This window comes from Oryza glaberrima, chromosome 2 (assembly GCF_000147395.1).
Source record: "Oryza glaberrima chromosome 2, OglaRS2, whole genome shotgun sequence".
In the NCBI taxonomy this organism is placed as follows: Eukaryota; Viridiplantae; Streptophyta; class Magnoliopsida; order Poales; family Poaceae; genus Oryza; species Oryza glaberrima.
Window position 1 is genome coordinate 21830774 of NC_068327.1, and position 69487 is coordinate 21900260.

Here is a 69487-nt window from a genome sequence, read left to right on the forward strand (position 1 = left end):
TTGTCTCCTACGACGTCTTCACCTAGAAAAACTCTATGGTCGACGACAACGACGACTGTAGGGATGGCGCCAAGGTGGTGTGGTGCCCTGGCATGGAACTCTCAGTACCTCGGCAACCCACTTATTGTGGTTGCCAACAACGTTCACAAAACCGATAGAATTTCGTGAAAACACTAGGTCTTGGTTTGTGAAAACCGGTCAATAGTATTAGCCGGTTTCCATACAATGTTAATTGAAATTCGTCGATTTTTATTGGTTTTTGGTCAACCAGTGAGGAGTGGTTTTTTACTTCGAAATCGAAAAGGTAAACCATGGTTGCGGGCAATGACGTTATACTGGTAGAGAAACCATTTTTGGTCGGTCCGGCAAAATTCACAATAGTCTCGAATCTAAAAAGAACCGGGAGTAAAGATTGTTTTTAGTCCCGGTTATAAAAATTTTGATCTTTAATCCCGGTTGGTAACACCAACCGGGACTAAAGATGATCTTTACTCCCGGTTCATCCCCTGTCAGATGTATGTCAGGGGGCCGAGGATCTTTAGTCCCGGTTGGTGTTACCAACCGGGACTAAAGATCACCACTTTAATCACGGTTGGTACTACCAACCGGGACTAAAATTAAACACGTAGTATATAATCCCTATCACTTATCCTCTCCTCCACAGTTACAACTTAACAGATCAAATCTCACCCTCTCTCCTCAGATCTATCCTCTCTAACTCTCTTCTCCAACTCCCCCCTTCCTCCTCTTCTCCCCCTTCTCTCCCCTTCCTCCTCCCCTTCCCGGCCGGCCTCCCCTTCCCATCCGGCGGACCGGCCGGCGGCGGGGCCGCGCGCTGCGGCGGCGGGCGGCAGGGCGGCGCGCGGCGGCGGGCGTGGCGGGCGGTGGGGCCGCGGCCGCGGCGGGCGGCGGGGCCGCGCGGCGGCGCCGCGCCCGGCGGCCGGCGGCCGGTGGGGCCGCGCCCGTCGTTCATGGCGACCGGCGGCGGCAACGGCATTCTTTTTTTTTTTTAATTTGTGATGATTCACTGAGATGTATTTGACTGAGAAGTTACAAATTTGTGATTCATTGTTTGGATCTGTGATGTATTTGAGTAATTTCTTAGGATATTGTGATGTATTTGATTTGTGATGTATTTATTTGTGTGTATAAGTAACTTTGATTTGTGATGTAGATTTGAGATGTTACTTCGATTTGTGGATTGGGGGTTTGATTTGGGATATGTATCCCACTTGATTTGGGAGAAAATAAAAAAGAAAAAAAAAGAAAAAGGGGATCATCTCACTGCCGCAACCCTCTCTTTAGTCCCGGTTGTATCCCCTCTCTTTAGTCCCGGTTGGTGTTACCAACCGGGACTAAAGATCTATTTTTAGTCCCGGGTATTTGAACCGGGACTAAAGATAACGATCTTTAGTCCCGGATTGGTAATCCCGGTTTAAAAATCAGGACTACAGGGAGTTGCGAACCGTGACTAAAAATTATTTCTCCACCAGTACCATGAGCAGGAGCCGCTTTCGTTGGAGGCGCAGGCCACTGCCGCCCCAACACTAGAGCTTGTTGTCGGGCATGCCAGCGACGATGGCATTGGTGCTAAGATGGACAGTTTTGCATCGACAGTGAGTTTCTACGGTGCCAGCCCGCTTTACTGTTATTCATTTATGATACGATTTTTAGGTACCGTAAATCTATTATTGTAACGGCGCAACCATCCACCACATCGAAACGTTTCTTCATAGGTATTCCATGCCTGGTGATTGGGTATCAGCTTGGTACCGACGGGTATCAGATTTTGTACATAGGTATTAGTCATAGACATATATAATACTACCTCCGTTCTAAAATAAGTGTAGCCATAGATATTCGTGTTTAGCGCTTTGGCCATCCGTCTTATTTGAAAAATTTATAAAAAATATTAAAAAAATTAGTCACACATAAAGTACTATTCATGTTTTATCATCTAATAACAACAAAAATACTAATCATAATCTTTTTTCAAATAAGACGAACGGTCAAACGTTAAACATGAACAGTGCTAAAACTACACTTATTTTGGAACGGAGGGAGTATATTCATAGGTATTAGACCTAGTACTAATAATATATCATCCCTTTCGGTTCTAACAGGATGCTGTCCCCAAGCTAGCAGCCCCCCGTTTGTTCATCTGATTAATTAGATGGATCTACAAATTTTGTTTCATTTGTTTTTGTATGAAGTAGGAATACTAGATAGCCGCCCATGTGAGAAATTAAATTAATCTAGCAAGATAAAAAAAATATGGCCTGCAGCTTGGGATTAATTGAGGAGCTGATGAGCATTACTCGGCAAGCATAAGACGCACATCATAACTTATGTACACACTTAAAGAACTTTAGAAAGAGACGTCGGGAATCTTTTGGCACTTGCAGCTACTCAATAATCTCCAAGTCATCCAAATACAATTTCTTACTTCAGATTTTAAGACCACAAGTAGATATAGAATGTAGAAATGAACCATAGAGTCGGAAGCTAAAGTTTCCCACCTTGTAAAAATTATCACCAGCTAGATGCCTAATTAAGTACCCCCAAGCAATTTCTTAGAATCTTCAGGTTCTCAATCTATACAGAGTACATCAGTACAACTGTCTTAGTCTAACTTGATAAGGAACTTTGTTTAAGATAGGAGGCCACTTTGTTTACAGTAAATGTTTTCACTAAAGATAGGCGGCTTTGAGATGGCCAATAGAGTAGGTGCATTGTGAATAATAAAATGTCATAGTGATGCATGTACATGCGTAATTCGTCGAGATCACATGTAGTCATAGGGCGCAGCTACAGGGGGTGCCGGAGGGGCCCAGCACCCCCTATCCGACCCTTCCCTGCTGTACTAACTAGCGTATTAGCATGTTAATTAGTCTATTATCAATAAACATGATATAGAAAATTAATTAATAAGAAAGAGACGGAGAGACAACACAAATTAAATGCTCGTCTTCATTGCTTCGGCTTCACACGTATCTCCATTCTCCCGTTGCGTCTCGCTGTCGATCATAGTGTCTGAAGTCAAATTGTCAAACATCCAATGATACAACTAAAGAGCTAAATTCAAGTTATTTTATGGCAGAATATATGATGTCTTGTTTTATTATCGGCATTGCTTACTTTGACTTATAACTTATTTGCTCTGCCCACACCCCCTAATCATAAATCCTAGCTTCGCCCCGGAGTCATGGACAGCATCCGTAGAACTAGCAAGGATATAGGGACTTTGTGTTTTTGACTTTTAATTTGTCTTCCTTAATTTGTTCTTTGTCCGTGGAGAAACGATTAGTTAAAGAAATTAACAAATCAAACAAAGAAGAATAATTATATACGACCGAGGAAGAAACACCGAGCTCTATAAATGGCAGCCCATCTCGTTGCTTCGCCTTCCAGAGCAATTCACGTACAGACGTTTGCACGGATCCTGTTCGATCGAGAGCTGACCAGGCGCGTGCATGGGCAGTGCGAGCACTCCGGCCGCCAGCGACGGCGAGATTAAGCTGCCGCCGCCGCACGCCGTGTGCATGCCGTTCCCGGCGCAGGGGCACGTCACGCCGATGATGAAGCTGGCCAAGATCCTCCACGGCAGGGGCTTCCACGTCACCTTCGTCCACACCGAGTACAACCACCGCCGCCTTCGCCGCGTCCACGGCGCCGACGCCCTCGCGGTCGCGGGCCTCCCGGGGTTCCGCTTCGCCACCATCCCGGACGGCCTCCCGCCGTGCGACGCCGACGCCACGCAGGACGCGGCGGCCATCTGCCAGTCCACCATGACCACCTGCCTGCCCCACTTCAAGAGCCTCCTCGCCGGCCTCAACCGCTCGCCCGGCGTCCCGCCGGTCACCTGCGTGGTGACGGACGCCGGCCTCACCTTCGGCGTCGACGCCGCGGAGGATCTCGGCGTGCCGTGCGCGCTGCTGTGGACGGCCAGCGCCTGCGGCTCTCTCGGCTACCGCCATTACCGCCTCTTCATCGACAAGGGCCTTGTCCCGCTCAAAGGTATCGTCTCCTTCCTACGTACACCCGTTCTTCGTTCATGGCGATCCAGTTGCATGACACGCCGGTGATCAGATGCAGAGCAGCTGACGAACGGGTTCCTGGACACGCCGGTGGACTGGGTATTCGGGATGAGCAAGCACGCGCGGATCGGCGACTTCCCGAGCTTCCTCCGCACGACGGACCGCGACGACGCCATGCTCACCTACGTGCTCCACGAGACGGACCACATGGCGGACGCGGACGCCATCATCTACAACACCTTCGACGAGCTGGAGCAGCCGGCGCTCGACGCCCTGCGCGCCGCACTCCAGCCGGCGGCCGTCTACACCGTCGGCCCGCTCAACCTGCTCGCCGAGAGCCTCGCGCCGTCGAGCGGCGGCGGCGACCCGCTCGACGCGCTGGGCTCCAACCTCTGGAGAGAGGACGACGCCTGCCTCGGCTGGCTCGACGGCAGGGCGCCCCGGTCCGTGGTGTACGTGAACTACGGGAGCATCGCCGTGATGAGCAACCAGCAGCTGGTGGAGTTCGCGTGGGGGCTCGCCGGCAGTGGCTACGCCTTCCTGTGGGTGATCAGGCCAGACCTGGTGACCGGAAACGACGCCGCCGCCGCTCTGCCGCCGGAGTTCATGGAGGCGACGAGGGGCAGGGGCCTCCTGGCGAGCTGGTGCCCGCAGGAGGCGGTGCTGCGGCACGAGGCGGTGGCGCTGTTCCTGACGCACAGCGGGTGGAACTCGACGCTGGAGAGCCTGTCCGGCGGGGTGCCGATGCTGTCGTGGCCGTTCTTCGCCGAGCAGCCGACCAACTCCCTGTACAAGCGCGCGGAGTGGGGCGTCGCGATGGACGTCGGCGGCGGCGGCGACGTGCGGCGGGAGGCGGTGGAGGCGAGGATACGGGAGGCGATGGGAGGGGAGAAGGGGAGAGCGATGAGGAAGAGAGCAGCGGAGTGGAGTGAGAGCGCCGCGCGAGCAACGCGGCTCGGTGGGAGCTCGTTTGGCAACCTGGACTCGCTGATCAAAGATGTATTGCTCTCTGGCAGGAGGAGTTAGAAACGAAGGATGGATGCACTGCAAATAAAGTTCAGAAATTGAACACCTTGAAATATAGGGATTATCAACCATAGCATTATTTGGTAAAATTGATAATTATATAGCTATATTTAGTTTGTTACCGAATATTGGCAATATGTATAGAATTTGGCAACATTATTAAACCAATCCTATCAAAATTTTGGCAATTGACAACATTGCTAAAATTTTGGCATTACCAAATTTTGGTAAGGTTCATTTTGGCAGCAATCTGCACAGGCTCATAAATATAACCATAATGTATACTAGCGAGTATTGCTATCAAGACATAATGCTTTTACGAAATCCCGGAATATGCATCGATACAGTATAATACTCTCTTTGTTTTATATTATAAGTCGCTTTGTTTTTTTGTTAAATATTATTTTTTAAGTTTAATTAAATTTATAGAGAAATATAGCAACAATTTCAACACAAAATAAACATATTGTCAAAATAAATTAAATGTTAGTTTTAATGAGATTAATTTGATGTTGTAGATATTATTAATTTTTTATGTAACTTAATCAAATTTTAAAAAAGTTAACTAAGAAAAAAAAATTAAAAACCAGTTTATAATATGAAACGGAAGGCGAAAAAGACAAACATCAAGAATGACTGAATTACATATGGGCCATCTGTTGTTCAAATAAGAGCAAGAATAATAGTGAGCTATAAGTAAAATATATGCTTATGTGGAAGAGAGGGATAAAGAAAAGTAGGGAGTGTGAGCTCTTATACAAGAGTTAGCTTAACATAAGCTCTAATAAATATATATTAAATTTATAGTGAGAGAAAGAGAGGGTGACAAAAATAAAACTACCCTTATAGCTAATCTATTATACATGTTAGGTTTAATATTAACTCATAGTAGTAAATAGTTATAGTAGTAAATAGTGAGCTCTACTAAACTTGCTCTAAACTCTGGGTGATCTTTCAGAGAATAGTTTGGATCGGGCACTCGATCCAACCCGAAAGATCGGACACCCTCCCCGACACTACTGTCAGTTGTGCGTGGCATGACCGTCTCATATGGACTTAGTGCCTGCTTGCTGCAGTAACAACACATGCTGAACAATTTCGGTTTTTTGCCAACTTTCATGTCCGATATTAATTTTACCTTTATTTTTAGGGGTTTTGTTTTTTCCTTCAGTTTTTAATCGAAAGAGGCGTTTACCTCTAGTTTGGACGGAAGTTAGTGGGACTAGGTTTATAGCAGTAAAAAAATAGAAATAAAAGAAACAAAGATTTTTTGAATTTATAAGTTACTCCCTACATTCTAAAATATAAGGCATAACCACCCCTACCTCAAAGACCAAGAAAATAATTATTATCATCTTGTAGTTTGAATCATCCTAATAAATACAATGCATGCATCCAATAGAATTAGAGAACATGAGAGTGATTTAAAAAAAGTAATAGTGGAGGATTCTAATATAGTTAATGGAGTATACGCATGCATGTCTTATATTATGAAACATGTAAAGAAGGGAGTACCTTTATACCCTTTTTACCCCTTGAATTCTTTTCTCGCACACGCGGACACGCCTCACCCGAACCGTGCTGGCGGCGACCAGGCGGCGGCGGCGGGCCGGGGGCGAGCAGGAGGGGGGGGGGGGGGGGGGGGGGGTAGGCGGCGGCAAGCCGGCGGGGAGAGGGGTAGGCGGCGCTGGGCCTCACCGCGACGATGGCCTGCGACGGCGACGACATCTCGGAGGAAGCCATCTCCTTGAGCTGCTTCATGTGCGCCTCCAGCTTGGAGCTCAGGTTGTCCAAATCACCCCTCAACCGAAGCCTCCCACCTTTGTACGTCCCATCGCCGCACTGCGATGCCATGGCTTGGATGCTCCTCAGTCCTCCTCACCGTCGCTGAAGCCGACGCCAGAAGCTGCACCAGCACGCCATGCCTCTCCTCATCGTCGCCGTCGCCGTCGACGCCGAAGCCGACGCTGCCGCACAGGGAATCCATGCCGGAGCAGAGCTGCTGGAGCTTGTCCTTGATAGACTGCCATTTCGCCGGGAACTGTGGGATGGAGCATGTCAGCGAGGAGGACGCCATCGCCATGGACCTGAGCACCTCGAGAGCTTCTGCTGCTTCACCATGGCAGCTTCCATCCACTGCTCCTTCCTCTGCAGCTTCTCCCATCTCTGCTGCACTCTGTCTCACCCACCAAGAACAACAATGCACACACAAACTGCCTACCTATGCAACGCAGTGCAGCAGCAGAAATGCATCTTCTTGGAGTTCAGAGTTGCAACTGGACTTTCGTCAAATTTCCATCAAATTTAAAATTTGTCCAAATTGTAATGTCCAAATTAAAAAATCTGTCATTTAATTTTAAAATATTCACAAAAATAAACTTTCAAAGCCACGCATAAAATGGGGGCAAAAACACAAATAATGAATAAAGATAGGATAGGGTATAAATGTACTTTTGCTAAGTAGTTAACACGGTTAACTTCTTCATCTAAAATAGGGGTAAAAATAGGGGTAAACAGATTGTTCGGTTTAAAAAAAAGTGGGGGCAAAAATAAAAACCTTAAAAAGTAGGGGTAAAATTAATATTGGACATGAAAGTGGGGGCAGAAACGAAATTGTCCCTATTAACTAACATGTCTAGCAAGTTACAAATCTTTTTTTCTCTTAAACCACTTATCTTATTTATGATCCGATTACACCATTATATATCTTATAATTAAATCTTTACAACACGATCACACACTACTATATTTTGATGAAAAAATTGAATGTTGTTTTATCACATATAAAAAATTGTTTTATCACTAGGTCAAATGTTTTTCAGAGAAATGAAATATTACTCAATACTGACTGCAACACTTACAACCGCTCTATGAAACATTAAATACCAACAAATGAAACATTGAAAATAATCATATGAGAGATACATTATATTTACAACAAAAATTGATATTTTTGAAATATTTTATGTCATGTCCAGAACATAAGCAATCTTATAAACCGATTTCAGGGTCCGAACCCAGGCGTCCCATTGGGCCACGTGGCATCGCGTGTTGCGCTCACTCGGGGATTCTCGGCTGGTGAACGCACCACGTGTTCGCACCCCTCTAATAGCCGTTAGATGATATATCAACGGTGAAAAATCATCTGGCGGACCTAAATGTAAATTGCAGGTTTGAGAGGGTTTTTTTACAAAAATGTGTGATCTAATCTGGAAGAATCTGGGTTATTGGAGAAAAAATCAAAAAAAAATCGCAATAAAAATCTCCTACCCACCAATAAAAATCTCCTACCCACCGTGTCGCCGCCCTGCCTCGAACCCTCGATCCACGCCGCCGGCGCCTGCTTCGGGCGATGAGGATGAGGGGTGATGGCGGCTCGATCTATGCGGCCTGCTCCGCCTGGACATGCGCCGCCTAAGGGGGATGCGAGAGGTGGCGCCGATGCCGGCGGAGGGAGATGGAAGCCCCTTGCGCGCGCCTCCTCGATGTGCTCGAGCCGACGCCTCTCCGCTTCAGGGGATGTGGATGGCGAGAGAGAGAGAGAGGGAGGAGGAGAGGAAGCTGAGCTCGGCGATGTGGATGTTGAGGCTGATGGCCAGCCACGGATGGAGCAGTCGAGCGGTAGGTTTGCTCGTCGGTGGGATTTGGGCCTTGCCCTCAATACCGTCGTCGCCGCCATCCTGTGCCACCGGAGGCCGCTCCCGCTGGGCCCTGTGCCCGCCACGCATGCACTCCTGATGGTCCCCGTCTCTGCAGCCATCTTCGCTGGCATACTGCTCTCCGCCCTCGCATGGTTATCGACTTGTGGACGTGGGAAACGAGTGGTCGTGGTCTCGTGGGAAACGCTGCTCTTTCTTCCTACTCCAGTACATGCACTAGTAGTAGTAGTACTCGGCTGGCCTGCGTTACTTTTCCTTTTTTTTTTATTTATAACTGTTCGCTGCAAGGCTACAAACATAGATGAATATCATATGCCCCTATATGACTTAATATGCCAAAGTTAAAGCTAAAGTTAAAATTTTCAAACTTAATTTTATAGTTGATTTTAAGATACTTTTAATATAGTTTCTATTTTATATTAGTTTTCAAGTCACTAACAATAAATATAAATATATATATATATATATATATTAATTATAAATTGATTTTTATTTTTAAATAAGACGTTTTGGTTAATTAGGGGATTATGGACAAGCGATGATGACCTTAATCTGTATTCAACAGTGTGAGAATGTGAAAAAAATTCTTGTTTTTCGCACGCTCTACCGGAACCAATAAATGATGTGTTTTTTTCAAAAGAAAAATTTATAGGAAATTTACTTTAAAAACCATATTAATTCTTTTTAGGTTTAAAAAATAATTAATACTTATTAATCATATGCTAACGACTTAATTTTGTGTATCTTATCATTGTTCTCTTTTCTCAATTACTCAAACACACTCTAAGTGGTAGTTGTTTTGGGATAAATTTTAAACCCAGAAGAGCTTTTTTTTTTTTAAAAAAAGGATGGAGTAAATTAGAATGCAAAGTGGGCTCACAGGGTGTTTGTAATTAATTTTCTCATCTATGCTTTTTACGGTAAAAATGATAAACCCTGTGTTTTTTGTAAATAAAAAAAGTAAATTTCACTTTGGGACACTTTTTATTGCTGATGTTTCACTTTGGCTCACCCCTAACCAATTTTTTCACTTTTGACTGGGTATTTTCACCTTTGTGGCATTTTATAACATCCTCAGTTGTTTTATCCATATACATCTAAATTGTCGTAGGTTAAAGAAATAGTCTACATACAACTAAGGAAGTTTATTAATGAATAAGAGTAGGAGTACTTGAGGTCATTCATATGCATGAGAAGAGAGTAACAAAGGCAAGATTACTCGATCCAAAATAAAAACGTTGGGTAAAAGGTGATCAAAAGAAAAACATCCGCAATAAGGTTGTCCAAAGTAAAATTTACTCTAAAAAATTTCTAGAAAATTTATCAAAAAACATATTAATCCATTTTTCAGGTTTAAAATAATTATTAATCATTAATCTTGTGCTATTGACTTATCTTATTTTGTGCATCTTATCATTCTTCCCTTTTCTCCTTCACTCAAACACACCCTAATAAGTTAGTTATTTTGGGACAAATTTTAAACCCAAATGAGCGATTATTTGGGGATGGAGGGAGTAAATTAGAATGTGAAGTGGCCCATAGGGCGTCTATGTAATTAATTTTCTCATCTATATAATAAAATAAGAGGACTTAACTAGAAGAGGTAGGGACAGGGGCGAAGCCAGGATAAATGATCGCCGGGGTCATTACAAACCAGGGTATATGTTTTCAACCAAAACGGATTGAAAACAACGCAATTTTGATGTTCCGACTCAAGACAAAAGTAAATTCTGAGTGAAATTTTGAATAGTTTTCAAAAATTCAAATTTGGAATGGTAAAATTGAACCAAAATAATAAAAAATATAAATTTTGGTAAAAAAAAGTCATATCGCTATGTTTGGAATCCAATACTAAATCGAAGAGGTGAACCCTCATACAATCTGGTTGTGTTCGGACCTAGCAATTGGTTCTGAACCCTTCTGTCCCAACACGCAAAATGGAGCAAGGATTAACACATAATTAATTAAGTATTAGCTTATAAAAACTTGAAAGACAATAGATTAATTTGGTTTTTAAAGCAATTTTCTATAGAAATTATTTTGCTAGGGAATTTGAGACGAAGTTGTGGGCCATTGGCCTTATGCATGGTCTCAAATCTCAAAAACTCAAATGTATATCCATATTCAGGTGACGTATATATAATCATAAGTGGTAGCTAATTTTCTATTTGCGCTGCTGCAGTATTGTTTATAATTATCAATTGGGATTTAACGTAGCAATCAATAATTAATGTCACCGGGGTCTAATATTTTTTTTCACTGGAGTCATAGCTGGTAAAGTAAAGAGGACACGAGAGGTTAAAAGAAAATCATCGGGGTCAACTGACCCCGGTAAATAACTGTAGCTTCGCCCCTGGGTAGGGAGCTGAAATACATGGTATCTACCATGGGTACAATAAGGTTATCATGCATCTTGAAACACTACCATTGTGAATACCTCAAAGTGCACGATCTACACAAGAATTTAATGAAAAATTGAGCTAATTCCTATGAAGTCTAGCAAAATATTAGCATTAATTACCCTCAACAATTATATAAGCCATATAGAGAGAGCACATCAACCAGCATGTTTATTTTCCCGAAGAGCTGGCTCTTGCCTTTTCCAAGAATTGTTAATTATATCGAGGACTTGCTAAATAGTATTGCACGTGAAGCGTTTACATAATTAGCCAAATAAAGCATTCTGCATGCTAGCACATTAATATTTTGTACTTGTTGGCCCATTATGCGACAAAGTCTTGTCTCTTTTGAGATGTTATTTTGAGCTTAGATTTTTTTTTGCCAGTTTTCCATTTATCTAAGTGTAATATGTTTGTTGAGAAATAAACATTTCCAGATTCTTTTCCCAGAAAGAAATATTCCATATTTTTTCAAAATAGAAATGTATCAAATACCACTGATTATTGTCGCTCGGTTCATTTTTACACCATCTCATATATATGTAAGAAATCAAACTAATTCTAAATAACTCTACTACATTTATATATCCTATATCCTAAACGAAAAGTATAAATATTCACATGGTATTTTTAGGTGGTGTGCCAAAGGCGCACCCATTTTCTAGTATTTACAAATTACCGAGTGAAACATAGTACAAATACTACCTGGAACATTTATAAAAGCACGTGCAACATTTAGAAATCCATTAAAAGCTAAACTTTTTTTTACAGAATATAATCATGTATGGTCTTATTGTAAAGATTTAGTTGTAATAAATTTAATGGTGCAATCAAATCATAGATCAAAGAAGTATTTTAAGAGAAAAAATAGTTTTAAATTTGCTAAAGGACTTTAACCAACCTAACATACATTATTTATCCTTGCAATACAGTATATGCTGCTTTGCTCGGGAAGCTATGTAACTGCAGCCTCTGCATGCATTATACGTTAGGGAGAGCGCTCGATTTCAAACGCGAAAAATCGGGCGCCCGATCCATAGTTGTGTCCTAATCTTTTTGTAACTTTCGCTTAGGACTAATCAAACTTCTTTCACTTTACACCCCTTGTCCCCTAAACCAAATCAAGGAAGAAAGGTAGCCGAAACGGTAAACCACTCATGTAATTCACAATTCCTTGGCCCATCTATATATTTAACATGTCATCTTTTCGTGACAGCCGCGCGCCTCCACAAACGAAGAGGCCCAATACATCTACCGCATGGCCGGCCTGGTCAAACTGGATTTCCTTACGGAATAAGTTCACTTTGACTCCCTTAATTAGTGGTCGAATATGAATCGTACCCCTGAACTACAATACCGGATATCTTGACCCCTTAACTCTTTAAACCGGTGCAATTTGACTCCATCGGTGGTTTTGGAGGGTGGTTTTGCTGACGTGGCGCATACGTGGCGGCATTGACTCGATCTTCGTTCCACGTGAAGCTGACTTGGCGCTTACGTGTACAAAAATAAAAAAAATATGAGCGGGACCTATTTGTCATAAAAAAAGGACCCACTGAGATGTGGGTCCATATGTCATCCTCTTCCCTTCATTCCTCTCCTCTCTCTCCCTTATCTCTCTGGATCGGATCGGCGGGCGAGGCGGCCGCAGGCGGGCGCTGCGACGACGACGTGCGGGCGAGGGCCGAAGCGGCGGCGGCGGCGGCCTCGGCCCGCACGCCCGGGCCTACACCACCTCCAAGCATACCATCGTGATGCCACCTGCAAGCTCGGCGCCCACAGTATCCGCGGCTGTCTCCTCCGCCGGCGAGCCACCGATGGTGAAGGAGTGGCTCCGCTTGCTGGGCCACCTCGTTACCGGATGCCGGAAGCTCCCCGCGCCAGCGCTGCTTGGGCAAACTATGTGGCCGCGCTGTTGATGCAGGTCAAGGACATGTTCTCGTAGACCTCCTGGCCGCCGCCGCCGGTGACGCGTGCGACAGGGGGCGCCGCGTCGATGAGCAGCGAGCGGCACATGACGTCGGAGATCGAGTAGTAGCGCCGCAGCGACGGCAGTGGGGCGGCGCGACCATGCGCTTGCGGTGGCGATCGATCCCCTCGTCGATTAGGATAATGAGAAGCTAATACACAAAGCCATTTTTATTTCTTTCAGCTTGGTTATTGGCAGCAATCGATTTGGTTGGTTGCCTTGTTGATCAATCGGAGAAGGAGGTGAAGGTCGCTGGCGTATCGCTATCTTTCCTAATTTTTCTCATCACGGCCCTACACGGGCTCGACGGCGACGCCATCCGCCGCGGGCGAGCTCACCGACGGTGACCATGAACTGTGTCGCATCGGGGTTGTCCGCCACCGCGTGGCTGAATTGAAACCTAACGACGAAGCCGCCGGACACGAATGCGGTGACCTTGACGAGCAGCACGAGCTCACTCTCCTTCTCCCCCTCCGGCGTCGGCCTCTCCTCCAGTCTCCTCTCCACACGGGCAGTGTTATCATCGTCGTACTGCCACCGCCGCTGCCGATCCGGTCCATGCTCGCTCCGTACCTCTACCCCCCACTGCCGTGAGCTGCCGCCGTCGTTCCCTTAGTCCTCCCATTACCGCGAGCCTCCGCGGCCGAGCCGCCACCCCTGGTTCTGCTGCGCCCCCATGCCGTCGACCGCCGCTGCCAACAAAGGAAGATAGAGTATAGGAGGGGAGTCGTTGACAGGTGGGCCCCACTTTATTTTTTAAATTTTATTTGATGACTGGGATGCCACGTAGACGCCACGTCAGCGAATCCACCCTCCAAAACCGCCGATGGAGTCAAATTGCACCGGTTTTAAGAGTTAGGGGGTCAAGATATCTGGTTTTGTGGTTTAGGGTCACGGTTAGATTTCGATCACTTTTGAGGGTCACAAAGTGAACTTATTCCTTTCCTTATAGATGACCAAATGGGCCACCGACCCAGCTCAGCTCGGGCACGACCGAGTTCGGGCAAGAGATTGGTCAGGCCACCAGCACGGCTTGACCTACACACTGGGCAGGGCCGTAATGTGCCCGTCCACGAGCTGCACCAATGGCCTAGGCACGACCCAATAAAACTCAGGCCGTGTCTAGCCGGCCAGAAGGCACAAAAGTCCATTGTGCTCCTCCTTAAAATAAGTCTATTTTACCCCCTCATTTCGTTGGGCCATGTCTTAAATGATTGGAATAAGTCTATTTTGCATCCCCTACACTTTGGGCCATACATTTGTAGCTGAAATAAGTCTATCTTGCCTCTCTAAATTTCATTTATTATTGGATTGTGCTATGCCGGGCCGGCCCATCGTACCGAGGCAGAGGCCCAGACATAGCCCAATGGTCAGGCCAGGCCGGCATTGGCCCGACACCAATCGTGTTGTGCTGTGATTGGACCAGACCAAAACCTCGTGCCATGGGCCGGGTCGTGGGTCTTTTGGCCATCGATCTATTCCCACCGGCCAGTCGGCCACCACTGATCGAAAACACGAGAAAACTTAGCTTGGCCCCGCGCTTGGCTGGTCCTCGACCACGAGCTGTCACCTTCTCTCCTGACATAACAAGACCACGTTGATGGCGCTGCCAATCCGCGCGCCATGGCATGCATTTGTCACTTGCTCCTGCGTGCCAAGCGTGGGACAATTTTTTTATTCGGTGATAACGCCATCTCACGATGATCCACATTGAGCGGCAGCTTGAAATTAAATGGTCGATCGATCGCGGAGTATCAACGGGAAAATGATGGCTTGTTGGTCGATCGCGGAGTAGTACGTCACTCCGCCAGGAAAATAGTGTATCCTACTAGTCATCATGTGACGGGCTCAGTCAGGTTGAACTGATCCAATGACCAATAATGGGCAAACTTGTAGAGACAGGGTCACAGGGATACCTACGTGTTTAGGCATGGGGCTGAGAGGCTTACGTTCTTACCTGAAAACGAACAGCTAAGATGGGAAGAACAACCACCCCCCCCCCCTCCCCCCGCGCCGCGGCGGCCCGGCGCGCTTTCTTTACCCTTTTCGTTCGGTATTTTTAGTCTTCGCATTCCAAGTATCTAGAAAAAAGGCACAACTTTACGAGGGAAGCACACCAACAAAGCAACACTAACACTAAGGTTCGTTCTTTTCTGATAAATAAGATGCATATTCTACCCTTGATTTTCGTTAGCATGCTTTTTTAATACTATTAAACGATATATTTCGTGTGAACTTTCTATATATAAATTGCTCTAAAATATTAGATAAATTCACATTTTAAGTTTATAATAATTAAAACTCAATTAATTATACGTTAATATTTTTTTATTATGCCATAACTTCGCCTTCATTCAATTAGGTTGTGCTTTGAGATGCACTTGATAGTGTGGTGGCAAGGGGTGCGTGGTTTCAACTCTGATTTCCCGTGTTCAATTTCCAACGCACTCACAATTTCTTCTTATAAAAATGTTTGAAGGGACGTTTCTCCCTTCAAATCTCCTTTTTTTTAATTAGGTTGTGCTTTTTTATGGGTTATTAGCACATAATTAATTAATTATTGGTTCAATTCTTTTTAGATTAATATGTTTTAAAGCAACCTTTTCTATATAAAACTTTTTTTAAAAAATGCATTGTTTAGCAGTTTAGGAAAACGTGTGCACGAAAAACAAGAAAGTGAAGGTTAGAAACCTCAACATAAGAACTCGGCCTTAGATACGAACACCGCCTAACATAGAACAACTCATGGAATAGATATGAACGAAGCATTTAGAACGGATCTAGCTCTTTTTTTTTTTTGCATTGGGATCTCTAGGTTGAAGAATAAGGTGGTTTTTGGATTCAGAGACTAAATTTGTGTTCCTATCACATTGGATGTTTGGACACTAATTAGAAGTTTTAAACGTAGATTAATAATAAAACTAACTGCATAAATAAGAGCTAATTCGCGAGGCAAATTTTTTAAGCCTAATTAATCCATAATTAGCACATGTTTACTGTAGCATCATATAGGCTAATCATAGATTAATTAGGCTCAATAGATTCGTCTCGCGAATTAGTCCAGGATTATGGAATGGGTTTTGTCATTAGTCTACGTTTAATATTTCTAATTAGTGTCTAAACATCGGATGTGATAGGGACTAAATTTTAGTCTCTGGATCCAAACAGTCATTAAGGCCTGTTGCCTGCTCTAGTCTGATTCAACTTTCAACCCAAAAAGAATAGAACAGTAAAATAAAATTTAAGTACCCAAGCCAAATCCCAGAAGACCGGGACAATCAGGGATTGTATGGTTTGAAGCTGATTTTGGCCCTGCCAATATTTTGCTAGTGCCAAAATCTTGGCACTACTAAATTTAGTAGTATAGAATTTATGCTAATGTGCGTAAAAATTGATTTTAAACCAAATATTAAGACAGTACTTTTGAAGTTATCAAATTTTCAGTAGGACTAAAATCAGCTTCAATTCAAACATGGCCTCAATCCATCCCCGAAAAGATGGGAGATGCATGTAACTTAGACTGTAAATTCACATTTTTCGTATATGAAGCATTATTAAATATAAGATGCGTAACTTGGAGTACTATACATTCCATTATCTTAAAAAAAAAAAACACACAACATTGTGTGTTTCCATAGGCAAAATAATAATTTTCTTCTCTACCTGCATTAATTTGGTTTTGTTTTAAGTGAGACGAGATGTCACAAGTATACTTCTTGCCGTTCAAACTTTTGAGACTATTGTGAACAATGACAATGTCCTTGTGCAATCTATATCGGTCATGACGTCGTGTGTGTCGCATTGTACATGATTATTTATGTTTCAAGAAAATTTTAGACGTTAGTCATTATTCAAGTCAGAGTTCTCTAGGCCAATGATGTGAGAGAACGACAAGCTGGGAATCAAATAATTACGTTTGCTGAAGTATTGCATTAACCAGGCTAAAATTTGTCTTAGTCGTTAACGATGAGACCCCGGCCAAGCTGGAGTATACCAACCAACACTAGAATAACAGTACACGCTAGTAGTATATATGTGCAGTGCCTGCAATCGGAGAGGCTGCATCTCGTACACCGCTGCATCTCGTTTCCACCAGCCGATCGATCGACGAACGACGACGTACGACGACATGGTCGCCGCCGACGAGATCAAGCCGCACGCGGTGTGCCTGCCGTTCCCGGCGCAGGGGCACGTCACGCCGATGATGAAGCTGGCCAAGGTGCTCCACTGCAGGGGCTTCCACGTCACGTTCGTCAACACCGAGTACAACCACCGCCGCCTCATCCGCTCCCGCGGCGCCGCCGCCGTGGCCGGGGTCCCGGGGTTCCGCTTCGCCACCATCCCCGACGGCCTCCCGCCGTCCGACGCCGACGCCACGCAGGACCCGGCGTCGATCTGCTACTCCACCATGACCACCTGCCTCCCGCACTTCACGAAGCTTCTCGTCGACCTCGACGGCAGCCGCGCGGCCGGGATCCCGCCCGTGACGTGCGTCGTGGCGGACGGCGTCATGAGCTTCGCCGTCGACGCCGCCAAGGAGCTCGGCGTGCCGTGCGCGCTGTTCTGGACGGCCAGCTCCTGCGGCTACATGGGCTATCGCCACCACCGGTTCTTCCTGGACGAGGGCCTCTCGCCTCTCAAAGGTATTCGACCATATGACACCACCACATGCATCGTCTTGTTAAAGTTAAACACCGTAACGAGGAACGAAGTGGTTCGCACGCATGCATGACGCGCGTTCTGTGGTGTGGTGTGGTGTTCGACGTACGTGCAGATGAAGAGCAGCTGACGAACGGGTTCCTGGACACGGTGGCGCGGCCGGCGCGCGGGATGAGCAAGCACATGCGCTACCGGGACTACCCGAGCTTCATCTGGACGACGGACCGCGGCGACATCCTGCTCAACTTCCTGCTCCACGAGGTGGAGCGCGCGGACCGCGCGGACGCCGTGATCCTCAACACGTTCGACGAGCTGGAGCAGCAGGCGCTCGACGCCATGCGCGCCATCCTCCCGCCGGTCTACACCATCGGCCCGCTCGGCAGCCTCGCCGACCGCGTCGTCGCCCCCGACGCCCCGGCCGCCGCCATCCGCCCCAGCCTCTGGAAGGAGGACACCGCCTGCCTGGCGTGGCTCGACGGCAGGGAGCCCCGGTCCGTGGTGTTCGTCAACTACGGGAGCATCACCACCATGTCCAACGACGAGCTTGTCGAATTCGCGTGGGGGCTCGCCAACTGCGGCCACGGCTTCCTGTGGATCGTCCGCCCCGACCTCGTCAGGGGCGACGCCGCCGTGCTGCCGCGGGAGTTCCTGGAGGCGGTGGCGGGGAGGGGCCTCCTGGCGAGCTGGTGCGAGCAGGAGGCCGTGCTGCGGCACGGGGCGGTGGGCGCGTTCCTGACGCACTGCGGGTGGAACTCGACGATGGAGAGCCTCAGCGCCGGGGTGCCGATGCTGTGCTGGCCCTTCTTCGCCGAGCAGCAGACCAACGCGCGCTACTCGTGCGCCGAGTGGGGCGTCGGGATGGAGGTGGGCGGCGGCGTGCGGCGGGAGGCGGTGGAGGCGACGATCAGGGAGGCCATGGGAGGGGAGAAGGGGAAGGAGATGAGGCGGAGGGCGGCGGAGTGGAAGGAGCTCGGTGCGAGGGCGACGCAGCCTGGTGGGAGGTCGTTGGTCAACCTGGACAATCTGATCAAGGAAGTCTTGCTCCCAAGTAAAAAATGCAGCTAGATAGAGATGGCCTGCTTGGCTGCTAGCTGCTGGGGTGGAAAAGAATTACTACTGTGTTTTTACTTATGGATTATTCCTGCTAGAATAATATTCACCTGCTTGGAAGCAGGTGATTCCCGGGAAGTAGGATTGAGTTAATTATTTGGGGCGTCCAGGACTCCAGGATTACTATTTACTACTACTCGATCTCCTTGGTTACTGAAATTACTGTCATATTTTTTCTTTGTGTCCATTAAATTCCTGTCATCTAGTTTTCTTATTTTTTTCAGAGAAGACGTAGCTAATAATGTATTGCCAATTCCCAGCAATATTACAATTTTTAGAGTGCAATGGAATGCACCTACTTAACACATATAGAATGCATTTGCACCCTTTAGTGGTTTGGCTCTATCGGCATTGAGAGGTATATGGCTTTGTCGTAGGTCTAATGATGATCGGTCTCGCAGCGATAGTTGGTTTGGTGTTAGTTTTTCTCCTTGGTTTGTGTGTGGTGGTGCCGTTCATTTGTGGTTGACTCGTGGGTGAGCTGGATAAGTTTTTCTTTTCCTTTTATATTTTCTTCTACTACATCAATAGTAACATCGTACGGTTTTGGTGCAGTTCATTACTAGAATACTCACACATACATATCTCCTACATGCACATAGAAATTGTTAGAGGCTTACAGCCAAGTATGGGCACGCTTGCATATCCACCGCACAAGCGCATGTGTGCATGCTTCCACGATAGTGGGCAACGGTGCCAGCCAGCCATACATACCAAATTCTAACAATTCAACTCTTTTGTAAAAATAAATCGTGCCAAAAATATATTTTAGAATAAAACATGATCTTAGTGCTATTCCCAATAAATATGCAGCCCAAAATCTCAGCGCTAGATGCTTTGACGCTAACACCCCTTCCGCATTAGCGCCCTATGCGAGCTAGAGGACCAGCATGGCAGGAGGTTCCCGCCACTTAATTACCTCCCAACCTCCCACGTCAATGGACATGGTGTTGACGTAGATGACTTGACCAAAAACTCTAGAGCTCGACAAGGACGTTGTGGCACTGGAGTCGATAGAGCTCAATGAGGATGTCAGTGGTATGGAAGAGCATGGAGTCAGTAGCAGCATGTGAGTCCAGCTGTTGTAACTTGAAGCGGTACGACACTAGAGGATCCGGACACCACATCCTGATCGAGCTTCTGACCAAGTCTCCTACCTCAACACCAAGCCCATTGGTGCTCAGGTTGGGGTCGAAGGTCAGTGCCAAATCTTTTGATGTTGACCATGCCACGTCGGCCCTCTTGCTCAGTTAGCGCACCACGATGGTATAGGTGTCAACTCCTGACACCAGCATTGATATGTTGGATTTCAACACCATTAGACTTAGCATTGAAATCATAGCCTATTTTTTAAATAAGTTTTTGGCGCTATATGTTCATAGAAGTGTACTTCAATTTTTTGTGCTCCTACTGAACATGGTTTGTCATCTAGCTAGTTGCTCATATAGCCCGTCACGCTCACACAATAGCAATAGCATACTTCGCCACCGCGGCTGACTCACCGCACTCACTCGATTGTTGGGATAAAACATTTGGCAATATTGTTTTTGTGATAAATTAATTAACGAAAACTTCGCTACTCTCTCTGTTTCAGGTTATAAGACATTTTGATTTTGGTCAAAGTCAAATTACTTCAAGTTTAACTTAAATTTATAGATAAATATAGTAATATTTATAATACCAAATTAGTTTCATTAAATCAATAATTGAATATATTTTTATAATATATTTATGTTGGGTTGAAAATGTTATTGTTTTTTTCTACAAACTTAGTTAAACTTAAAGCAATTTGACTTTAACCAAAGTCAAAACGTATTATAACCTAAAACGGAGGTAGTATTTCTTTATCTTAGAAAATAAATCTTTGGCTGCTAACAAGGGTAACAAGTGTCATTGATATCCTATCACGAATGCATCAGATTCTATCAGCGCTGCCTCGTACCCTCAGTGCACTATCAGATCCATCACGGTGAGAAAACGGAGATGATAACTACACTAGCCAGCAAAAGCAGACAAGGCGACAATTCCACGATCCCTTTCGTTTCCATTCCACAAACATGCAGGAGATCCCGCGGACGCAACGAACTCGGCAACAAATTTCCAGCCACGCGACAGGCACAAACCAATCAGAGTCTGTCAGCTCGTCGATCGATCGTCGTTGATCGATTGGAATTTGTACATCCCAACCTTTCCACTTTCTTCCCATCTTGTTTGTCCTTGACGAGTTTGTTCCTTGTCATTTTTTTTCCCTCCTGCATCCAGAATGAAGCTTCAAAGTCTCTTCTTGCTGTCGGTATCGAGCTATGGATCCTACCAGATCTGGACGTGGCATGGCATACTTTTACTGTCTGTCTTTGGCATCTTGTATGTGTATGATGCATATACTATAATATGAATGGTTGATGCGTGTGCATGCTTCGGCGAGAGTCTCACGATCGAGTAGTACCAAGTACTTCCTCCGTTTCACACCGTTTCACAATGTAAGTCATTATAGCATTTTTCACATTCATATTGATGCTAATGAATCTAAATAAATATATATGTCTAGATTCATTAGCATCAATATAAATGTAAAAAATGCTAGAATGACTTACATTATGAAACGGAGGTAGTATTAAACAAGCCAAGAACACTGAGCTGGTAGAGATGTGTGGAGTGATGAATCGCTGTCTGCATGGCGCTGTCGTGGACCATGCCTCGTGCTTCTCGTGCCGTTGGTTGGACCCCTCATTCAAGTATGGTGTCCATTCCGTTCTCAAAAAATGCTATATATATTATCGTCTAACCTTAATCAGGTATGTTTAAGATGGAGGTGGTACATCAGACACATTTCAGAGAAAAAAAATCGGATAAATTTCTAGCCTTATGATTTACTCCCTCCGTTTCGTTTTATATGACACCGTTGACTTTTTAGCACATGTTTGACCGTTCGTCTTATTCAGAAACTTTTGTGAAATATGCAAAACTATATGTATGCATAAAAGTATATTTAACAATGAATCAAATGATAGGAAAAGAATTAATAATTATTTAATAAATAATAATTATTAAAATTCAGAAACTTTTGTGAAATATGCAAAACTATATGTATGCATAAAAGTATATTTAACAATGAATCAAATGATAGGAAAAGAATTAATAATTATTTAATAAATAATTATTATTTTTTTAATAATAATTATTTATTAAATAATTATTAATTCTTTTCCTATCATTTGATTCATTATTAAATATACTTTTATGCATACATATAGTTTTGCATATTTCATAAAAGTTTCTGAATAAGACGAACGGTCAAACATGTGCTAAAAAGTCAACGGTGTCAAATAAAACGAAACGGAGGGAGTACTTCCCTATTTGTGCTCCGGCAAACACCAACAAGATTATGGCCCCATTATAATCTGCATGTAACACAACATAATCAGGGGTGAAGCTAGGATAAATGATTGATGGGGTGCTAGAAAAAGGCTGTGTTTAGATCAAAGTTTGGATCCAAACTTCAGTCCTTTTCCATCACATCAACCTGTCATACACAAACAACTTTTCAGTCACATCATCTCTAATTTCAACCAAAATCCAAACTTTACGCTGAACTAAACACAGCCAAAGAATAGGATGTACAACCAGTGTTTGATGCACTATCTTTTCTGGAATTGCCTATTAAGTAATCAATTTATTACTGAACATGAATATATGCGTATCGTCCTAGTGTTATCCACGTTAAAGAACCTCGCAGCTCGACTGCTCGTGCCCTCGGCAGCTTGGCCATCGCCAATCGCCACTGCCATCCGCCGATCCTTGCCTGCGTTGCTCTGGCTAGATGTGCGACTCAAAAAAAACCCTGTGTTTTTTGGTTGAGGTTGGAACTAACCTCTCGCGCACACAAAACAGACTAACTTATTAGCGCATGATTAATTAAGTATTACCTTTTCTTTTTAAAAAATGAATTAATATGATTTTTTAAAACAACTTTTATATTGATTTTGTTTTTAAAACATGCATCATTTAACACTGTAAAAAAGCGTACGCACCAAAAATGAGAGCGATGAGTTGGGAAAGTGAAAAAAAAACTCAAAAGTCTGAGACTCAACCATGACCATGGGTGAAAAGCCAGAACAGGCAAAGAAAAAGAATGTGCCGTGTAGCGTGTGAGGCTAGGTACTCGGAGGAATACATTGTATGCAAGTGCTTGCTAATTTTGTAGGAGTATTTGCTAATGTCTCTCCTAGTTGATTATTGGGCTTTAACGAATCAATATACTCCCTCCGTACTCGTAAAGAAAGTCGTTTAGGATAATATTTAAGTCAAACCTTGGAAATATAAATCATGAATAACTCTTAAGTTCTTAAGTTGTTGAGTTTGAAAATGTAAAATTTGTATGAATAGATTTGTCTTGAAAAATATTTTCATAAAAGTATACATATATCACTTTTCAATAAATATTTTTATAGAAACAAGAAGTCAAAGTTGTGATTTGAAGACCATGTCGCTGTCCAAAACGACTTCCTTTACGAGTACGGAGGGAGTATATCATCGAACACCGGGGTCATGTTGTCTTCTTAAACGGGGTCATAGCCTGTGAAATAGAGAGCGGTAAAGGAGTGAGCAGGAAATCGTCGGGGTCGACTGACCCCGATGACTTGTTGTACCTTCGCCCATGCACATAATCCCTAATAGGTACCGGTTCATTTAAAATCGGCACCTATAACCCTATTCCCACATTCCGTACGATGAAAAAAAAAATAAAACTAGCACTTTTGAGCACTATAGGTATCGGTTCTAAAGAAAAACATGTACCAGTTTTTTAAAAGAACATGCTTTTCTTTAGAACCGAAACCTATAATAGGTGCCCATACCAAACCGAACCGAACTCAGCCTTATCCTTATCCTCTCCACACAACCGCCTCCTCCTCCTCCTCCTCTCTCTCTCTCTCTCTCTCTCTCTCTCTCTCTCTCTCCCTCTCTCTCTCTCTCACTGCCTACCTCGCCATCCTCCTCCCCCCTCCCTTTCTCCTCCTTATCTGGCGGTGCCCTCCCCCTCTCTCTCCAAGCGCCGATGGAGATCTGGAGGTGGCACAGAGGCCGGTCACTGCGGATGACATGGCAGCGGCCCTAACCCGAGGGCTCTTCCACCTTCTCCTCCTCCAGCGGGGTGCGGCGAGGTAGTAGCCAGTGCTGGTGAGGTGGCGGCAGCGGAGGGCGACGCAGCGAGGCGGTGGCGGCGATGGTGGTGGTTGAGAAGGCTCGTCGGCCCTCTCCCCCTCTCTCCCGGGGGCCCTCTCTCATCTTCTCTGCCGCCATGCTGCCATCCCCCTTCTTCTCCTCCAAATCTGAGGCGGGATAGCCTGGATCTTGCTGGCCCCCCTTCTTCTCCTCCAGCGTGGCGCAGCGGTGGAGAAGGCTGGCACCGGCGAGGTGGCAGCCGACGCGGGCGAGGGTGCTGGTTGTGGGTTAAGAACCGGCACCTATAATCTTTATAGGTGTCAGTTTCAGAACCGGCACCTTTGTCCGGGAGTATAGGTGTCGGCTGGGAAACTGGCACCTATAGCCGGTTCCCAACCGGCACATATTAGAGTTTGTTTACTAGTGTAAGTTATAGGGAAGAGGGGATTATTTCCTCATTTACTATGAGCACGATTTCCGAAGTGCTAAGGTGTGCGTTCTTTTACAAAAACTTTATATACCAAAGTTTCTTTTTAAAATAAAATAAATTAATTTTTCAAGTTTATAATAGTCAATACTCAATTAATAGTTAACAAATAAGCCATCTAGTATCGCGTGCGGCTGTTCAGCTCATGCCATGGACTTGTTTTGGACCCTATTCTCTCACAGAGAATCATAGCAAGAGGTGAGATAGTGTCGACGCATTTATTCCTAGTTATATATTTATCTAGATATTCATTATTTCCTACAATGATTGATATATGGCTGTTTTGTATTCCAGCACCATAATATGCACACATTACTAGGATTGTTGTCTCTACGAAGAGCATCGTTATGAGGCACACCACCTTTCCAAAGTGATTCTTCATTCCAAATAATTAGAGGAGTATTCTCACATTATGAGAACTTTTATGTTCTGACTAAGGCCCACGGATCATGTTCAATAACATGATCAATTGCCATAAATTCGGATACGATGATATTCCTAGATATCAACATCTTATCACAATTAGAACCATTACTTTGTTTAATAGCCAATCTAGTTGTCCCCTGTACGAAACTCCGTGCCCAAGCAACGACGAGTATGAACTAAATCCGCAAGTTTATTTTTTAATGTAATTTTATATTATGACTTATAAGTTTATTTATCTAAGTTTAATTTTTCATGTAATTTTGTATCATGAGTTATAAGTATATTTCCTTGTAATTTTATAATATTTTAGTTAGAATACTTTATGGTTTAACCTTTTATCTAAAGTAGAGGATTTATTTTAATAACTAGGAGAGGATTGATTAATACCGTTATAGCTAGTAGTTAGCTCTACTATTCAACTTAATCTAAGTGCACCCTTTCCATGTGCCGACTTGCTAGCTTACGGGCTTATGACATGTTCGTGAGAGTAAGTACTATAGCAAGCTACAAGCTGCTTATAAACACATGTGGAGGAGAGAGACAGGAAAAAAAAAGAGTGTTAGTTCTTATATAAGAGCTAGCTTTTCACATGCTGCAAGATAACTACATTGAATAGATAAATAAGAGAAAAGGAGAAGAGAAGAAGATTGAGAAAACCTTCTAGCAATCTAGCTAGTCTATTATACATATTCGCTCTAATATGAGCTTATTGTAGCTAGTAGTTAACTCTACTATTAAACTTACTTTGAGTAGTAGCCTCAACCATGTGGATAAGTAGTGAAGGAAGTACTCACTATGGGCCTAATATAGGCCTTGTAAACTGTTTGGGTTCCTATAATTTGGGGTGGGTTGGATTACACCCGCACTACCGCTGATTCCATCGGCTATGGAGGGGAGCTCCATTTCCTTTTTTATTATTATTAAACTTAGCCTCCAGCTTGTAGCTATAAGCAAAAATTTGAATTTTGAAACTTAATTTGAAGTTGATTTTAGGATTTTATTTCATCGTTGGTTATATTCCAATGTTCGCTCCTAAATTACTAAGAACACGTATATAAAAGTTTTACCTTAAAAGTATGTTTTAGCCATTAATAAGGTATTTCACTTATAATAATTGTAAACGAAACGATGAGCCTGTAGATGTTTCTTAGGGCAAGTGCAATAGGGTTATTCGGTCCGACTATTAGACTGCTTAGATTAGTAAATGCTTATATGAAGGTGAGAGGCAACATAGGAGAGAAAAAAAAATCGTTGACTATATAGTCGCCAGTCTTGCATGGGCGGCTAGGCGCCAAGGCTGCAGCAGCCTGCTTTAGGCTATATTCGGCAAAACAGGTTGGGAACCAATCCTCTGCGCATGTAAAATGAAGCAACTTAATTAGTTAAGTATTAGCTTAAAAAACTTTAAAATAAATTAATATGTTTTTAAAGCAACCTTCATATATAATTTTTTTTGCAAAAAATTACAAAGTTTAGCAGTTCGGGAAACATGCGCACGGAAATCAAGTGGTAAAAGTTGCAAAGATGAAGAAAAGAACACAACCTTATAGCAAGGTTAAATGAAGAGATATTTCACATTTGATTTTTTTCAAATAAGTTGTTCCTATTTGTAGTCTTTATGTATTTAAGACTTAAATGAAGAGATAAATTGAATGTTTGATGATAACCCAAGAAGTCATTTAAATACTCATTGGTTGTATATTTGCATTCACTTTTTGATTTTGTAACATCCAAGATGATTTAATTTCTCCTTGGTCTTGGTGATAAAAGTAATATGTGTAACTTTTGTAGATGGAGGGAGTAGTAGCGTAGGCAATAGGCGTCAATTTCATCCGACTCAGTTATAACTCTCTTTGCACCTTGTGAATACAATAAGGGCCTGTTTGGCACAGTTCCAGCTCCACCTCTCCTGAAGCTGGAGCTCAGCCAAACAGTTTCAGCACCACTAAAAATAGGAGCGGAGCTGGATGGAGCTCTCTCACAAAATGAACTAGAGAGGTGGAGCTGGGTTTAGGCAGCTCCACAACTCCACTCCAGACCCAACTCCTGGAGCTAAATTTAAGAGTTGGAGCTCTACCAAACAGTCCCTAAGAGCAAGTATAATAGTGAGCTATAAGTTTACTATAAGCACGTGGAGGAGAGAGGTAATAAAAAATCAAGGATGTTGGCTCTCATGCAAGAGCTAGCTTAACACAAGCTCCTAGGTAAATACATTAAATGTATAGGTGAGAGATAGAGAGAGGAGAAGAAAATTGTAGCCAATCTTATAGCTAATCCATTATATATGTTGCCTCTAAGATAGGCTAATAGTAAGAAGTGGGCTCTACTATTACTCTAAGTGACCTGCAATGCTAGACCGATCAACTTCACATCATATTAAAATAACTTACTTCCTCTCAAACATGCAGCTCACTCTCTCTGCACTCATCACTTTTTTCTCGAAGCCGATGTTGGAGCCAGCGATAAAATTGTCGCTCACTCTCTCTCCTCCCCTTACTCATCCAGTTAATCAGTGTAGCTGACATGTTTCTCCTATCACCAATCCAGCTTGTACTATTGTACTCGCTCTCACTCATCTATGCACCAATCGAAAAGAAGATAGGAGGAATGGTGGACCCAAATAAATAGGTAAACAATACTTATATGGAATATGAGAAAAGATAACATGGACAACTAGGGGGAATATCCAGTGAAAACCATCAAATAAGTGAAAACCCGTGAAAACTACATCTAAAAGTTTTGTAAATTTATGAAAAAATTACTAGAGATAGGTATAGGCATGAAATACATTCATACCAAATCTCATGTTCAGACTCAACTTCATTTGAGAGAAACAAAAAAGACAAATTTAAGCTGAATAGTACCATAATACTATTCACCCGAAATTTTTCTTTTTTGTTTCTCTCAAATGAAGTTGAGTCTGAACATGAGATTTGGTATGAATGTATTTAATTCCTATACCTATCTCTAGTAATTTTTTCATAAATTTACAAAACTTTTAGATGTGGTTTTCACAGATTTTCACTTATTTGAGGGTTTTCACCGGATATGTCCCCGGACAACTATTGAAAAGATCACCTATAAAACTGCTTGCTATATATAGCTGACAGGAAGCTACCACGCGGACATTTAGAGAAGGTAGCCGACGCTGCTAAATTGCCCTTGCCCTTAGTTTTAGAGTAAGTAAGTTTAATAGTATAGCTAAACGATAGCTCTAAAAATTAACATATCATCTACAGCTAATTTTTATATATAATGATTTTGTATAAATATATTTAGCTCATCGTTTTTTCCTCTCTCTCTCCTCTTCTCTTTTCTTCAGGCATATGCTCTTATAGTACATTTTCTATTTTACTTGCTATTACACTGCATTTGATAGTACCTGTTACTCTGTTAGGCTAGTTAATTAGTGAAAAAACAAGACAAGCCATTAAATGTATGATTAATTAAGTATTAACTTTTACATATATAAAATAGATTTATTTGATTCTTTAAAGAAGCTTTTATTTTTTTTAAGGAATAAGTTCACCGGAGGTCCCTCAACTTAACAGCGAGATTTTTTGAGATCCCTTTACCATAAAACCAGAAATGTTTACCCCTAAACTTATTAAAACTGTTCACTCAAGGTCCTATGGCAGTATATATGGGTGGTTTCGCTGACGTGGCATCCTAGTCAGAAAAAAAAAGTATATGGGGCCACATGTCAGCTGCACATTTTTTTTCTTCTCTTTTCTTCTCCTTCTCTTCTGTTTTCTCTCTTCTCTCTTTCTCTTCTTCAATGAGAGAGGCTCGGCATCGGGGCAGACGACCGCGAAGGTGGAGAAGAGGGAGAGGGCCTCCCGGGGGCAGCCGTGGCGGGAGAGCGCGGAGAGGATGGCAGTGTAGGACGAGTAGGCGAGGGAGGGAGAGAGGGTCGACTAGGAGAGCGCGCCGCTCGCCGGCGGCGGGGCCCGAGGCCGAGCACCCGGCGCGTTCGAGCATCTCTGCCGCCGAGCTTGCCGTCGCGCCGGACACCACCTCTCTTCCTCTCCCACCGCCACCGTCGCTTCGGCCACCTCTCTCTCCCTCTCCCCCCGCCGCTGTCCCCATTCCGCCGCCAGCCACCTCTCTCCCCCTTTGTCGCCGCACCTGCTCGAGAGAACCCGGAGAGAAGAGAAGAGAAAAGAAAAAAAAATAGAGAAAAGTGGGACCCACACCATTTTCTCACTTACATGTGGGCCCCACATATTAATTTTAATTATTTTTGCTGACTAGTATGCCATGTCAGCGAAACCAGGCCTCTATACTGCCTTGGGAGTTGGGACCTTTTATGTATGTTTTGTGGTTAAGTGACTAAAAAATCTCGGTGTAAAGTTGAGGAACCGCCGGTGAACTTATTTCTTTTTTTAATAAAATAGTTTAAGAGTATAAGAAGTGTGTGCTCCTGTTAAATGGAAGTTTAGTGTAATCCAATCCCACTTAAGACAGCAGCCTCAGTCCCAAGTCCCAACTCGTGAATGCTGGCCTGATCATCAATTAAAAAAAAAATTGTCGCTTGCGCGCGATGAGGTGGAGTTATGCTGACTTTTGCTGGCCTTCAGGCTCCATTTTTCTTCATTCAACATTGAGGTGAATAAACAACCCAAAATCTTGGAACCAGTCAACGATCAGCCCGAATTTCGCCGTTGTTGCTTGCCTACCTCTTCACTCCATCATTCGCAAATTTTTTGCAGAACACAGCAAGGAGTAGCAGAGAATGAGCGAGATGCAGCCGCACGCCGTGTGCTTGCCGTTCCCGGCGCAGGGGCACATCACGCCGATGATGAAGCTGGCCAAGGTGCTCCACTCCAGGGGCTTCCACGTCACCTTCGTCAGCACCGAGTACAACCACCGCCGCCTCGTCCGCTCCCGCGGCGCCGCCGCCGCGGCCGGAATCCCGGGGTTCCGCTTCGCCACCATCCCGGACGGCCTGCCGCCGTCCGACGCCGACGCCACGCAGGACCCGCCGTCGCTCAGCTACTCCACCATGACCACCTGCCTCCCCCACTTCAGGAAGCTGCTCGCCGACCTCAACAACCGCTTGGCGCCTGACGACGACGACGCCGCGCCGCCGGTCACCTGCGTCGTGGCCGACCACCTCATGGGCTTCAGCCTCGACGCCGCGGCGGAGCTCGGCGTGCCGTGCGCGCTCTTCTGGACGGCCAGCGCTTGCGGCTACATGGGCTACCGCAACTTCCGCCTGCTCATCGACATGGGCATCATTCCCCTCAAAGGTCTGATCATTTCTTGAATTTTTCAATATACGAATCGTGTCGTCGATTCGTCTTCATCAGATTGCTCTGCTTGGCGATCGAGCAGGGGAAGAGCAGCTGACGAACGGGTTCATGGACATGGCGGTGGACTGGGCGCCGGGGATGAGCAAGCACATGCGGCTCAAGGACTTCCCCACCTTCCTCCGCACCACGGACCGCGACGACATCCTGATGACGTTCCAGCTGCGGCAGGTGGAGCGCGCGGAGGAGGCGGACGCCGTGGTCCTCAACACGTTCGACGAGCTGGAGCGGCCGGCGCTGGACGTCATGCGCGCCATCACCCCGGCCATCTACACCGTCGGCCCGCTCGCGTTCCTCACGGAGCAGATCCCGCCGGGCGGGCCCCTCGACGACATCAGCCCCAGCCTCTGGAGGGAAGACGACGCCTGCCTCCGGTGGCTCGACGGGAGGAATCCCCGGTCGGTGGTGTACGTGAACTACGGGAGCGTGACGGTGATGAGCGGCCACGAGCTGGAGGAGTTCGCGTGGGGGCTCGCCGGCAGCGGCCACGACTTCCTCTGGATCGTCAGGCCGGACGTCGTGACGAGGACCGCCGCCGCCACCGCCGCGGAGGCGGCGCTGCCGCGGGAGTTCACGGAGGCGACGAAGGGGAGGGGGCTCGTGGCGAGCTGGTGCGACCAGGAGGCGGTGCTGCGGCACCCGGCGGTGGGGTTGTTCCTGACGCACAGCGGGTGGAACTCGACGGTGGAGGCGCTGTCCGGCGGCGTGCCGATGCTGTGCTGGCCGTTCTTCGCCGAGCAGCAGACCAACTGCCGGTACAAGTGCGTGGAGTGGGGCGTGGCGATGGAGGTGGGGGACAGCGTGCGGCGGGAGGCGGTGGCGGGGAGGATCAGGGAGGCCATGGGAGGAGGGGAGAAGGGGAAGGAGATGAGGAGGAGGGCGGCGGAGTGGAAGGAGGCCGCCGCTCGAGCGAGGGGACGGTCGCTCGCCAACCTTGAGAGGCTCATCGGCGATGTACTGCTCTCTGGTAAAAAGGACAGGGTAATTTGATCATCAAATTCAGTAGAGCGTGTACTTGATTGGTGCAAGTAAAAGTATTATGCGGATGCTAGTGTGCAACTGCAGCATCAGATCCATGTACCACAAATGCGTTGGTGATCCATGGCAACTGTGCAAATGTGACTTCTCGCCTATTACGAATACCTTGGTTGGGATGAGTCTCCTCTTTAAGTAAAGTTAGAGGGACATTGTCCCTACCATGTGGGACCCACAAAGGCTGGATCCATATGTCAGTGACCCATGTCTCTCTAACTTTACGTCAGAGGAGCGCAATCCCTTGGTTTGGGTAAATGTGTAGACCTGGTAGATGAGCTGTGGCAGCACCCGAGTTGCAATAGCCTTTTACTTGCGTTATTTCTACACACGCAGCGGCCGTCGTGGCGTCATCCTTCTATTTTGCAATAAGTTTATTTTACCTCTCTCATCTTTTGCCTTGGTTGAATCACATTTCTCAACCGCGAAACCGGGTATAACACTTCCTCCAACTAAAAAAAAAGGTTCAAATCAACTAATTCGGCTATTTGAATAGTGGTTTCTGCTCACGTGGCATGTTGGCTAGTTCAAAGTGTGCTGATGTGATAGCTTATCAAAGAAATTGAAAATACAAATGGGTCCCACATGTAAGTGGCAGGTAAATCTCCTTCTCAATCTTGATATGCCTCGATGCGTCGCTGCCGTCGGAGGAGAGGGAGTGGTCGTGGTCCGTCGCGGCGGTAGAGGACAAGATGGGGAGTGCTCCCATGGCGGCGAGGGTACCTTGAACTCAAGGCATGATGGCCACCTAGAGCATGCGGTCGACAGCGGCGGAGGCTGATGGCAGCAACACGGTTGGAGGTGTGGCCGTAGCAGCGAGACAAGCGTGGAGGGGACGGAAGTCAGCGGCAGCAGCACGCTGCCCTTGTTACCCCATCTACATCTATCTTCTGTGTCTTCATCTCCACAAGATTAATCACCGAGTTCCTCGAGGCCTCCCTCCGTATTCCCGACCTCACCCTGCTCAAGAACAGCAGGCAATCGTTCTGTTACCCTACGTCGCCGCCGACCCTGGATGTCCTCATGCAAGCCATCCTATTGATAGAGGCGGACGTCGCACTGATGGATGTCAGTGCTGCTATGTGGTCGGTGCAGTCGAGGCTGACGAGGTACCCGCGGCCGTGGAGCTCAGCAGAGGCGGTGTTCCAGGTGCCCGAGGAGATGAAGTGGATGCTTGGTAGGTGGTTTTGGAGGGATTGGGTGGCTATGGAGGAGACCGGCTGATCGCAAGTGGAGGAGTCGCCAGCCGTGGCACGCGTTGGGAGGAGCTCTCCAGCTGCGGGCTCCCGCTAGCCACTGCCGCCACCTGGCGAGAGAGAGAACTTAACATAAAAGAGAGAGAGGGGAGAGAGTGGTGAGGAAAAAGAAAAAATGAGATCAAGATGATAGATATGTAGGGCTATTATTTTTTTTTCTCACTGACATATGGGTCTCATGAGCGTCACATAGTATGAAAACGCTATCCAAACTACCGAGAGACTCGATTTGCTCTAGTTTTTGAAGATGGAGGAGCCATTATATCCGATTATGAGGTTGCGCGAGGCGATTTAATCAGAGACAAGACTTGACAGAGTTTATATATATGTCATCTTATTTAATAAGATTGAAACTCTTATTAAGAAAATGCACTGGGAACGGATTAAAGTTTATACTGATTAAAACCAACCCACTTTATTCCGTAATAATTTTTAATTTTTTGTTACCAGAGTAATCAGCTTCAAATCTGGGGATGGTTGTCAATTAAAAAGGCGGGCGGCGATTGCACACCGATAGCGGCTTGCCCATTTACTGAAGCATAAATTTGGTTCCGTGTGGCATTCTTCAGCAGTTGCCCACTCTCCATTCTGCTGATCTCAACATGCAACCTACTTCACTATCAGTTCATCAAAGTAAAGCAATTGCATCATTTAACAACTGAGCGTCGCAAGAACTCAATATATATATATTCAGTAACTTTATGCTACTTGGAGAAGTAAACCAGCAAAAGCAGGGTCAGATGTGATCTTTTAACAATCGGGCCGCGGCTTGAAAAATCAACACGCCTAACCATGCCATTACGTCAGGGAGTTTCTATGGGAGATGCGAAAATAAGATTATTGGCAATCGAAAGGCTCAAGGTCGCCGGTTCACCACGATGGAAGCAGGTGAAGAGATCGAGGACGGTGAACCACCCACACCCACCTACAAGGCTCATCATCCTCCTCCCCACCTCCCGCCGCCGATGAGGTCGTCCGGCGTCAGCCTGGTCCTGTCGGTCGCCGACCTCGTCCTCCGGTTCGTCGCCATCGGCGGCACGGCCGGCAGCGCCATCGCCATGGCCACCACGAGCGAGACGCTCCCCTTCGCCGCGCCGTTCGTCCGGTTCAGGGCGGAGTACAGCGACCTCCCAACGTTAATGTAAGCGTGTAGTACGATCTAGCAGCTAGCTGCAGCCGTCGCGATGTGCAGATGACAACGGAAGACGTGTTATCGATATGTATATGTGTGCAGGTTCTTCGTGGTGGCGAGCTCGGTGGTGTGCGCGTACCTCGTGCTGTCGCTGCCGGCGTCCGTCGTGCACGTCGTCAGGCCCGGGGCGAGGAGCAGCCGCGCCATCCTGGCATTTCTCGACACGGTAGCTTCTGACGGCTGCAGCTTCTACTACTGGCTCGCTCAACCCTTACGTGCGTGTTTGTACTGAGAAACGAATGACATGCAGGTGATGCTTGCGCTGCTGACGGCCAGCGCGTCGGCGGCGGCGGCGATCGTGTACCTGGCGCACAGGGGCAGCGCGCGGGCCAACTGGCTCGGGATCTGCCAGCAGTTCACCTCCTTCTGCCAGCGCATCACGGCGTCGCTCGTCGGCTCGTTCGCCGCCGCCGTCGTGCTCGTCGCCCTCGTCTTCCTCTCCGCGCTCTCGCTGGCGAGGCGCGCCTGATCGATACGTGTGTCACTGTATCATCCTTATCTACTTCCGAATTTGTGAGATGTGTTACACAATACCATTTGTTTTCTTAAATTCACAAATGTTTGTTGACGCAACATAGCAACACACATTATGCGTATATGTGTATGATACTCACGTTTTCTCCGATTAATTAACGAACTTAAAATTTGATTACAAATTCAAGACGACAGTAGTACATTATTAAGTTCCTATATATAGACCTATATAGGATATATTTACAATCAAGCTAGGAACTCTGTCACGTCATCCAGAGACTTGAGAGTCTTCTCGTAGTAGAGGTACGACTCGTACACCTTGGGCGTCCGCACGAACCGATCGAACTGCACAGCACATTAGAATTAGCACTTGTTTTTGCAGTAGCTAAACGAGTTAATCACCGTAATTAACGAGTAAAAAAATTAATCGTCAATAATCCGTATTAAGTTAGCTTAATTTCATTTGGGAATGTATAGTAGACGAGACTGACCTCGGTCATGTTATCGACGAGCTCGTTGGCGACGCGGACGTAGTCGGGGCGGCGGGCCTCGGGGACGCCGGCCATGGCGGTGGTGAGGTCGAGGTCGAGGTACTTGGACTTGAGGCGCACGTAGAACAGCACGTACTTCCACGACATGGTCTCCAGCATGGGCCGCAGCGTGCGCATCCCCTCCGCCGTCTGCCGGATGCGCGCCGCGGCCTCCTCGGCGGTCAGCCCGGGCTCGAAGAACCGCTCCCTGACGTACGACCTCGTGCCCCACCTCGGCACCGTCCCGGGCCCCGGCGGCGGGGGCGGCACCGCGGCCGCCTCCGCCGCCATGGCCGGGGGAGGCGCCGCGGGGCGCCGCGCCGACAGCGCCGCCGTCGCGGCCAGCGCCGTCGACGCGGCGACCGCGAGCCGGCGCGTCGCGGACTGCGGCGCTCCGCGCTGGTGCCTCTCCCCCGCCGCCGCCGCCGCGTCCGCCTGCGACGCCGTCCCGCGGCGGCGCGCCGAGGTGGGGGACGAGGCCGACGAGGAGGAGCTAGTGGCGGTGGAGCACAGGATGAGGTGCTTGGCGAGGGTGGCCATGGCGAGCGAAGTGGAGGGGAGTGAGTGTGCAAGTGAGACTGAAAGTGAGGAGTAGAGATAGTTTTCTTGAGGTTGGAGAGAAGGGTGTGGGTCGTATGGTAGGGAGATATTATCCACTTTGTTTTCATTTGGGCCTCTGAGACAGTACATGTATGCTTGCACTTTTTTTTTTTTTTTGGGTATTGTGAGGTTCAAAAGATATGGTTGATAAAAAAGGGATAAGGAGAGTTTGTCTCACTAGCTGTGTTGCTGGAGGCTGAATTAAGGCACTGTTTAGATCCTCCAAAATGGTAAAAGTTTTGCCATTTTGAAGTATTTTTTGTTATTTTAGATCTAAACACTAGTAGTAAAAGTTGGTAATTTGTCATTTGCCATTTGCTAATTCATAGTAGCGAATTGTGCCAAAAAGTACTTTGGGACCACTCTCTCTCCACCAAAAAGTGCTAGAATGTCAAAAGTTTAGGATGCATCTAAACCAACTAGTACTTTTGTAATGCCAAAACTTTTGCCATTTACCATTCCAAATGGATTTAAACATGTCCTAAGTCTAAATAAACTTTAGCTAGCTTTCCCCTGCACTTTAATTTCTAACACATGTACATACTACCAAAGTATTTCATTTTATGGATCCTTTGGCCAGTCTTGAGAATTTGGACATCAGTATTATCAATTTCAGATGTCCAATTTGCTAATGGTGTAATGTCAAGAGAAAACTGCCCTACTGTAATGATTAAAACCAGACAGTTCCAATTCAGCTTGCACCAAGTAACAGAATTATTGTACAGTAGTACATCTTTATTTCTGTGACTAGGGGAGCTTTAGATTTTAAGAAACTATTGTAAAAAAATCAGCTAGAGAATATGAAAAGAAACTAAATTTTAGCGTAAAGTTTAATTTTTGGATTATGTTATTATAGTATCTTAGAAATTGAACGAAAAGTTAGATTGTTTAGAATAGCTGTTGATTCTGAGAGAAATTATAACCGCTAGAAGCTCCCTAAATATATCTTATATCTAACAGTAACCTACAACTGCGAGGCTTGACCCCAAAAAAATGTTGAAATGGTAAGGACAGTGAAAAACAATCACACGTGAAACGATGAAAGCCGTCTATTAAGCAAAGTACTTGGGGAATCAATTCATGTTCCGAAAAGTACACCGAACGTCCCTCAATTTGTCATCTAGTTACAAAATCGTCCCCCAAGTATAAAACCAGATATCCCTCAACTAATTAAAACCGGTTTCAATAGATCCTTTGGTAGTTTTAATCCCGGTTTTATCCTACGTGGCGGCAGAGTCAACGTGGGACCCACGTGAGCCCCACATGTCAGGATGCCACGTCAGCGCACACTCTCTCATTCCCCTCTTCTCTCCCTTCCTCTCTCATTTTTTCCCCTGTGCATCATGGATTGCGGTAGCTTCGTCGACGCAGCGGGGAGGAGGTCAGGGACGGCGGCCCGAGAGGAGCGGGGGTGGCGGCGGGCGAGCTCTTGCACTAGGAGGAGAAAGGCAGGAGAGGAGGGCATCGGCGGCCCACGGCCGGCGACGGGCGACACGGCAGCAGTGACGGCGATGACGACGTCATCCACAGCCAGCGACGGCGGCGCCGTCTCTACCTGCGCCGAGACGGGCAAAGGCAATGTCGTTGTCGTGGCATCAACGACGACAGCGAGGGCAAGACGCCTCTCCACCTCCACCTCTATGTCCCCGCCCACCATAGCCGTCCTCTACGACCACCACGGCCCGCCCCAACAAAGTCCTTAGGGTGGCTAGGCTGCCGCCGGCAGAGATCGGCGACCGCGATGTGTGCTTGCGGATGCTGGTCGCCCCCATCAACCCCTCTGACCTCAACCATGTCAAAGGCATCTACCCCGTTTGCCCTCCCCTCCCCGCCGCCGTTGCAGGCTACGAGGGGGTCGGCCAGGACCACGCCCTCGGCACCGCCTTCGATTCCCCGCTCCTCTCCCCCGGTGACTGGGTCATCCCTTCCCCGCCCTCCTTGGGCACCTAGCAGACCTACATTGTCAACCCAGCCACTGCCTGGCACAGGGTCCGCTCCGATGTGCCTCCCCCAATACACCACCACCATCACCGTCAATCCACTCACCGCGCTCAGGATGCTCCAAGACTTGATGCCGCCATGGCGCTCAATCTGCTCAGCTCGACATCGCCATGGCGCTCGCAGACATGGCCGGCGCCGTACCCGGACAACACAAGGCCTCGCCACCGCCGCACGCCACGTAGATGAGTAGTAGTAAATCCGTGCGACAATCTTGACTACCGCCGGCTGGCACATGCGCATCAAACGCCTTGGGCTTGATTTTGGTTTGTGCTATGTCGGCAGGAGGCGACGGCAAAGGGCGAGCAGGAGGACGAGGCGGAGATGGCGAGCACGAGGCTGAGCCTTGAGCTGGGGAAGGTCGGAATCCAGTCGTCGCCGCCATGCTCCAGCAGCTCAAGCGCCGACCACCCCACGATGCAGCCTGCCGCCGCGGCCACGGTGGCGCCGGGCTATGGCCCTAGGCCACGCCACATGCTCACCGAGGTGAAACCGACCGCCATTAAAATTCCACGGGCCACAGGCCGTCGCCGGCAGCCGACGCCTCCTCTCCCGCCAGCCTCCTCCCCACCCGTTGACCAGTCTGCACAGAGAGGTGAGAGAGAGAAGAGGAAGGGAGATAAGAGGGGAAATAGAGAGGGTTGACGTGGACACCCTGACATATGGGGCCCACGTGGGTCCCGCATTGACTCAGCCGCCACGTCGGATAAAACTGGGGTTAAAATCATCTAAGGACCTAAAGTGAACGGTTTTATAAGTTGAGGGATGTTAGATATCTGGTTTTGCGATTAGGAGACGATTTTGTAACACGATGACAAGTTGAGGGACCTTCGGTGTACTTTTTCCTTCATGTTCGGCCGATGGCCTAGTTTTTACTGCCGAGGGCCCAAAACTCCAAATGCTATTCACAAGTTTAAGCCCACTACGACACAAGTCATCTTGTCATGAGGGACGTGGTCTTTATGTGGGCTGGTTCAGAGGCCAGCCTACACCGCCTAATCAACCTGGCCACCAACTGGGTAAGCCCCAGGCCGTGCGAAGCGGCATAATACTCTCGGGCTCTCGGCCGACCAAAGCAGGAGCAACGGCGGAGGAGCTAAGGGATTATTTCACTTCTTTGATAAAATAAGGGGAAAAACATAGGAATTTTAGAGAATTTCAATCCTATAGAGATTTTAGAGAAAATTTAGCAAGGGCTCCAACTTCTTGGAAAATTTCCTTTGAATCTCTCTCTCATTTATTTCCTGCGTTTTTCCTACGCTCCAATCAAACGACCATTCATGTGTTTTTCGTGTGTTTTGCTATCCTATGTTTTACACTTACATTCCTATCAGAATCCTGTATTTTTCCTATTCCTACGTTTTTCTCAACCCTGCAATTCAAAAGGGCCCTAAACCTTATCAATTTTTAGCATTTTCAAATTTTTGGTAAGGGTAATAAACTAAACAAAATTTTATCACTGTAGCCTTACCAAACCCTACCAATATTTGGTAATTATAAAATCTTCCACTCACAAACATCAAACTAAACACCACATCCACATTTTAATCTTACCCAAAATTATTAGTGCTAATATTTAACTTTACCAATAAATGGTAAAGTTTATCTAGGTTTGTCTTTCGGCGGCCTAGCGAGTGGCCCGTGCGCCACAAAGAGCAAGTGTGAGGCAGCACGGCGGTAGTGTGGGAAGTAAGGGCATGTTTAGGGAAGTTTCTGACAGCAACCGCTTCTTCTAGAATCTTCAGTTGTCAGAAGCTCTTAAATAGTACATATTTTCATCCATATTCTGAAAAACTGTAATTATAGAATTCAGAAAATAAACTATAATACAGACGTTGGGTTTATCAGCTTCATCAAATTCTCACCGGTTAACTTCTCTCACCTACTGTTTTTCAGATAGTTAAACTCCCAAAGACCTTAAGCAGGAGGGGAGCGTAGGGCTGCAGATCTGAGTTAGTTGCCCCTCGGCCAGGCAAACAGGCACACCGACGGGTTATTTTATTGGTATTTATTTGCTTCTTGCTTTTAAGGCTTTTAGCCTTTCATGCTGCTTAGTTATTTGCTTCGTGGTTTGATACAAACTGAACGATTATTTTTGGAATAGAAACTGAATTATTTTTTGTTCGGATTACAAACTGAATGGATGTATTAGCAAATGTATATGCATATACAACGCATGATCATAACTCTTGGCATACAAAATATTACTACTAACATGTTCTCCAAAATAAAAAAAAATAACTCGACATACCGGTTTAAGGACCATTGCACAGATCCGCCATCCACATGTTTTAGACCATGTTTAGATGGGACTAAAACTTTAAAACTTTTAAGTCTCTATCACATCGAATGTTTGAACACTAATTATAAATATTAAATGTAAACTATTAATAAAACCCATCCATAATTTTGGACTAATTCGCGAAACGAATCTATTGAGTCTAATTAATCCATGATTAGCCTATGTGATGCTACAGTAAACATTCTCTAATTATAGATTAATTAGGCTTAAAAAATTTGTCTTGCGAATTAGCTTTCATTTATGTAATTAGTTTTATAAGTAGTCTATATTTAATACTCTAAATTAGTGTCTAAATATAGAGACTAAAGTTAAGTCCCTGGATCCAAACATCACCTTATTTGTATCTTTTTCTGTTTGTAGGGAGTAGGAGTACTACTAATGTATTGGAAGGACAACAACTTATCAATTGCCATACTCCCTCTATAAAAAAAAAGGTAAATCTACGACACATACTATTACAATAAATCTGGACAGATATATGTCTAGATTTGTTGTACACTTATATTAGAATGTGTCACATCCAGTACTATATTGGTTTTTTATGAGACAAAGAGATGATATAAACTGACAATAAGACTATTCTACGAATCTATTACTCTACTCCCTCCGTCCTTAAAAAAACAAACCTCATGCCCAACATTTGACCGTCCGTCTTATTTAAAAAAATTATGAAACAAATAAAAAAGACAAGTCACGCATAAAATATTAATCAAGTTTTATCATCTAACAATAATGAAAATACGAATTATAAAAAATTTTTATATAAGACGGACAGTCAAAGTTGGACACGGAAACCTAGGGTTTGCCTTTTTCTGGGGACGGAGGGAGTATGAATCTTTTACCTACTCCTAGTACTCCATGTGGTGTGTCCACAGCACCGTACGGTCCAACCTGTATGGTGTCGCTAAAATTTTATTCTGGTTAGGGATGCAAGCAGGACAGACAAGCGGGTTTTTGCCCGCTTATCTTATTTATAGTTCATTTTCTCTTCTAAATTTTGTACTAGCATGTGGAAAATGAACTAGCAAACGGGTTTTTATACGGATAGCGGGACTACCCACTTACATCCCTAATTCTGGATATGCCCTCTGTTTCGTTCCTTTCCATATTCCCTGATCTGAGACGTACTACTCCCTTCGTTCACTAATATAAGGGATATTTACTATTTTCTTGTACGTTTGACCACCCATTTTATTCGAAAAATTTGTGCAAATATAAAACACGAAAAGTTGTGCTTAAAGTATTTTGGATAATAAAGTAAGTCACAAAAAATAAATAATAGTTCTAAAATTTTTTAAATAAGACGAATGGTCAAATAGTACAAGTAAAATGTTAAAATCCCTTATATTAGGGGACGGAGGGAATACTAAGCTAAATCTATTTTTTTATTAAGATCATGTTTAGTTCGCAAGCGAAAAATTTTGACGTGTGACATCAGATATACAGACATATATTTGAAATATTAAGCGTGCACTAATAACAAAACAAATTACAGATTTTTCTTGGAAACTATGAGACGAATTTATTAAGCCTAATTAATCCATAATTAGCAAATGTTTACCGTAGCACTACTTTGTCAAATCATGGCACAATTATTCTTAAAAGATTCGTCTCGCATTTACATGCAATCTGTGTATATAATTAGTTTTTTATTTGTCTATATTTAATATTCCATGTATGTATCTAAATATTCGACGTGATATGGTGAAAATTTTTTGTTTGGGAACTAAAGTCCTTAGCTAATCGCCTAATCCCGCAGTTTTTTTTTCCTCTGAGACCATCATAAGTTTTGCATGCTGTGCTGTTTAGCTGCACGGAATCGTCGCGTAAGGACGAAAGAGAGAAAACAAGATGTTTCCTTAAAAAGAAAAAGAAAGTAAAAGAGAGATGTGACATTAGGCCATGTCTTTTCATATATGCTTTATATTATAAGTTGTTAGATTTTTTTTCTAGTTAAATTTTGTTAGGTTTGACTAAGTTTGTTAAAAAAATTTAGCAACATCTAGAATATTAAATTAGTTTAATTAAATATAAAATTGAATATATTTTTATAATATGTTTATTTTGTACTGTAGATAATGTCGATGTTTGATGTCGCGATTCCGGTATTTGCATAGTATGGGGATCGTTGGTACTAGGATATACACGAGTCTTAGGTAAAAGAGATGGGGACGAGGATTTTTATATAGGTTCGGGCCCCTGAATTGTCAGGTAATAACCTTGCATCATGTTGGCCGAAGCCGGTATTGCTCTTATTCACTATAATCACACCAGTACAATATTTGGGGTAGCCTATCTAACTGTTGTCGACATGGCGGTCTGAAGTTCTGACTCGTAGTCGACAACAGGGTAGTCTTCCTCTTTGAGTTTGTGCCCAGCGAGATCAGAGATAGCGCTAGATCCCTACGGCCGGCGTCTGTAGGTACCGGATAGGGTCGATCCAGGCATATCTCTGATGACGATATCCGGCGGCTTGTCTTGGCGTATGTTGGCTTGTATGTTGATCTTGTGTCTTGATCTATTATTCCGTGTCTTCTATGGTGGGTGTCTCCCCTCTCCTCCTAGGGGGCCTTGTATTTATACCCATAGGTGTCCCCTTGTTCAAGTAGAACTAGTGAAACCAATATGGATACAATTCGAGTAGTCCTTATCGTTTCCATGTAGAACTCTAGTCATCCTTCCTTATGCGGAACTCCTCCTATATCTGCAGGTTGTTTCCGTATAAGACATGGTATGTGGTGGGTCCTGTTGAGATTTAGTCAACTACTATTAGGTATGTTGTTTCTATAACCCTGACAGATAATATTATAGTTTTCTATAAATTTGATCAAACTGAAAGAAGTTTGACTAGAAAAAAATTTAAACGACTTATAATATGAAACGGATGGAGTATTATTGTTGCGGACTGCTCCACACCTACTATAAATATGTGTTTTCTTGAGAAAATTCATTCATCGATTCATTGTTCTAAGTTTATTTGTTAAATATTTTATTCATATCTGTAATTATGAAGTAACCGGTATAACAAACGGGTGAATACTCTAATTTTAAATTGGGCCTTAAGATGTTGATGCGCTACATCGCAATACTCTATTCATTTCAAAATATAGTGCATATTTTATTTTATTAGGGCGGTTTTGATAAATAGTTGCTTCCATAATATATCATTCATGTGATACGAAAGTATTTTTAAGATGAATCTAACAACATCAATTTTACTTTAAAAAGTTATACATACCTAATTGTAGGTTATCATAACAAAATAAAGGTGTCTTATATTTTGAAATGAAGGGAATAATACGTACATCATATTATCATATGTACTAGCGTCAAATACAACAAATTGGTCTATACACTACCATTTACTACAAATTAAAATATCACTAGTACTCAAATTTAGCACGGGTGACTAATGAATTCTTTAGAGTGCAGGATTCTCCGTAAAAATTAATTCAATTTTATCGATATTCCTTAAATCTTTCCATTTCAAAGGAAGCCTAAATGTACAGTGTACTACGGTACAATCGGTAATTGTTCAAAATCAGAACGCAACTACGCAAGGCATTGTGATCCTCTGTCGTGACTGGGTGTTAAGGTAGAAGATGGGCAACCCTCTTGTAGTTTTGTGCCTGAAAAACTGGCCAGACGAAACTAATTGCTTTTCTCGACTTATTCGGATCGGAGCATGCTTCTTTCAAAATCGTTTTATTTTTTTTGAAAAATAGGATAAACCTGACCTCTACGCATCCAATCGGATGTATGTACTGCCATTTCAAAATTGATATGCCGTCTAGGTTCTGGTCTAATAAGCAACGCTAGTCAAATGAGACGATTATATAGTTTCGGCAATTGTTGACTGACCATATATATGCTGTCTCTGTTTCTAGAAGATTTGTAGTACTTGCTTGATTTGATATTGCCAATAAAGTTATCTTTTCCTATCTCGAGAGATCTCAGTTTTATTCATAAATATCGTTGTTTGAGTCACTTCTATGACAACTTGGTTAGAGCATCGTTGACAAAATAAAAACTATAACACAATTGGCATATTCAAGTTTTATTTAGAATATTAAGATACCTGCTTAAGATAGGGCTTATGAACCGAAGCTAGTTTTATATTATAGAACTTAATTTTAGAATGAATTTAAGTACAGTTTAAAACCGGACTCCTTCCGATCATAACTATTTAACGTTCAAAATAAGATTTGATTAAAACTCTAAAATTATAGCCATCCATTTATTTATATTAGAACAAATATTTAAGCAAAATTTTAAAACCCGGACATAAATCTACCAATAAATTTATGATATTATTTTTTGTTCAATTCTACTTATACTACTTTAATATCGATATTAAGATACTGTTGATAGGTGAAATTTTAATAGTTTGGTCGAATCTTATCCTAACTAAGGGTGTGTTTAGTTCACGTCAAAATTGGAAGTTTGGTTGAAATTGGAACGATGTGACGGAAAAGTTGGAAATTTGTGTGTAGGAAAGTTTTGATGTGATGGAAAAGTTGGAAGTTTGAAGAAAAAATTTGGAACTAAACACGGCCTAAACATGAGATATCTACGAGCCGCGAGATAGTAAAAAGTAATCCCTTCGTCCCCTAATATAAGGAATTTTGGTATTGTGCTCGCACTGTTTGACCATTCGTCTTATTTAAAAAAATTTCGGAATTATTATTATTATTATTATTATTTGACTTACTATCCAAAGTGCTTTAAGCACAACTTTTCATTTTTTATATTTGCAAAAGTTTTTTAAATAAGATGAGTGGTCAAACAATGCAAGCAAAATCCCTTATATTAGGGGACTGAGGGAGTATAGCAGAGTACCATAAGAATCGTTTATTAAAATTATATTTTATTGTAATATATATCTACTATTATAAAAATTGAAAATGTTTTTGCCGGTAATTTGGTACGTTATCCGTGTATAAGTCGGTTTTTAAGTTCGTTCACCTTTGGAAATACAAATCCGTATTTGAGTCCGATTTTAAGTTAGTTCGCTTTTGAAAATATAGAAAGAGTCGTGGAAGAAACCTTTTGAAAAAACTCGCATGCTAATTTAAGATGATCAGATTTTTAATTGTAGCTTATGATTTTCTAGAAAAATATATATTCAAACGAATTCTTACAGTGAATTTCACCTTAACTAAACCGTATAACAATAATAAGATTAAAATAATCTTCACCATTTTTTCTAGTATAATATAATATAACAATAATATACCACTACAATGTATTAAAAAAAATCACCCTCGCTGTGGGGCCCACTTCTGGGGCTAGTACCCACCACGCCACCCGTGGGCCCCACAGCCCCACTCCGCCCAAAGGCATCGTCTGCACCGCAGTTGCAGCAGTTCGCACTTCCCAGTTCCCACCCCCGGCCAAATTGAAACTCTTGTCGTCCTCACCTGGAAGGAACCCCCCGAACACACGCAGCCATGGCGAAGCCTAGCGGCGGCGGCGGCGGCGGCGGCGGCCTCCTCGACCTGGAGCACCACTTCGCCTTCTACGGCGCGTACCACAGCAACGCCGTCAACGTCTTCATCCACACGCTCTTCGTCTGGCCCATCTTCCTCACCGCGCTCCTCCTCCTCCACCTCGCCGCCCCCTCCGCGCACGCCGCGGCCGCCGGCGCCGCCGTCTACGGGGCCTTCTACCTCCTCCTCGACCGCCGCGCCGGCGCCCTCGCCGCGCTCCTCTGCTTCCTCTGCTGGGCCGCCAGCGCCGCCCTCGCCGCCCGCCTCGGCTTCTCCGCCGGATGGAAGGTGCGGGAAACCCTTTCTCTTTTCCCCCCTCTTGCTCTTCACTCGGGGGCCGTCTTGTGATAGTTTTGATTTTGAGTAGCTAGCTAAGCTTTTCTTAGATTCTAAGGTCCTGAGGATCAGCGATGGAGATTAGCTTTTGCTTTGGGTTGAGATGTGCCCCTGTGACTTTCGTGATGGTCAGCTATGATTAGTATTTTCTCTCGTAAATTTATAATTAGCTTCTCTTTTGTCCGATTTTTAGGTTGTGATTTTTGCGGGGGAGGAGTAGCTTCTCTTTATGTGATTCATCTATTTCCTAATTTAATCCGTAGGCCAAAGATATTTCGCTTCATCCTTATGTGATCCATCTATTTACTAATTTGATCCTTAGGCCATAGAAATTTCGCTCGATTGGGCGATACCTCAGCTTATGGAGTATACAGTTTTAGTGGTGTGTGCAACAGTTTTAGTGGTGTGTGCAGTTCTGGTTCGATTTGGTGTGGTAATGCATGACTGGTGTATCGACAAATAGAAATCATCTTTTTGAAGCAGAAGAAAAACTGCAAGTCATGACTTAAATCATGTCAAATGAATCGTGAGGCCTTGTTCGGTATTGTGCAAGTCATGACTTAAACGAACAAGGCCTGAGTGGGTTAACCTTTAGTTGCTAACTTCAGAGTTGTTCAGTATTGTGCAGTTGTCTGATCTGCAAATAATCCATAGTCATTTGTTCTGTTTGTGAAAACCAATTCGTAAGATGGGGCTGTGAATATTCGTTGTGACAGGTGATGACTGATGAGTCATATGAAGTACTAGTCATGCGAATAACGTGAATGTAGTGTTTCTGAAAGGTGATGAACCACATGAAGTACTTGTCATGCAAATAATATGATGTAGCGTAATATAATGCCCATGTCGGAGGAGCTCCCCTCGTAACAGCATGCTTTACCCACTGCTAACTGATGCATCAATCCAAACATTGGGATCCATACTTCTTGTTTGTGTCATTTGCTGATTGTTAATGCCCTATCAGGTTCCTGCTCATGGTTATGATACACTGATTTCGCACATATAGTTACTGTTAACAGCAAGAAGGCATTTTATAATGTCTTATGCTGCATGATGTTTGTTCGCCTCAACTAATTCAGCTTGAGATAAGCTATTTGATGTTGTCATAACCAATTCCAATGTTCCTAGTCCACTGAAAATTGCAATTTCAGTAGCTAGACAGTCCAGGTCTTTGCAAGGGATATATTTGGTTCTGTGTCCTTAGCACAACAATTTTAGAATCTGATCCGAAGATGAAATTGGCTAATTTCTTTTTGCAAAATACCTGTGGCTGATAGACAAAAAGCTCATTGCCTCTTGTTTTCTCTGTTTATTTGAATTGAAGCTGTTGCAAGATTCTTTATATATTAAAAAAAATCCATAACTTGTGTTTTTTTTATACAGGTGGTATTGGTAGCTCAGCTGTTCTGTTGGACTATGCAGTTCATTGGCCATGGTGTTTTTGAGGCAAGTCTCTATAACACTAGTTCGGAGTTATGACTCAAACTTATGTATTAAATGTAACTGTTCTCATCGTAGAAGCGAGCGCCTGCCCTCCTTGACAATCTTGTCCAAGCTTTCTTGATGGCTCCATTCTTCGTGCTACTAGAGGTAAACTGCAGAGAAATATATGCAGTTTCTTGATTGCCTCCTTGCAAGGTGACATCGAGATCACCTCATGTATACCTTGTTTCTTTTGCTTCAGGCTCTTCACAAGTTTGTTGGGTACGAACCGTATCCTGGCTTTCACGCCAAAGTGCAGAAGCTGATTGACGAGGCCCGCAAGGAATGGGAGGACAAGAAAGCGAAGAAGATGACGTGAAGTGTGATTTGGAAGTTGGCAACCCCCATACTGCAGAGGCGTCTTAATCACGTGGCCATTTGATATTTTGATTAGACGGAACTGTGTTAACATGTCGCTGCCAACATATTGCCTTATTTATGTTGTAATATATAAAGAGTTTTATGCACTCTCTTGTCTGATGTGTATACGTTACTGGAGAATATAGAATTCTGATGATGATTGTGAACTGTATTAGAAAATAAATACAGGGAAGTCTTTTTACGGTGGTCTCTTCTGTACTGGTACTCTACTATAAGCTGGAAAAATATATATGTAGTGCAAATAAACATGTAAAGTACCGTGGGGATTAAAAAATAGATGTAGGAGATTTTTTCATGTCGGGCATTCATTTTTCATTTTTATAGTTTTCAAGTTTCCATTACACGTGGATTGTACATATATTTTCTCATCTAAGCCATTGATGTATTTGTACTATCGATAAAAGATAATCATACTCGCTTAATTTTGTTGGTGGCTTTTATTATTAATTTAGGACCTGTTTGATATGCCTCCAAACTCCTAAATTTAACTCCAATAGCGGAATAGAGGCTAGAGTTGTGTGGCAGCTAAGACCCATTCCACATTCCTAGTTCATTTTGTGAGAACACTTCACCAAACTTCACTCTCATTCTAGATGGACTTGAAACTGTTGGCTGTGTTGGAGCTCTGCCAACCAGGTCCTGCTAATAATATAATCAGATGGCTTGCACGAACTAGAGGGAAGTGCATATCAGGCCCTTGAAAGGGGACGCCTAATGGGCGGATGAACGTTGCCCTCCCCTATACTCCAACGCTCCCTCCTCTCCCCCCTTCCTCCTCCCCTTTTTCTCTTCCTACTACACCATAAATATTTAAATTTAATATTTGACTTATAAACTTTGGGTCTATAAACTAATATTTGAATTCAAATTCAAATTTGAATCGGGTATGTAAACTTTTGACTTATAAACTTTGGGTTTATAAACTTTAGGTGTATAAACTTTAGATGTATAGAAATAATATATATATATATATTTGAGTTCAAATTCAAATTTGAATCGGGTATGTAAACTTTTGACTTATAAACTTTAGGTGTATAAACTTTAGATGTATCTAAATACTATATATAAAAAATATTTGAATTCAAATTCAAATTTGAATTGGGTATATAAACTTTTGATTTATAAACTTTGGGTCTATAAACTTTAGGTGTATAAACTTTAGATGTATAAAAATACTATATATATATATATAAATATTTGAATTCAAATTTAAATTTAAATCGGATATATAAACTTTTAATTTATAAACTTTGGGTCTCTAAACTTTAGATGTGTAAACTTAAGGTGTATAAACTTTAGGTGCATAAATTTACTAAAATAGGAAAGTAATGCGGTGCCAAAAAAGAAAACCAAGTGGAGGGGAGGGAATCTAATCTGATCGCTGCTAGCTACCTCTAGCGATCAATCGCTAGGTAGCATTTCCGCCCTTGAAACGCCTGCGGCCTACGAAAGTACACCGAAGGTTCCTCAACTTGTCATCGAGTTACAAAATCGTCCCTCAACCATAAAACCAGATACCGGACGTCTCTAAACTAACAAAACTGTTCACTTTAGATCCTCCGGTGGTTTTGAGCCCGATTTTATCTGACGTGACAGCTGAGTTGGTGTGGGACCCACGTGGGTCATGTCAGAATGCCACATCATCTCTCTCCCCCCTCTTCTCTCCCTTCCTCATCTCTCTCTCTCTCTTCTCTCCAATTTGATGGCGACGCAGGCGACGCGGCTGCGGTGGCAACGGGCGACGCGGCGGCGGTGGGGGGAGGAGCTGCGGGCGGGCGGCGGGGGGAGGAGCGGCGCGTGGGCTCCCCCGCCGGCCGCCACCCACGAGACCCACGAGGCGGCGGCGCGCGGCCGGCGGAGCGGGCAGGCGGCGGGCAGAGCGGCTGCGGCAGATGCACCCGCCGCACGGGCCTGCCGGAGGATCGGGCGACGGCGCGGGGAGCGGCCGGCCGGTGGAGCAGACGGGGCGCGGGCGTGCGGCGGACGGCGGAGGTTGGCGTCGGCGTGGGCGAAGCGGATGACCGGGTGGGACTCGCGGGCGGCGATGTCGACGCCGCGGAGGTGGACGCGACGAGGTCGGGGTAGGCCTAGTGGTCGGGACGGTAGAAGAAGAGCGGCATGGGGTGGCGGGAGCAATGGCGCTAGTGCTTGGTGGTCGCGGCGGAAGGCGTCCGTGGCGATAAGGTCGTGCAGACGCCGCTGCAGCGGGCCACCTCGGCGGCCGGCATGCAATCAAAATAACAAAGTATTACCGTTTGTTATGGACAAAAGCATGAAATTTTATTCAGAATAGCTCATGATTGTAATGTTACCACATTCTGTTCACTCATAGCACAAATTGACTCTGCAGTGCACACTTACTAACAAAATACATTAGGCAATTTCATTGAATTTATCCATGCAGTTTGCATTGTTTTTGTATCAACAACATCTGTTTGGTTCTGCTTTTATAGTTTTATTTTGAACATTAACAGGCTAACTCTAACTCATATACAACTGGAAGGCATCATCCTAACTTCACCAGCGCTGCATGCAGCGGGCCACCTCGGCGGCCAGCCGTTTGCCGCCACAGCCTGGTTGCCTCCGTTCGCCGCCGCAGCCTGGTCGCCTCCGTTCGCCGCCGGCTCCTGGTCGCCATGCTCCTCGACGGCGCGAGGATCGTCGACGGCTGCTACATGGCGAGGCGCGGCCCCGACGCCATCAGCATCCCCAGCGTCGAGCGGCGCGCGGTGGAGGAAGCCGCCGCCAGCGACTCCACTCAGCGGAAAGAGGAGAAGAAGAAGGCTGCCACGGCGGCGGCAACGAGGATGCGGACGGTGGCGTTGCCTCCGCCGGCACGACGCCGGCCGCCGGACCCCCGCCCCCGCGGGGCCTCCTCCCCACCCGTTGGCCGCCCTGCCGCCTGCCGAGAGCCCGAGATGAGCACAGGGAGAGAAAGAGGATGAAGAGAGAGGAGGGGAAATAAGAGAGAGGTGATGAGGTGGCAACCTGACATGTGGAGTCCACATAGGTCCCATGCTGACTCAACCGCTACGTTGGATAAAACCGGGGTCAAAAACCACCGAAAGATCTAATGTGAATGGTTTTGTTAACTTGAGGGATATGATATATCTGGTTTTGTGGTTAGAGGACGATTTTGTGACCTTCAGTGTACTTTTTCCGCGATTTTTCGTGGCATTTCTCCCGGCCCAGCATAACACGGGCCATCGACGCGAAGGTTCTGGGCTGCCTAGAAATGCAGGCCCAGTCCATCGTGCGTGCAGCGTTCCGTATCGAAAGGCTGAAACACAAGTTCAGGAGCAAGAAAACAAATGAAGCTGACGATTGAGAGGTTGCTGAAAAATCTTGTTTCAAACGAGAGAAATTGGCGGAAAATCTAGTCGTGTTGTGCTACTATTATACTCTTTGGTCTACCAATCATGCAGACAGTGAGAAAGTGACCGTTGTCAAAAGTATATAGTAGTTTGGATCAGCAAGAACCATACTGGTACTGTTTACTGGTTCAAAAAGTTCTGGATACATGCGTACTTTAGGGTCAATGCTGCATGGATAACCTCATCATCATGATCTTGGACGGCGCCCAACTACTGCAATATGCCAATATGCTCTTGAATTGGCTGGCTAATTCAAGATATCACGAACTGCAGATATCACACTCTTCTTTTAGGTCAGCCATGCTTTTCTTCGGTTTTCCAGTAATGAGCTGTCTACCTTTAGATTTTTAGATGATGGGATGCCCTTTTGGAAATACAGGGCAAAAATCATCTATTGATCCTGACGGTTCTAAATGGTGGCCAATTTCAGTAGTAACCATGATGCCATTGAATCGATGTTACAGTTCTTCAACGGTATCTGTTGAACATAATGGAGGTGGAAAAAAATTTTATACTAAAGTTCAAACCCTGCTTGTGTTGAAAGCAAAAGACGAGTATTCATATTTGTGCATAAAGAAAATTTCAAGGGTACAATGCACAAGATATTTATTAAGCGTGATATGGCAAAGGCAAAGGTTTTGTTGGGGGAAGAGAAAGAAAGTATTCCTTCCGACTCGAAATAACTTCACCTTTCACCATTTTCTTTGTTCCAAAATTATATATTTTTTTAGCATCTTAGTTGTTCCAAAATAACTTTTTATTTCAAATAATCATTGCATTGGAGTTTGTCGAGACACTGAGTCATGGATAAATAAGGGATATGCGGGAGAATATTGTTTTCCTGTCTATCCTGAGAATGAGATGAGCTCGAATTGTAAAGTATGTGACGTGGTATCTCAATGAATAATAATCATCCTCTACTATAGGATCTGGAACGGCTTATATAGCCTCATATGGTACATGCGAAATTACATTAATATCCTTGAGGGTATATTGGTACATTTGGACGACTTCAGGGACTACTGGCGCTAGCTTGCATGAGTGGTTGAAATGGTCCTACAACATCTTATTTTGGAATATTCCGAGGGATGGCGTAGCTATGAAGCCTCCCCTTCAACCTGACAAGTTCTAGCTGTCCCCTATAGCAAAACTCAAACAGTGTATGGTGGGTAAGCACAACTTTTCTTTGAACCATTTACCCTTTGCCTTCATCCAAACATGTAGGAAGCTTCAAAAAGTATTAGCCGTTAGTCATGAATAGTTTGATGTTGCCTTTTGGTGGAGTGGAAGGTGTAGCGCGTAGTCCCTGATACAACAGAATTTGTCAAAATGCGAGGAACAATTATATTGGGAATAGATAACAGTGGCGAACCAAGAACGATAATTACCAAGGGTCCTTAAAAAACATACTAATAATCTAATTATTGACTGATATACTAAGTAACATGATATAGTTTAGTTAGAATTGGATAATATATCCGATGTCCTTTGACCCCAGAAAGGAGAACATAAGAATGCCACTGCATTAGAGATAAAGTGAGGATATATAATTGTATTGAGATTTGATAAAGTGATGAACACTCTATAATTGCATTGGGATTGATGAAGTGGTGGAACTTTTTTTTTTCTTTGTTATTGATATACGTAGTATGTAGCTAGGAGGAGTGAAAAAAAAATTATTTTGAGATAAAGTTAATAGTTTGTTTTGGCTAGTTGTGTAAACATGCTGGAGGCAACAGACATGAAGTAGTAGTAATAGATAACACCTGAAGTGGGCAACCAATATTGTTTACAAATAAGATTTGACAGGGAGATTATTTGACCACATATTATCTTTAGAACAGCTTACTTTATGTTGCTGACATAATATCATTTTCACTAGTGCTAGCTAGCATTACTTTCTGCCTGCACAAGCTGCATTTCAATTAGAAGCACTCAGCCTCATGGACAGATTATGAGATTATTTTAGATGGAATAGAACCACAGGGTGCATTTGTCCATGGTATGATGAGCACTGCAGATCTGCAGTAGTTGAGATTTTTTTTTTTCTTGATCATAACTTTGTAGTTCTCAGGGACAAACGCCTGCATTGAAGAATGTAGATTATTAAAAAAACAAAACAAATGTCAGGGACAAACGCCTACGTTGGAAAATTCAGTCTTAATGTCGTATGTGCAGTAGTTCAGCTGCACTTTTTTTATATCTTTGAGGTGATATATTTTTATTGGAAAATTCCTTCTTCTTGATGACATATTTGATGACAATTGACCTGCAGTCCTGCTCCTGAAGCCAGTGACGACGTGAAACAGACAGAATAGAACAGCTTGATAGAATCCTGAGTTTTTTATTTGCTTTAGGCTAGCGCTGTTTAGTTATATAATCCTTTTTCGGGAATACTGTTTAGTTATATAATGTCTTTTCTGGATCTCTGATGATCGCATCTGAAGAAGTCAATTGCGTAAAGCCGCCTTGCAACCAACCAAAAGTCAGAAATAATAGTTGTTCAGGTAAGGAAAAAAATCCGAGAGAGAGAGAGAGAGAGAGAGAGTAAGCACACAGGAAATCCCGTCCCTGCAAATTGAGGTCAATGGTCTACAGGCTGCGTTCTGAACAACTTATACAGAGATTTGGTGCGTGGTATATAATTTTCAGTCCAGTTGCAACCTAACATTGCAGTTCCGGTTACTATTTAATTTGTACGTAGATTCTGATCCAAACAACAAGTACGAGCAAACTATATGTAGGCATCATACCCTTCTTTTTTTTTTTTTCTGAAACTTCACGGATCGGTGCAACGCTGGTGCCTGCCTTCCCAGAATTGAACAATCCTTCCTGAACTTTTTATCATTGGACTTCTGAAATTCGCTTGCAGTTTTCTTACAGCACTTAAACTACTCCTGTCGGCATGCCACTTTAGTGGACAGATCAATGTCCCCTCCTGCCCTGCAAGTACACACAACTCTGAATTCTGAAACTACCAAACGTGCTTGCCATTTGTTTTGACAATGGACGTGTGATGATCTGTCGGAATGCAGGGCACAGCGCACCGAAGACTTCGCATGCAGCAAAAGGCTACGAGCTAGGTGGCATCACAAGGAAGCTGCCGGGCCAAACGGATAGCATTGTTAACTCAAAATTAAGCAGACCAGCGGATAGATCAGTCAGAAACTCCGGCTGTTGGACCGGCCGAACTAGCTAAGCTAGCTTGCTAGCTAGCTAAGCTTTCTCTGCATATCGATAGCTTAGCTTCTTTGCCTGCAACTCTGCGTTGGCCAAGGCAAGCGTGAGAGAGAGGCGTGAGATGGCAAGCAAAGAATCGGATCGATCGCGAGTCAAAAATGCAACCCACCAACACCTAATTTGCTAGTACTACCTTTGAAAAAGGTCTTAGCTAATTAAGTTGGCTACTGTGTGTGCTTTCAGAGCTTCAGAGTTTCAATGCTCAAGAACGATCTCGTTGGAGATCGATATCTATGATCGATCCTGGCTAGCCTTACTGGCTCTGCATCATGCATGCCATGAGATCGACTACTGATTCTGATCGTGACGGCAGAGAAAGCACCCATGCATCGATTGATCTCTCGACCGATCGATCGATCACATGTCACAATTTGTGTTGCTCTACGGGAATCTCTCTCTCTCTCTCTCTCTCTCTCTCTGATGATTCGTTTGACCTCGATTTATGGCTGGTCGCGTCGTCACAGCGAAACATGCATTGGACGCGAATGATGAGACGAGACGGCAACATGTAAAAACCGCAGTTGGCTCGATCGAGATGAGCCGAAACTGATAGGCACAGCTAAACACGGCGAGAATTATTTAAGGTGCTGTGTGAGAGTTCGAGAGGCTGTATTAATTAACTGCTAAGAAATCATGAAGGCATGCACGACCGCTTTATGAGAATGGAAATGGCGGTCTTAATCTCATCTCAAAAAAAGAAAGTAACGGGTCCTAATCACCATGATCATAGATATCGGTGTCCAAAGTGTGGTCGAGACCAATCTAGCATGGGTACGTGGCAACGAAACTTAGTTTATTTTGCTTCCCGATCGACACTAGAGTACAAATCTACAGTATATATAATATCAAGAGGAGAAGAAAACAAGAAGCAATATAAATTAATGGAAGTAGATAACATTCATTAATCGAGCAAGATCGTACCAGCACGTACCCAGTACGTATAACTGTATAAGACGGTGATCATCAATCGTGTCGGGTTCATGCCGTGCCAAGTAATTAAGCTCCACGAGATCCCGTCGTCGTCGATCGAACCAAGAGCAGAGGCCACACCTGGTTTTACATGGACGTCTATACGATGCCATGTTAAATTTAATATTGACGTTGCTATTGTCTAGTTGTTGTACCTTGATATGGATATAACAAATACAGTTAAATTCAAAATGTGACCGAACTAAAGAAAAGAAGAAAAACTGACGTAACGCAATCAGAGATGCCCTGAGCTACGCGTGGCCGCGAGCCCGGGCCGCCGTATGTAACACACATGTGGCTAATCAACGTGACAACGTGATACATGAGAGCTACACGTACGGTACGCTACGTCGTGCTTAGCCAGCTGCAAGTGTACTGTGCACTTACGTGACCTACCTGCATGCGGCTCACGTACGTACGTCCCGACTCGGCCGGCCGATCGTGCAGGGCCCCTCGTGCTGCACGTACGTACCGATTGTTACACGCATCCAGGGGACACCTGTGCGCCGGGCCCATCGCGACACGTACGTGCCTACTTACGCAACGCAACGCGGGCGCGCGCTAGCTCGCACGATCGATCGGTCGTCCGCCGTCCTGCCCCTCACGTCGCCGTCCCGCACGGAAAAAGACGCTATCGATCGCGAGAGATTGCGCGACCACGCACGTACGCCGGCATCCGCCCGCCCACCCGCGCGCGCGCCTAGCTAGCCACCATGCATCCACCAATTAAACCAGCCACCCACCCACGCACGCACACCCGCGCGCGGCACACGTCTCACGCGCGTACGTGCTTCCGTGGCAGGAGTACGCGTGCACGTACGTACGCGTCGCCGTCGCGCACACTGGCAGCTACGTACTACGCGGCTAGCTAGATGGATGCGCGCGTTGAAATGTTGGGTAGCCAAAGGAAAGGGACCGCACCAAGCCACCAAAGACGGGGACGTGTGTACTGTAGACGGATGGCGAGGACCGGAGAAGAGGCGGTACGTGCTACAGTGACCGGTGTTCGTGTTCCATCGCTCACCGCAATATCCCATATGCATCTGCATCCCCATCACCGTATCCCCGTGGTCAGAAAGGCCCAAACAAGCTAATTAAGCATGGATCCGTCCATATCTCTTGCAAATATCGATGATTAATTAGTCGTGATCACCGGAGATATTTTTTCAACCTACGCTTGGCAGTTAGTATATTGTTACTTCGTCTATGTACAAGACAAGGACTAGTGTTAGTACTCCCTCCTTTCCATAACATAAAAAATTTTAGGTGGTTATGACATATTCTAATATAATAAATTTGAACAGACGGAAAGAGTATATTGCTAGCTTGTCTATATACACAGTGACACTGGCTGCAACAAGTTTAATTGTGCTCTTCGTTTGTACCGCACGTGTGGGCATGACAACTAGTACTTTTTTCTGTTCTATAAAAATAAACATAATACAAAATATTGCATATTTTAGTAATATAAATGTAGATATATGTAATAATTATCTTTTTTGGATGAAAGAAGTAGCTCTTGCTGTCACTACTTCGTAACCTTTCACATTAATTACGGTTGATGACTCAGCTATGATAAGACATCCACGTATGTTCGCCCTAATCAATCACGATCGTTCCAGCGGCATGCACGTTCCAGTTCCACTTCCACACACTGTATACGTGAGTACGAAAGGAAGCTGTGGCTTTAACATTGTTTACGACGAACTGACCAACTAGTAGCAACTAGCAACCAAGCCATGTCAACTTAGAAAATAGCTATAGTCTGCATGCTGCCTTAATTACGTACGTGGAGCTAGCGGTGAGCGACTGGGTGCAATTAATCTCTTGTCCTTGAAAACGTGCTACTTTGGATACACAAGAGTGGACTACTATTCATCTCTTGTTTGAATACATGACCTTCGAATTCCTATCTAGAAATGTTTGATTTCTTTTTTTTCAAGGCCGGCCAGACACAGGTAACACTACTCCAGTACTTAGCTACAATGTTGATTTTGCAGGTCAAACAATTAATCCGGATTGAAAGTCTGGATCAGTTTGGTAGCTAGATGTGTACGTGGAGCTAGCCACCGTACCCATAGTGTGGTTATTGTGCCCACAGTATTCCATTGCCCATATTTACTCGCGGATAAATGCATATAGAATTCGGATTCTGTTGTTTAAGAGATAAGGATGACAAATTAGATCGTCCTTGGTCTCTTCATCTAAGAGAACTCTAATTCTGCGGTTTTGTAGATTTAATTTACCTCTACAGCATTAGATAGTCCACTGGGATGCAGTACTATATTTTAACCATGTGGTGTACGTTTCTTCTTCGCGTACCCTGTTATTACAAACAAATACAAAACGATCGAGAGACACGGGCAGAAGTTTGGTTAAACAAAAGCGAGAAATGAGTCAAGTTAGAATCTATATATATCCATGTCATGCCTGACGGTGTGGTATATTGCACGGTAACTTCGCCAAAAGACTCTGATCCTCGCTGGCGTGACTGCTGCTAGCTAGCTATAGCAGCCACCGTATGATGAGAGCGTACGTGTCTGTTCAATCGATGGATCCAGGAGACGACGAGCATGCAGAATATATTATTACTGATTATCTAGTAGCCCCGGATCACGCCAGATCGACCGATGCCCCAAACTCGATCTGCAGGCCACGGGTTCGATAAATCTGACGAGGCCGGGACGACCATGAACTGATTTCCCTTGGAGTTTGGATGCGTGCGTGTGCGCGGTGCCATACGACGCTAGCTGTAAGCTAGCCGGCAGGCGGCAACCTACCCACGGACCCACCCATTCCGCCAATCCGCCATGCGCCCATGCACCCGTGTTTAACTAGCCACCAGATGTGATTTTTTTAAAAAAAAAAATTGAACTCTTTAAATTTTTAATTTTAAAAACAAACCGTCTCGATACTCATTTCTAAATTTGAAACCTTTTGAACGTGCCACTTTACCTGACGTGATGAAACAATATTATCACATCACACGCAATTGATGTGACGGTTTTATCTTGTCACTCGGGTGTTGCTAGGGCACGATGAAACAATGTTGCTACGTAAGCCAAATTGATGTAGCAAACAATGTTTCGCTATATTAGTCTAATTGACGTGACCAAATTATTCAAATTTAAAAAAATAAGTGAAGGGTATTTTTTTAAAAAAAATGGTGTGATGCGGTGTTGCTCCATGTGGCTACTTGCATTGGTGCCTGCGAGTGCGAGCATCACTCATTTTGTGGTATATCCTGCGGTATCTGTTCGGTTGGCTTGGTGACCTATGCTAAGTTATTTTTCGACCAGACACTACGAGTAGGGCAGTACGTATATGAGTAGTTTTACCATCATTTATATACTTATGGGTGCAAATGACATATAAATCTTTTGCATATTCTTACCTTTTTATTACTATTAAACTTATGGATGTGTGTCTTATGACAGAAGCCGGAGATGTAATCCATTTCTATTATCTAATTTTTTTTTTTGCATATTCCCAAAAGTAAAAAATGGACTGGAAGATATTACCACATACAGGGAACTCCTTGCAAAAAGGGTAACCACTTTCCAATATTGATTTTGTCTAATAAGTAGTTATTGAACTGAGTGATGATGAGCTAAGGTGAAAGTAGCTTAGTCCCTGTAAGTCAAAAAGGTTAATTTAGCGGATCAAACCAACCCCCCTTGCAAGCTGCCGGCTGGTGTGCACAATGGCTGTTTGTTCCTTGATTGCCACGTCTCTTTCCATCAAAAAAATCAATAGTGCTTCCAGTAGTATTTAAGCCCCCACCATGAACCAACCCCTCAGCTTTTGTTTTAATTTCCCCCTTAACCACTTCATCACTTCTCTCGTCGATCTAGTCTAAAAGGTTAGCAAATATCCTCTCTCTCTCTCTCTCTCTCTCTCTCTCTCTCCTTTTCTCGTTCTTCTTTGTTCTTGCTAGCTAGCTCGCTATTGCTAACTCGTTTGTGTTAATATTCTGGGTCCTTTGCTTAATGGTTGGTGTTGGTTTTTTCTGATGAATTGCTCGATCGTTTATGTGTCAGGTTTAGTAGATGCGATTAGCCAGGCAGCAGCAGCAGCAGCAGGTGGTGGTGGCTGCGACGATGGAGCATGACGTGCACCACCACCGGCAGATGATGCAGCAGCAGCAGCAGCAGGAGATGGACCTGCCGCCGGGCTTCCGGTTCCACCCCACCGACGAGGAGCTCATCACGCACTACCTCCTCCGCAAGGCCGCCGACCCCGCCGGGTTCGCCGCGCGCGCCGTCGGAGAGGCCGACCTCAACAAGTGCGAGCCATGGGACCTGCCATGTAAGCCAAGCTTAGCTAGCTACTCTCGATCTCTCTCAAGTCTCAAACAGTCGCGCGTACGTATGATCGCTAGTGAGTAGTACTAGGTTTGATTTTTCATGTGATTTATGGGGGTGATCAGAGATGTGTGTGTACGTGTGCGCATGCAGCGAGGGCGACGATGGGGGAGAAGGAGTGGTACTTCTTCTGCGTGAAGGACCGGAAGTACCCGACGGGGCTGAGGACGAACAGGGCGACGGAGTCCGGGTACTGGAAGGCGACGGGGAAGGACCGGGAGATCTTCAGGGGGAAGGCCCTCGTCGGCATGAAGAAGACGCTCGTCTTCTACACCGGGAGGGCCCCCCGCGGCGGCAAGACCGGATGGGTCATGCACGAGTACCGCATCCACGGCAAGCACGCCGCCGCCAATTCCAAGGTACGTACGTGAGCGTTGATTTGGTTGCACGCGCGCGCGTTCGTGTGTGCCATGTCGCGATCTGATGGGTGGTCTGGTTGGTTGGGTGCAGCAGGATCAGGAGTGGGTGCTGTGCAGGGTGTTCAAGAAGAGCCTCGAGCTGGCGCCGTCGGCGGCGGCGGCGGTCGGCAGGAGAGGCGCGGGCGCGGGGACGGACGTTGGGCCGTCGTCGATGCCCATGGCGGACGACGTCGTCGGCCTCGCCCCGTGCGCGCTCCCGCCGCTGATGGACGTGTCTGGCGGCGGCGGTGGCGCCGGCACAGCCTCGCTGTCAGCGACCGCGGGCGCGGCGGCGGCGCCGCCGCCAGCGCACGTGACCTGCTTCTCCAACGCGCTGGAGGGCCAGTTCCTGGACACACCGTACCTCCTCCCCGCCGCCGATCCCGCGGATCACCTCGCCATGTCCTCCGCCTCGCCGTTCTTGGAGGCCCTGCAGATGCAGTACGTCCAGGACGCCGCCGCCGCCGGAGGAGCGGGCATGGTGCACGAGCTGCTCATGGGCGGCGGCTGGTATTGCAACAAGGGCGAGAGGGAGAGGCTGAGCGGCGCCTCGCAGGACACCGGCCTCACGTCGTCGGAGGTGAACCCCGGCGAGATCTCGTCGTCGTCGCGGCAGCAACGCATGGATCATCACGACGCGTCCCTCTGGGCCTATTGAAATATTCATTCATCATCATTGAAAATTGCATTAGCCATTATTATTAGTACTGTTGGCCACCGATTATTGATTGTGTTGTAATATTGGTATTGTTGATTATAATTAATTAGTACGCCAAAGAGACATCACAAGAGAACGAAGTGTGTATGCTGTAGATTAATTCCGTATGTTTGTGAAAATATTCTTGAACCCAAGTGAATGTTACTAGTGCTTTTCAGATGCTCATGTTTGGAGCGCCGAATACCGACGCCAATCCTGTCAAATCGCACAGTTGTTTGATGCAGAATTCTTGGTACGCAGCTGATCTCTCAGAGTGAGAGAGGAGTGACCTCACCCTGAAACCTAAAAACTTGAGTTTGCGGTTGTGAAAGGCTAATCCTGCATTAATACTTAGTGTTTGGTTCTGATACTGTCAGACAGCAGCCAAATCACTCCCATTTCCTGCTGCTTTTATCCATTGGCTGACTACACATTATGTATGTCCATATCAAAATATAGCAACTTCTAAAAATAATTTCTTTTCTCAGAATTTAGCAACATCTTCACCTGCTACCCCATGTCAATAAGTCGTAATAATCTTTTAATTTCTTCGCATACTCTTCTTATTTAAAACAATTATAATCATATATATCATGCTTCATTTTAAATTTCATCTACTTCTTTAATCATCATGAAAATTCTAAAAATCCTTATATTTTGAAACTAATAGCTTAACATATCTTATCTAGCTAGCATTTGCAACAACAAGATATCATACCATGGCAGGCTCCATCATCTTTGGCCCTTTCGATATGATCTCCCAACACATGATCGAATAGGAGTATTATATATATAAGATCAACCACTGCTGCCGCTGCATCGCACATAGTCGGCATGGAAACATCCAAACAAACAGTATTGCCATATTTCCACCATTCTCTGGTTTCCCCATGACTCGTCCCGATTTGCGTGGAGCCCAGCAAGATGGAGATGTAGCTCCGTGTCATCTGGTTTTGTCGCCATGGCAAAGCATGTAGTACTATAGTGTCTAGTGATCGATCATTCGATCTGGTGCTGGTGCCATCATCCAAAAGCTCTTGTTGCTTTCAGTCCAACATGTATAGACGGCCGTGCAGTGCAGCAGCAGAGGCTCCAGCTGATCATTTTTCAGAGATATAAGCTAGTACTGCAGTACTGTAGTAGTACGCACTTTTTTTTTCTTTTTTTTTTTTTTTGGTGGAGAACTTGCAGTACTGTACTACTGCTGCTGCTGCTATATTCTAACAGGAAGCGCAGTTGGTTCACCAACCTAAAAAGAAATAAAAACCATGAACCAGTATGACCAAATCACGCAGCGACAGGTGTGTCGCTTCTAGATTTATGCTCTGAAGTAGCGCAGTGGAAAGGGGATTATCTTAGCATATCCCTTTGCTTTTGTTTAAGTGTGTCGCGTATCTTTGGACATCTCCCCTTCCTTCTTGATAGAATGATAGGCTCCTGAATTCTATTCTCACCTGTCGATTGCGGTCTAAAACTAAACTAATGAAAACGCATCAGGGGCCGGGATCGATGCATGAATATTAATCAAGGGACATTTTTGTTTTGTAACATTTGTGTAGTGTGTCCGGTGCTGCTCCACGTGTTTGTATGCAGATGTGTACGTGCAAGCTCAGATCGATTGATCGATCAGTCGTTGTTGTTTAATTAATCGTGATGATTGAGAGATGAAGCTGATCATGTACGTGTGTGGAATATCTGGGGATGATTCCCTACTAGAAATTAGAAGAAATCAAGTCTCCTAGTTAATTATCCAATCCTGTCACAGTTTCACACTCGGGTTCGTCAGTGCGGTTGGTGCAAAGTGCCTAGTTAACCATTTGACGCGAGGTGTAAAATACTCCTACGTAGCGAGACCAAATGCAGTATTATATATTCCCTCCGTTTCAAAATGTTTGACACCGTTGACTTTTTAGCATATGTTTAACCGTTCGTCTTATTAAAAATAATTGTGAAATATGTAAAACTATATGTGTACATGAAAGTATATTTAACAATGAATCAAATGATATGAAAATAATAAATAATTACTTAAATTTTTTAAATAAGATGAATGGTCAAACATATACTAAAAAGTCAACGGTGTCAAACATTTTAAAACGGTGGGAGTATATGTCACTACTCCTACTTTTTAGTGGTTAATGAAACCTAATATAAACTCCTTGGACTCTTAAAAGAATTCAGAAGTTAATCTCAAACCATATCCAACTTTAATTTGGTTTGGGGTATCATGTGTACGTATATTGTTGGGATGTCAAGAGATCAGCCTCAGGCTCTACAAGACGAACTAAATTCCTTAAATATTCTTTTTCGTACTCTTTGTGGCGATCGCAAGTGGCTGAAATTAAAATTGTGGACAATCTTTAATTCGTACTAGCACTGATTAATTGCTCTATCAGTAATAGATCTTGACGATCTTGGCAGACGGTTACATGGTTAATATTGGCATCTGGTCTATATATATATATATATATATATATATATATTGGCATCTAGCTATGCATTGAACATAGTCGGGATACGTCACGGAAAAAGTACGTGTATATAGCTCTCAGCATGCAGGCGACGAATATAGGCAGATATAGAAGATTGATGTTGCTTCAGGGTTCAGACAAAACCTGGAGATACCTGATCCCAAGAAAATTATAGAAAAAGATTATACAATATCAAATCTAAAGCCGGAAAAAAGAAAGAGAGAAAACGAATGGGGTTGATGAAGTGCTTGTCATGCATTTGCCATTCCTCTACTAGATGATTTTGCCAGGAGTAGAAGGCATGTTACACGAAATTTGAAAAATGGAAGAAATTTAAGATAAAGTATGATTCTAATATGATTCGCGTGTAGATCCAGTTTAGACATGTCATAAAGGCTGATGGAATTTGTGTTTTAGAATTTGGGAGAGCGAGAGCCGAACCGAGAGGTGATCAAAAGATTTTTTTAAATTTTTATATTTACTTTTTAAAAGATTTTAAAAATAATTTCTCATTTCAGAATTTTACAGAAATATACTCCTCACATCATATCGTAGGGCAGTGCTTATAAATCGCTCTACGGTATGGCGATCTATGGGATGTGGCACCCCGCGCGAGGGGCGTGCTGTGGCATTTTGCAGGCGGCCCTGCGTGCCACATTACATAGATCGCTATCAAAGGGTGGGAGGAGTATATTTTTGTGAAAATTTGAAACTGCAATTTATTTTTGTAAATCTTTTAAAAAATAAAATAAATTCTCTTAAATAAAGGGTCAAGGATTTGAGGCGAAGCGCACAAAAATGCATATTGCAGGATGGACCATAGACTATACGGCCCATTGGGACGTCAAATTGATTGAAGGCCCATGTCATATGGGCATATGGTGAAGGCCCATTAGGTACCTCAAGTTGGGAAAGGGCCCAGGTTATATGGGCGGGTGAGGGTACGATCAAGTCTGGGGAAAAAGCGGAAAAAAAAGAGGACCCGGATAATGGATCGGGGGTTTGAACCCGACGTGAATCGAACACGCAACCTTCTGATCTGGAGTCAGACGCGCTACCATTGCGCCACGGATCCGGTCATTGAACAATACTCAACGTTCCACAATTTATCTGGTAATATTACACCAGCTCTAGCATATCACCTCCATCAGTTGGCACGAGCACATACACGGAGCACATACAAACGCACCGTACGATCGACGGACCGACACATCAGTACGCGCGCGGTGCCTTCAACGCGGGCGGAAAACGAGCCTCGCGCGCGGCCGGCCATGGCCACACGGCTACCCCTCCTCCGCCATCGCCACCGCGCGCGTGTCGTTTCCTTCGTCGTCAGCTAGTAGCTGCCTACCCGGCTGCATGCACTACGCGCGCGGTACGTACAGATTGCGGTACGTCTCTTTCCCCGTATTGATTGAAACCATGTGTCCCTGTCGTTGCATATGCCCCTGATCCATCCAGCCGGTGGTTGCGCCGTCTCCTCGCCCGCCCGCCCGCTCACAAACGCGCAAGTCTCAAAAGCCGAGAGCGCGGCACCACCGCAGCATATGCAGCGCCGCCGTCTGCTGTCCGAAATTGGATTCCCTGGTTGCTGCTGCTGACTGCTGAGCCATCTCAGAGGTTGGCAGAGCCTCACTCCTGCAGGCTGCAGCCTGCAGAGTACGTGGTCAGTGCTGTACTCTGGATTAATCTTTTTGCCTCTTCGGCTAGCTAATTTACAGTTTACAGATGCTGAGATGATGCTGGCTGGCCATGGTAATATAATAGGCGTACCTCGCCAAGACCATGTGGCATGTCCGAAATCAGGATGACTAATTAATTAAGTACTAACGTGTGAGAATTAAGAAACGACCTCTCACATGCAAGATTATGAGAAAAGGAAGACTTAAGTTTACTGTTACTGTACGTGTGTACCAACTCCCGATTGAGATATGTGATGGATTGGTCAAAAGACTGACTGTCTGTTTTTCACAGCACTGCGACCAGTAAGAGATACACACAGTATATATACGTACTAGTACTACGGAAGCCATGTTCAGATGCCATCAGGAGGAGGGCAAGAACAGAACGGTGTTCCTGCAAAGTTTATCCTTGGACCGCTCTTTGGCGTTATAAATTGAGATCATGCGTGCTCATTTAAGCGGCTACTGGTGTACTACATGGCGTGGCGCTGTCCGCATGTGCAGCCATACAGCGCTAAAAAGGATCCCAGTTTCTCCCCTACGATAAGAAGCATTTTTCCTGTTTACCACTGTGATTCCTTTCTGCTATAAATGTGTGTTTTGCTAGTCCACGCCAAAGAAAAACATTGAGCATTGACCGTGTCAGTGGGTCGTCCAGCCGAGTAGGAGCACTACTTTTTTTTACTGCGTGCGCTTCTTCTCTTCAGATTAAACTCTGCAGGAGCAGGAGGACAGTCACATTTGTTCTGAATATCATCAATGCTGTCCTCCTCTTCATCATCACACTGTTTTACTCTAATTATTCTTCTTCACGCTTGGAACAGAAAAAGACACTGTATTCCCCGGGTAGTAACAAATATCACAAAACAGTAGCCTGTAACACTGTCTCTCAAGGGTGCAGGGTAATTAGCCTGTAACCGCGTGTGATTCTCTCGCTGATCAACCTACAGACACATTGAATTTCTGAGGGTCATGCTTGCTGACTGTAGAATAGTAGTAGTAGTGAACTAGTGATATACCGTACGTCAGCGCGCGCGTAGGTACTACTACTAGTACGTGCGTAGAGCCTACTGCGATCGAGTATCCGAGGGATGTCGGACGGCAGGTCGCGTCGTTCATCCGCAACGGCGAATTCAGCTCGATCGGTGCAGAATTTGCCCAGGTTTCCGTAGCTAAGGTGGCAGTCTACTACAGTATTTATGGTCAAGGCATCCAGTGATGTTATATACACCATGTGGAATTGTGGATCTGATATAAGCCGTGGAGCATTTCATGGAAATGAATTTAGCATCCAATGTATTGCTCTCATTCAAACTTTGACCGTTTCAATTTTGGGAATAAATTTGTAAATGTTTTAATATATAGGGTACTGTTGGAGTATGTTGTATGTTAAGTAGTAGTATAACCATACGACTCCGTTCATCGACTTACGCTAATTTCAAAGTAATGATAGTCGAAACTGCAGCAGTACTAATCGACATTGACAGAAATGGACTCATCACTCGAGCAGACGTCCATTAATTTTTTTTTATTTAAATAATTATAAAAAAAATAAAAAAATTAACAAAGATATGATATATAACTCCATAAACATATAAGATTAAATTTGACTTCTACGAGTTGTAAAAAAAAAATAAATTAAACTGAAACCAGTTAACGTAAATTCACATTTGTATTTAATATTTGTGTTACAACTTGCAAAAATCAAATTTTAATTTGCATATTTTTTTGCGGGGATTTTAATTTTAATTTGTATATTTGCAAAGCGATATATCTCATATTAATATGTCTTGTTACTTTTTTTTGTTTGTAATAATTATTTAGATGATATGTAAGAAACGAGGGATATCCTCCTGAGAGAAAACTATTTTCCCAACATTGACAAGTATTTATGAATGAAGATAGTAAGTAGACACAGTTAAAACGTGCTCTTGGAAGCAATGCTGGTTGCAGTGGCAAGTGATGAGCAGATTCACAATGTGCTCCTCCTCGTAGGCAGCATAGCAACAGGGATACGTATCGCCGTTTTCTTTTTTTCTTTTCGGTTGGTAGAATTCGAAAGGGAAGGGCGAAAAAACCTTGTCTTTCATGTTTGGAAATCCGAAGTTTAAGATGAGCCAAGACATAATTCCTTGAGATGCACATGCGGCTGTGCGTGAATCGGTTTACATGGGGTGGTCCTGCAACAAATGGACACGGAACCCCAGTGGCCAGTGTTCCTGGCTAAACTTCCTATACCATCAGATGCAGGTGCAGAACTGCAGATAGACAAAATTTATTTACAGCGCGGTGCGTTTTCATTTCTGTCCTTATTTCAAACAAAAGAGGAGGCAGTTTTGTTTGAGTACGTATGACGCCAGAGTCTTTTCAAAATTTGGAAAGACCGAAACTGCAACCCTTGAATGGGATTGGCCCGAACCCGATGAGTAAAACGGGTTGCCGAAAATGTCCAGCGAGTCAATTGCCAAGTGAGACGGAACAGAGTCTTTTTCACCTGCAGGCAGCAAAGGGGGCGTTGATTCCACGCACCGCCATAACTCCTGGCCAGAACAGAGGGCATGCCGTACGCCAGCCAGTGCTGGGCCAGACCAGTAACATGTCATGACGCGTCTCTTGTGCATGGCACGGTAAACCGGCCATCGCCAACACCCCCAAAAAAATGTGGCAGCTATCCGACGAGATCGATAAAACATGGCCGTGTGACCGATCGCATTAACATACACAAAAGCCTGTCGTGTGTTGGATTCCGGTGACTGCACCTTGCGTTTACAGCACAGTGGCGCACGCACGATCGATCGAAATGACGGGGAGATTACGCGCGGCCACCGAGCAAATCGGCGGAAACATATGGAGGGGAGCACCGAAAATTCAGCGGTGCAGCGCGCACGACGAGAGGCGGCACACGCAGCGGTAGCTCGACCGAGAAAGAAAGAAAGAAAAACTCGATCGCCTTGTGTTACTTCCACCGCACGGGCGACTGGATTGATCTGGACGGCAGAGATGGGTCGTGCCGGGACTGGAACGAAGAGCGGAATACCGACCCTGCCCTCGCCTCGTACCTGCTGACGTGTGGGGCCGCCCTCGCGGTCTCACTGAATTCCACCCCAAGAAGAAGATTCTGAACATCCGATCGACTGGCTGAGTGTTACAGCGTCGCGTCGGGGCCTATATATTTATGCCGCTGTGTGGACTGGACGTCTGGACCTTGGCCACCCAACCACTGCACCGGGGGGCACTACTGCACTCGATCGATCAGTGGAAAGAAGAGCTCTCGGCTCTCGCGGAGTGGAGGACTTGGAGTGGTTGATTGATCGATCGGAGCGGATGGGGCGGTCGCCGTGCTGCGAGAAGGAGGCCGGGCTGAAGAAGGGGCCGTGGACGCCGGAGGAGGACCAGAAGCTGCTCGCCTACATCGAGCAGCACGGCCACGGCTGCTGGCGCTCGCTGCCCACCAAGGCCGGTACGTGCGTGCCATGCGATCTCGGTTTTCGGCCTCTGATAACTAGCTAAATCGCCTGATCGATCCGCCAATTGCTCACTGGTGTGGTTTTTTGGGGGAATGCGTGTGTTGACGCATAATTCAGGGCTGCGGCGGTGCGGCAAGAGCTGCCGGCTCCGGTGGACGAACTACCTTCGGCCGGACATCAAGAGGGGCAAGTTCACGCTGCAGGAGGAGCAGACCATCATCCAGCTCCACGCGCTCCTCGGAAACAGGTGATCATCGCCTCGTGCTGTGCAGGTGTACGCAGCACTTCTGCAGGAATCATATGCTTTTATTTTCGACATTCTTTTCGCCCTCTACACTAAGAAATTATTCTAAACTCTCCTGGGATACTCTTCGTTGTTATATGACATCTAAATGGTTATAAAAAAAATTAACAAGATATATTAATATGTGATAAATTACTTCATAAATATGTAAGATCAAATTTAACTTTTCCAAGTTGCATGAAAAAAACAAATTTAACTATGAATATATGTTAACTAGTTATAGTTTAATTTGTTTTTTTAACCTGTAAAAATAAAATTTTAACTTACATATTTATGGAGTTTTCTATTACATATTAATCTATCTAGTTAATATTTTTAATTTTTTTATAACTATTTAGATGACATACAAATAAGGAGGAGATATTCTCTCGAGAGTAGAATCTGCTCTCCCTCTGCACTGCAGTGCTCTGCACCGCACAGCCTCTCCCCACTTTGACGACCATGCAACACAGTACACGTAGTACCGACTGTCACCGAAGCCAGATGGATGTAGAGTACAGTACGTGAGATAAGAGTGAAAAAATACTGGAGTCCATCTACCGGGTCCTTTTTTTGGTTTCACCTTAGTCACGTTTACAATTAAAGCCCTTGAGCCCCCGCTGGCTTCGCTGTGCCTCACCATGCGTGTCAGGGCTAGTGGACCATTTGTCACCGCCTTTTGCCCTGTCCATCTCCATGTTGACTTGCCTATCTCCGCCTCCACAATTCACTGCACGCACCACACACACCTCCAATCATTTAGGCATTCTATAGGAGTAGTAGATTCAGGTGGTAAAAGAGAATTTGCAGTTGCAACAATGCAGGAAAAAAAATAAAAGGTAACTGACACTCAGACGCACGTACACAGGTGGTCGGCGATCGCGACGCACCTGCCGAAGCGGACGGACAACGAGATCAAGAACTACTGGAACACGCACCTGAAGAAGAGGCTCGCCAAGATGGGCATCGACCCGGTCACGCACAAGCCCCGCGTCGACGCCGACGCCGACGTCGCCGCCGGCGGCGGCGCGCGTTCCAGGGCCGCGGCTCACCTCAGCCACACGGCGCAGTGGGAGAGCGCGCGGCTCGAGGCCGAGGCGCGCCTGGCGCGGGAGGCCAAGCTGCGGGCGCTCGCCTCGCCGCCGCCGGCAACGGCCGCGCTAAGCGGGGTCGACTCGCCGACGTCGACTCTCAGCTTCTCGGAGAGCGCATTGTTCGGCGCA

General features: G+C 45.0%; 8 protein-coding genes, 1 non-coding gene and 1 pseudogene across 11 annotated transcripts in view; 8 read left to right on the top strand and 2 right to left on the bottom strand.

Moving 5' to 3' along the window:
• Window positions 1–3430: 3430 nt before the first annotated feature.
• On the top strand, window positions 3431–5240 carry LOC127761222 (7-deoxyloganetin glucosyltransferase-like). The gene is made up of 2 exons (XM_052285482.1): window positions 3431–4017; window positions 4090–5240. Exons 1-2 carry the CDS (start codon window positions 3474–3476, stop codon window positions 5061–5063), a joined length of 1518 nt encoding a protein of 505 aa, XP_052141442.1. The 5' UTR covers window positions 3431–3473; the 3' UTR covers window positions 5064–5240.
• Window positions 5241–17048: 11808 nt separating this feature from the next.
• LOC127761586 (7-deoxyloganetin glucosyltransferase-like) lies at window positions 17049–19170 on the top strand. The gene is made up of 2 exons (XM_052285897.1): window positions 17049–17733; window positions 17865–19170. The coding sequence occupies exons 1-2, from the start codon at window positions 17124–17126 to the stop codon at window positions 18812–18814; spliced, it is 1560 nt and encodes a 519-aa protein (XP_052141857.1). The 5' UTR covers window positions 17049–17123; the 3' UTR covers window positions 18815–19170.
• Window positions 19171–29581: 10411 nt separating this feature from the next.
• Window positions 29582–31317, top strand: LOC127761348 (7-deoxyloganetin glucosyltransferase-like). The gene is made up of 2 exons (XM_052285627.1): window positions 29582–30187; window positions 30273–31317. Exons 1-2 carry the CDS (start codon window positions 29671–29673, stop codon window positions 31235–31237), a joined length of 1482 nt encoding a protein of 493 aa, XP_052141587.1. The 5' UTR covers window positions 29582–29670; the 3' UTR covers window positions 31238–31317.
• A 2031-nt stretch (window positions 31318–33348) lies between these two features.
• On the top strand, window positions 33349–34300 carry LOC127763640 (casparian strip membrane protein 5). The gene is made up of 3 exons (XM_052288404.1): window positions 33349–33676; window positions 33770–33893; window positions 33978–34300. Exons 1-3 carry the CDS (start codon window positions 33414–33416, stop codon window positions 34194–34196), a joined length of 606 nt encoding a protein of 201 aa, XP_052144364.1. The 5' UTR covers window positions 33349–33413; the 3' UTR covers window positions 34197–34300.
• Window positions 34301–34325: 25 nt separating this feature from the next.
• Window positions 34326–35394, bottom strand: LOC127763639 (photosynthetic NDH subunit of lumenal location 2, chloroplastic). The gene is made up of 2 exons (XM_052288402.1): window positions 34693–35394; window positions 34326–34546 (listed from the first exon to the last, which is right to left on the bottom strand). Exons 1-2 carry the CDS (start codon window positions 35269–35271, stop codon window positions 34448–34450), a joined length of 678 nt encoding a protein of 225 aa, XP_052144362.1. The 5' UTR covers window positions 35272–35394; the 3' UTR covers window positions 34326–34447.
• Window positions 35395–36971: 1577 nt separating this feature from the next.
• Window positions 36972–37679, top strand: LOC127761675 (enoyl-[acyl-carrier-protein] reductase, mitochondrial-like; annotated as a pseudogene).
• Window positions 37680–44988: 7309 nt separating this feature from the next.
• LOC127761220 (2-hydroxy-palmitic acid dioxygenase MPO1-like) lies at window positions 44989–47504 on the top strand. The gene is made up of 4 exons (XM_052285477.1): window positions 44989–45408; window positions 46840–46902; window positions 46975–47046; window positions 47141–47504. Exons 1-4 carry the CDS (start codon window positions 45082–45084, stop codon window positions 47255–47257), a joined length of 579 nt encoding a protein of 192 aa, XP_052141437.1. The 5' UTR covers window positions 44989–45081; the 3' UTR covers window positions 47258–47504.
• An 11197-nt stretch (window positions 47505–58701) lies between these two features.
• Window positions 58702–60541, top strand: LOC127761278 (NAC domain-containing protein 92-like). 3 transcript variants are annotated; one of them, XM_052285549.1, is made up of 4 exons: window positions 58702–58764; window positions 58943–59210; window positions 59360–59625; window positions 59717–60541. In XM_052285549.1, the coding sequence occupies exons 2-4, from the start codon at window positions 58952–58954 to the stop codon at window positions 60320–60322; spliced, it is 1131 nt and encodes a 376-aa protein (XP_052141509.1). In that variant the 5' UTR covers window positions 58702–58764; window positions 58943–58951; the 3' UTR covers window positions 60323–60541. The 3 variants fall into 3 exon arrangements, with proteins under 3 accessions (XP_052141509.1, XP_052141510.1, XP_052141508.1); XM_052285550.1 differs by lacking the exon at window positions 58702–58764 and having other exon boundaries at window positions 58788–59210; window positions 59720–60541; XM_052285548.1 differs by lacking the exon at window positions 58702–58764 and having other exon boundaries at window positions 58789–59210.
• Window positions 60542–63835: 3294 nt separating this feature from the next.
• On the bottom strand, window positions 63836–63907 carry TRNAW-CCA (transfer RNA tryptophan (anticodon CCA)). Its single transcript has one exon. It is a non-coding gene; the product is annotated as a tRNA-Trp (tRNA).
• Window positions 63908–67725: 3818 nt separating this feature from the next.
• Window positions 67726–69487, top strand: part of LOC127761336 (transcription factor MYB106-like) — a 2493-nt gene continuing 731 nt past the window's right edge. Inside the window, exons 1-3 of the mRNA XM_052285613.1 lie at window positions 67726–67974; window positions 68099–68228; window positions 69133–69487. The exon at window positions 69133–69487 is cut by the window's right edge and continues 731 nt beyond it. Coding sequence (XP_052141573.1) covers window positions 67839–67974; window positions 68099–68228; window positions 69133–69487 — 621 coding nt within the window. The 5' untranslated portion in view covers window positions 67726–67838. The remainder of the gene's footprint in view (window positions 67975–68098; window positions 68229–69132) is intronic.

Coding starts and splice junctions, on each gene's coding strand:
- LOC127761222 (XM_052285482.1), top strand. CDS start 3,474: ATGGGCAGTGCGAGCACTCCGGCCGCCAGCGACGGCGAGATTAAGCTG. Junction 4,018..4,089: donor GGGCCTTGTCCCGCTCAAAG/GTATCGTCTCCT, acceptor GCCGGTGATCAG/ATGCAGAGCAGCTGACGAAC.
- LOC127761348 (XM_052285627.1), top strand. CDS start 29,671: ATGAGCGAGATGCAGCCGCACGCCGTGTGCTTGCCGTTCCCGGCGCAG. Junction 30,188..30,272: donor GGGCATCATTCCCCTCAAAG/GTCTGATCATTT, acceptor GCGATCGAGCAG/GGGAAGAGCAGCTGACGAAC.
- LOC127763640 (XM_052288404.1), top strand. CDS start 33,414: ATGGAAGCAGGTGAAGAGATCGAGGACGGTGAACCACCCACACCCACC. Junction 33,677..33,769: donor AGCGACCTCCCAACGTTAAT/GTAAGCGTGTAG, acceptor ATATGTGTGCAG/GTTCTTCGTGGTGGCGAGCT. Junction 33,894..33,977: donor TCCTGGCATTTCTCGACACG/GTAGCTTCTGAC, acceptor AATGACATGCAG/GTGATGCTTGCGCTGCTGAC.
- LOC127761586 (XM_052285897.1), top strand. CDS start 17,124: ATGTGCAGTGCCTGCAATCGGAGAGGCTGCATCTCGTACACCGCTGCA. Junction 17,734..17,864: donor GGGCCTCTCGCCTCTCAAAG/GTATTCGACCAT, acceptor ACGTACGTGCAG/ATGAAGAGCAGCTGACGAAC.
- LOC127761278 (XM_052285549.1), top strand. CDS start 58,952: ATGCGATTAGCCAGGCAGCAGCAGCAGCAGCAGGTGGTGGTGGCTGCG. Junction 59,211..59,359: donor CGAGCCATGGGACCTGCCAT/GTAAGCCAAGCT, acceptor GTGCGCATGCAG/CGAGGGCGACGATGGGGGAG. Junction 59,626..59,716: donor ACGCCGCCGCCAATTCCAAG/GTACGTACGTGA, acceptor GGTTGGGTGCAG/CAGGATCAGGAGTGGGTGCT.
- LOC127761220 (XM_052285477.1), top strand. CDS start 45,082: ATGGCGAAGCCTAGCGGCGGCGGCGGCGGCGGCGGCGGCCTCCTCGAC. Junction 46,903..46,974: donor TTGGCCATGGTGTTTTTGAG/GCAAGTCTCTAT, acceptor TTCTCATCGTAG/AAGCGAGCGCCTGCCCTCCT. Junction 47,047..47,140: donor CATTCTTCGTGCTACTAGAG/GTAAACTGCAGA, acceptor CTTTTGCTTCAG/GCTCTTCACAAGTTTGTTGG.
- LOC127763639 (XM_052288402.1), bottom strand. CDS start 35,271: ATGGCCACCCTCGCCAAGCACCTCATCCTGTGCTCCACCGCCACTAGC. Junction 34,547..34,692: donor TCGTCGATAACATGACCGAG/GTCAGTCTCGTC, acceptor TGTGCTGTGCAG/TTCGATCGGTTCGTGCGGAC.